Source organism: Vicia villosa, linkage group LG3 (genome assembly GCF_029867415.1).
Source record: "Vicia villosa cultivar HV-30 ecotype Madison, WI linkage group LG3, Vvil1.0, whole genome shotgun sequence".
In the NCBI taxonomy this organism is placed as follows: Eukaryota; Viridiplantae; Streptophyta; class Magnoliopsida; order Fabales; family Fabaceae; genus Vicia; species Vicia villosa.
Genome location: NC_081182.1, coordinates 15877551 through 15949475, shown reverse-complemented (window position 1 = coordinate 15949475; position 71925 = coordinate 15877551). Strand labels below are relative to the sequence as shown.

The 71925-nt window shown below is 32.6% G+C and overlaps 8 protein-coding genes, 1 long non-coding RNA gene, 1 other non-coding gene and 1 pseudogene across 10 annotated transcripts; 7 read left to right on the top strand and 4 right to left on the bottom strand.

Annotated features, from left to right (window-relative positions):
• Positions 1 to 809: 809 nt before the first annotated feature.
• Positions 810 to 1501, bottom strand: LOC131654997 (protein OXIDATIVE STRESS 3 LIKE 3-like). The gene is made up of 2 exons (XM_058924910.1): positions 1344 to 1501; positions 810 to 1249 (listed from the first exon to the last, which is right to left on the bottom strand). Exons 1-2 carry the CDS (start codon positions 1406 to 1408, stop codon positions 1036 to 1038), a joined length of 279 nt encoding a protein of 92 aa, XP_058780893.1. The 5' UTR covers positions 1409 to 1501; the 3' UTR covers positions 810 to 1035.
• A 6629-nt stretch (positions 1502 to 8130) lies between these two features.
• On the top strand, positions 8131 to 8710 carry LOC131657630 (early nodulin-like protein 20). The gene is made up of 2 exons (XM_058927004.1): positions 8131 to 8311; positions 8409 to 8710. Exons 1-2 carry the CDS (start codon positions 8131 to 8133, stop codon positions 8708 to 8710), a joined length of 483 nt encoding a protein of 160 aa, XP_058782987.1.
• Positions 8711 to 11211: 2501 nt separating this feature from the next.
• On the top strand, positions 11212 to 12535 carry LOC131657629 (uncharacterized). Its single transcript, XM_058927003.1, has 2 exons — positions 11212 to 11331; positions 11660 to 12535. Exons 1-2 carry the CDS (start codon positions 11212 to 11214, stop codon positions 12533 to 12535), a joined length of 996 nt encoding a protein of 331 aa, XP_058782986.1.
• Positions 12536 to 15973: 3438 nt separating this feature from the next.
• Positions 15974 to 17239, top strand: LOC131657628 (uncharacterized). Its single transcript, XM_058927002.1, has 2 exons — positions 15974 to 16883; positions 16986 to 17239. Exons 1-2 carry the CDS (start codon positions 15974 to 15976, stop codon positions 17237 to 17239), a joined length of 1164 nt encoding a protein of 387 aa, XP_058782985.1.
• A 16010-nt stretch (positions 17240 to 33249) lies between these two features.
• On the top strand, positions 33250 to 34192 carry LOC131657626 (glutathione S-transferase T3-like). The gene is made up of 2 exons (XM_058927001.1): positions 33250 to 33628; positions 33714 to 34192. Exons 1-2 carry the CDS (start codon positions 33250 to 33252, stop codon positions 34190 to 34192), a joined length of 858 nt encoding a protein of 285 aa, XP_058782984.1.
• Positions 34193 to 37012: 2820 nt separating this feature from the next.
• On the top strand, positions 37013 to 37085 carry TRNAE-CUC (transfer RNA glutamic acid (anticodon CUC)). The gene has a single exon. It is a non-coding gene; the product is annotated as a tRNA-Glu (tRNA).
• Positions 37086 to 40850: 3765 nt separating this feature from the next.
• LOC131660418 (26S proteasome regulatory subunit 10B homolog A-like) lies at positions 40851 to 44337 on the top strand. The gene is made up of 10 exons (XM_058929661.1): positions 40851 to 41036; positions 41186 to 41305; positions 42364 to 42500; positions 42601 to 42762; positions 42845 to 42931; positions 43006 to 43092; positions 43181 to 43318; positions 43460 to 43651; positions 43759 to 43857; positions 43969 to 44337. The coding sequence occupies exons 1-10, from the start codon at positions 40928 to 40930 to the stop codon at positions 44041 to 44043; spliced, it is 1206 nt and encodes a 401-aa protein (XP_058785644.1). The 5' UTR covers positions 40851 to 40927; the 3' UTR covers positions 44044 to 44337.
• Positions 44338 to 45597: 1260 nt separating this feature from the next.
• LOC131660419 (bifunctional phosphatase IMPL2, chloroplastic-like) lies at positions 45598 to 49302 on the bottom strand. Its single transcript, XM_058929662.1, has 9 exons — positions 48917 to 49302; positions 48758 to 48836; positions 47797 to 47891; positions 47658 to 47707; positions 47187 to 47311; positions 46933 to 46999; positions 46375 to 46464; positions 46116 to 46227; positions 45598 to 45963 (listed from the first exon to the last, which is right to left on the bottom strand). Exons 1-9 carry the CDS (start codon positions 49164 to 49166, stop codon positions 45896 to 45898), a joined length of 936 nt encoding a protein of 311 aa, XP_058785645.1. The 5' UTR covers positions 49167 to 49302; the 3' UTR covers positions 45598 to 45895.
• Positions 49303 to 58213: 8911 nt separating this feature from the next.
• LOC131660416 (late embryogenesis abundant protein-like) lies at positions 58214 to 59183 on the bottom strand. The gene is made up of 2 exons (XM_058929660.1): positions 58700 to 59183; positions 58214 to 58605 (listed from the first exon to the last, which is right to left on the bottom strand). Exons 1-2 carry the CDS (start codon positions 59150 to 59152, stop codon positions 58381 to 58383), a joined length of 678 nt encoding a protein of 225 aa, XP_058785643.1. The 5' UTR covers positions 59153 to 59183; the 3' UTR covers positions 58214 to 58380.
• A 16-nt stretch (positions 59184 to 59199) lies between these two features.
• On the top strand, positions 59200 to 61388 carry LOC131660417 (uncharacterized). Its single transcript, XR_009300839.1, has 3 exons — positions 59200 to 59904; positions 60686 to 61152; positions 61250 to 61388. It is a non-coding gene; the product is annotated as an uncharacterized LOC131660417 (long non-coding RNA).
• Positions 61389 to 61497: 109 nt separating this feature from the next.
• On the bottom strand, positions 61498 to 65176 carry LOC131660415 (uncharacterized; annotated as a pseudogene).
• Between the last annotated feature and the right edge of the window lie 6749 nt (positions 65177 to 71925).

Genomic DNA, 71925 nt, shown 5'->3' with positions numbered 1-71925 from the left:
AGGTTTAACTAAACAAAAAAACATATTATAAGCATAATATAAAAATCAAATACACTAACATTAGAAATTAGAAATTATGCACCTAAATATAATTACATCAAATCATCTTGTTATATAATTATGATTTTAATTGAGTAATTTTATCAAACACGTGGTAGATAATTTCTGTGAGAATAAAAAATAAATAATTGCAAATTTTTAGTTAATTTAATCAAACATATAGCAAATGTAAACATAATTTTTATTTGCATATTCGTTGTTAAAAATCAAACTTTCACAAAACATTGAAATTTATAAGGGGGTTCATAAAGCTCATTGTCGTAGTAAGCATCATTGTCGTAACTTTCATTCGGAAGTAACAAAATAATATAAATTTAAAAGAAAACATATCAAAATAGAACTTCTAAGAGTTTGATGATTCTACGGACAAAAGAATAATCGAAATAGAAATCCTAATTATTCGTTGCCTTGAATTAAATCTTGACTTCTATGATTCTCTTTGTCAAGACAATTATCCAAAATTCTAATTTGAAGAAAAGTAGAAAAGTTTGTAAACGTAACTTACTTTATTAAATTTGAATCAAGTGTCTCAAATCATCATTAAGAAATTACATAAATCACTAGACAAACTCAAAATATATGGAGATTGAATTGTAAAGGAAAATGAATTACTAGACAATGATTATGCAAAACAATATGACAAGAAAAACATGTTAATAAAGATAAGATTTACGAGATTTTAATTTCTATTTCTCTATTGAAATTGTACAATGTATACAAAGAGCATAAATGTTAAAATACTAAAAAAATAATAAATAATAATTTGCTTACATATATACAACATTGATAAGAAAGCATGGTGACGAGTTAATCACTTGAATGAATGATTCTTAATGCATATTTGAACTATCAATGTGGTTGTCAATATCACAATGAGTACCATGATTTTGACAAAAAAAAAATACACTTCTACTATGATTTTGCTATTAATTCAAACATATATAGATTTTTTAGAACAACCACATTGAGGAAATTCTAAGCATTGACATAAGGGGTAGTTAATTGAGTGCAACTAGGTGCTCTTCGACAAGGATGTGGATTAACATTGATAAATTCCTTCTTATAAGTTTGTTTCTTTCTCTTTTTCGCATCAGGATGTTTTGGTTTCTTCAAATCTTCCACGAAATGAACATCTTCCATACAAACAAATGATCTTGCCTTCCCTGAGTAATGCCTTGATAATCCTCTCCTGCTCACACAAATCATACCAATTTATATTTAAACTTTAAATAAACAAATAAAGAAATAAAGATTTATTTATCATATTAGTTAAATATTCTTACTTTTGCGAGAAATTGGTTCCAAGTGAACCCATGTTGAGTATCATATTTTCAATTTCTTGTTCCATTTGGTTAGAAGTGGGGGAAAAATAACAAAACACAATTGTTAAAAATGTTGATTATGATTGTGAGATTCTTTATTGTCGTTAATTGTATATGAGAAGTTGGAGAAACAATTAAATATAAAATGACATGAGAGGTACATTCACTAGTTAAGAAAATGATTGGATTAGATTCAAGTTCAATAATTAAATATGGATATGGTGTTTATAGACAAAAGGGTTGTATGTTATCACCACATTCTTGTCTACACTTTCTCTCAATCATTCAAGAAAATACTAATTACGGGTGAATAAAAAAATATGCATGTAAACACATACCTCCCTTTTTTTCCTTTCTTTTTTTAATTTATCACCACATCCTTTTTTTTTTAATTAATCATTTTAGTTGGTCATTGATTTTATCTAAGATTATCTATGATAGATGTATTGGATTCTTTATAAATGAATTGCACATGTATATACCAGAGCTTGTTAAAATAAAAAAAAGTAGCTTGTGTTGTTAAGTATATGAATAATAATAATAATAATAATAATAATAATAATAATAATAATAATAATAATAATAATAATAATAATAATAATAATAATAATAATAATAATAATAATAAGAATAAGAATGAAATTCATATTATGTTCCTTTGAATTTTGAAAGACAAACAGGATTCTAAAAGGAACGGAGTCATTGAAATTGACATCATAACAATAAATTTATACCTGATAAACCTGTTTACACAACTTTAATCAAACTAATGACTATACACATGACACTGGCCTATCAATGACATTAATCAAAACATTAGAAGATCAACTAGAATCAAACATAAACCTGATCACTTATCTGCCTATATATGCAATTTCTCATTGAATTTAGTCACATCTAACTCTTCAAGTACTCTTTACTATATCTCTCATTATCATTCATATGTAAAAAAAATTGCTGCACATAACAAATTTTCCGTTTTACGTATTTTTAATGATAAACCCTATCAACTATAATCAAGCTAACACTAAAAAGTTATAGGTTCAATCCATGAATTCTTAGTTGCAAACCTTGCAATAGAATAAAACTTAGATTTTTGAAGACATTCCCACACATATGAAGCATATAGGAAGCACGTGGATTTATAAAGTTAAACATAAGGCAGATGTCACAATTGAGAGGTATAAGACAAAGGTGGTTGCAAATGGTTACAATCAGGTAGAAGGAATTTTTGACCAAAAAAAGGTAGAGGGAATTAATTTCTTTGATACATTTTCACATGTGACCAATATCCCAGCTGTGATAGTCCTTCTTGCATTACCGACTATTAAATCTTGGCACTTGCATCAGTTAGACGTAAAAACTGTCTTCTTACATGGTGATTTGCAAGAGGAAACTTACATGAATGTTCCACAAGGTATTACAAATCTTAAACCTAATCATGATTGCAAGTTACTCAAGTCCCTATATATTCTCAAACAAGCAAATAGAAAATGGTATGAAAAATTGATAGGTGTCTTGCTTGACATAGGGTACAAATAGTTCACATCAGATCATTATCTTCACTCTTCACAAGGATTCTTATTTCATAATTCTCTTGGTATATGTAAATGATCTAATTATAATAGGAAACTCACTTGATGAATTTGATAAAATCAAGGGAATTTTGGATTGAAAGCTCAATATTAAGGACCTTGGCCCATTGAAAATTTTCTAAGAATCGAGGTAGCCCATTCCAAAATTGGCATAAGCATATTTTAGAGAAAATATTATCTTGATTTGTTTCATGATACAAGATTACTTGGAGCTAAACCTGAATGACACTTCTTGATCCCTCAACAAAATTACTCCAAGATTCATTATCCCCTTTTGAAGAAGTTATAAGCTATAGAAGACTTATAGAAAAATTTCTCTATATAACCACTACAATACATTGATTTTGTCACATAACAACTCAAACATTTCCTTACTTCACCTACCTGTCACGGCGAAAAAAATTGAGATTAACCTATTAATTAACTTAACTCGTAAATAAAGCAAGAGTCGCCACCAATATTTATTGTTTCCAAAGGAATGGGAAAAGAACAAATAAAATCCACAAAAGTTTTAAAACAAAACTAATAAAACAAAGAGAAAAATCGTGCAGGGTTGGTTATGCAATGGGGATGTATTAGATCCCCTACGTCCATGGTACTCCATGGGAACCTTTTGAAAATATGTGTTGTGAAATAAAAGAGTCGTGTGCAAAAAGATTTATGGGATGAGGAAAGAATTTTTTTTCGTTTTTTATTTATGCTCGGCAAGATGTCGCATCTTGTGCTTACATACCCCTTGTATGCAATAGGAAAGTCAGAGCATTTTTAATTCTGCTCAATAAGAAAACACGATAGTTTGTTTTGATTAATTTTAAATGAAGAGAGACTTTGTCATCTTAAAGGATAAAACCTAACTAATCAACCATAAACATGATAAAGATGGATCTTTGCATCACAATGAAAGAAGGGCTTCAACTTGGATATAGATCAAAAAGTATGCCACTAGTTCTTTCAAGTGGAAAGTAATCAAAACCATGTCAATCAATATCATAGGGATAGGAGAATTACATCTCAACTATAGAGATGACTTATGTCTAATCTTTGAGAAAATATTTTAAAAGGAAAAGCCAAATGGAAAAAGACTTGAATGAGGTTTTGTGTTTTCTTTAATGATTTTTTAAAGAGTTTTGATATGCTTAAGATGTTTTAGAATTTATTCAAGAAAATATTTGACGATCATGAGACAAAAGGGTATAATAGAATTTATGCATCTTCGAAGAAAGTTGTAGCACTAATTTAAAAGGAGGAAAAAGAGATAATTTTTTCTGCTGTCTCGATGCTTACCAAGACAAGAAGTGGAGTAATTGGAAGAACTCCTCAGAAGGCATCTTTATCTCCTGTCACAACAGTTGCTTCTGTGAAGAAGAAATTGATGAAGATGGTTTTACCTCTTGAGCTAGAAGAAGAAGAGGAAGATGTAAAAACTCTTGTAAGGAAGGTCAATTAAATTAATAAAGTCGCTCAGGAGATGCTTTCAGAATTTGTGCAAGAAAGGAGCAAGGATTATGGAATCTGATATAAAGAACAATGGTGTGGAAGAGCAATCAGAAGCTGAGTTTTTGAGGAATCAGGACAAGGAACTAGAAGTTGATGTTGAAGCTATCTTGAAGTATGATGCAAAATCTTTTGAAGCTGGAGATTAATAGGTGTCATTGACTACTGCAGAGACTCAAGCTCTAGAAACTGGTATGGAAACTGAGATAGATGTTGAAGCTACACCAGATGCTGCAGAAACTGTAGAAATATGTAACACTCTGGATCCTATCTCTGAGTCAGTCTTAGATTATTCTTATTCCTCGTCTAATAATGAAACACCTACCCCTCACCAATCTCCTTCACAATCATCTGAACACGCACCCTCACCAATTCATGACATGACTCTACCCTTAGAACCTATAATGAATTCTCCCCAACCTACCTTAACCTCTGAATCCCAAATCATGATTCATATTGTAGAAAATGTCTTTAAACCATATGTCATAGATGAACTATCAAGACACCTAGTTGGTGAGTTCACTTCTGAACAAAATCAACCAGCACTTATTCTTGTATAGGAACAACCCTGCTCCGTTAACATCATGATTGATAATGATTAGTTCATGGAAAATATACCAAAAGAACAACCTAAATCAAACTCCACCATCAATACTTAACTATATACTCTTCAAGCCCTCAATCTTCAACATCCTCTAGTTCTGACTTTGATGAGTAAGAATTTAAGCCTCCAAACATTACACCCTTCAAGCCATTCCTTTGGAAACCACAACTTTTGAAACTCCCAAACCAGTGTTGAAACCAACCATGTTGTTAAACCAGTTCTTTTTCAATCTAAACTCGAACTTATTCTTGTTCAAATTGAACCTAAACTTGAGCCGAAAGAATCCATACAAGTCCAACCCATCCTAGAACCACAAATTGATCCACAAACTCACTTGAACATCGAACCCCTCCATTTGTACACTCTTCCCCATCAAGAGAAAAATATGTTGAATCAGGATCTGGCATAACACCTCTAAATCTCTTGGAAGATAGAACCCCACCTAACCCATATCACTATCTGAACCCCCACCACTTATCATAACCCAAATGGAAGAAATTAAGAATGATATATTTGATAAGATTTGGTTTTCGTTATTTAAAGACTCCTAGCATCTTATTCCATTTCATATGATCCTAAGTGGGGTTCTCTTATAACCTACATGGATACAGTTCTATAAAATCTTAAGACTTTCTCTATAGAGTCTGTAGCTTCTTCCAGTCAGAAGCAAGAGTAGTTAGAGGCTAAACTGGCTTCTGTTGCTGATTATCAAGAGGCTATGGGTACTCAACTTCATTTTGTGGCTGTTAACCAAGAAGAAATGGATGCTCCATTGAAGTCGGTGGTTGCAAGGAAGAATGACATAGGACCTAATATCAAGGCCCTTTTGGAGCTTTAGAAGAAATCCTAGGCTTTAGAACTTAGAACCTTCTTTTATTTCTGCCTATTTTTAAAATTATTTTACACATGACAAACATTTTTCCTTGATTTATATATTATTTTTCTTTATTATCTTTTCTTATTTTCCTTTACTTTATGTTTTTGTTGATGATAAAATAAGGAGTAAGATAAATGAATATTTAAGTGCCTGAAATTGATAGTTAATAACTAATTTATTGCTTAAATTTTGAAAATTAATTTATTATTCTTTAAAGATAAATATAGTTAACCTGGATAGAACTTAGAAGGAGCTTACAAACCTTGCATTTTTTAACTATTAGACTTAGGGGGGCTTACAAACCTGAGACCCCGAAGTCAACTTGTTAATTAAATTAACAACCATTGTTACTAAATACTTGTGTTTGTCATGATAAAAAAATGGATATTGTTGGAACAACATTGGCCTGTACCATATCCTTAAGGTTTTGTTGATAAACAATATTTAAAGAACAATTCGGTATACTAATATATGTTCAAGTGTGTCGGACCATAGAATAAAAAATTGTGATATAAACTAAGTATTGGTATTGAAAAAGAACATGTGAATAAAAGCTAAAAGATCCAGAATCTGAAGAATCAGAACATGAGAGTCAGACTCTAAAGGAGGTCAACTACTTAAGACCAGAGTCTAAAGAAAGCCAACTTCTAAAGATCTAGACTCTGAAGAGTCAGACTCTGAAGCTGACCAAACACAAGGATCAAGAAGACTCTGAGATTTACACATTATATTATGTGATTGACTCGTAATAGTTGGGAACCAGACAATGTTTCAGGATGTGATGATGGCAGTGGTATCGTAGGCCTGAGCGGAGGCATTAAAGTAGATCTTGCAATCTAAGAAGGTTAGAGTAGATCTGGATGCAGTAGAGTATTTGCTACGACTTGATCTACAATACCTTGAGTAGGAAGTAGAGGCGGTTAAACTATCTCCGCTTAAGCAGCAGCGACAACTACTTTGCATTAGACGGAAAAAATGGTAGCTTTAGATCTAACCATTGTTGAAAGGTTTAGAATTCAAGAATAAGAAAAATATGGAAATCGGGGTTGATCCACTACTTCTTTAGGTTGAACGCATTGGATCTAATGTTTAAATTTGAGAACTCTGATATGATAAATTGAAGAAGTTTCAAATCGATGGATTGAAGAGAGAACGTGTGATTGTGGAAAACCCGGGAATCAATAGTCAATTTCCATAGGCGACGTCACTGTTCTATTATGAAACCATAATTGGTTGGAGAATCAATGGTTGTGGTAGACAATGACGGAGTTGAGCTTCAAATGCGAAGGAAGAGATGCGGATCTGCAAGATTAACACTTCAACCCTCAAGTCAGTAGATGAAGGAGAAAAATGAATGAAATTTAAAATTGAAATTCTGTACATGAATGTTTCACATGTTTCGCGTGTATCATTTATATAGTGGGGAGATTATAACAACTCCCTATTTCTAGGCGTGTGATGTGGAGAGTCGTTGGATGTATCTTAGATATGGATCGCTTGTACTCATTCTCAAGGTACTTTCCAACGTTGCGAGCAATCCAGACGAGTGGTGACTTCCTCTGAGTAGTTGGGTGATGATCATTCGGGTTGGACCTATATATATATATATATATATATATATATATATATATAAGAGTGTATCTAATGAGAAAGAGTAATTTTATATAAGAGTGAGGGGAAGAGATAGCAACCGTTTGATTAAAATAAATGGTTGAGATTTAATATCTCGTCACGTGATCCTCTTTTTTCTCAACTGTTCAGTTGGAAAAAAAATAGGATCACGTGAATAACCTTTATACGTGTGAGCAACAATATGATTTTAGTAGTTGAATCAGCATTAAATTGATGAGACACATAGTTGAGATGATTGTAAACAAAAATGAGCAAGCTCATGTGTGATTATGGCTATTTGTGTGTTTCACAAAATGTAAATGCATGATCAAAAGTTTGTTATTCTTGACTGAGTAAATCAAAGAAACCCTACAATATGTTAATTTCAAACTAAAAAAAGCATGAAGTGTACATTTTGATGATCAAAACACATACAAACACACAAATTTTGGCTTCAATTTTAATCACATTTTTTTTACATGAATTTTGCCATAAAATTAAGTTCTTCAATTCATTCGAAAATTCAAATTCTTTCAATATAGTAACTAGATAGGCTTTGTAGAGAGAATGGAATTTGGTCGAAAAATAACAATATGCTTGTTCATGATGATCATAATATGGTGTTACGAAATCGAAGGTAGAGAACCTGTGTTGCATAGGGTAGGAGGCGGAAGGTATACTTGGCGACCAAACGTTAACTTCACAAACTGGACAAGTTATGAGCATTTCTACCAGGATGATTGGCTATGTAAGATTTATCAATTTTGTTAACTCTATGAACATTTTATTTTATATGATTGCGATTGCGAATTTTCAATTAACATGTTTCTTTTTGTGTATCATAGATTTTGGTTTTGATAGGAATGTTCATAATGTTCTTGAGGTGAACAAAACAAACTATGAGAACTGTATTGAAACGGATTTCATAAAGAATGTTACAAGAGGAGGAAGAGATGTTGTCCAACTCTTGGAGATGAGGTCGTATTACTATATATGTGGTAGAGGTTTTTGCATCAATGGAATGAAGGTTGAAATAAATGTTGAACCAGATCTACCACTTTCTCCAACCATTTTCAACCAGGCTTCTTCTACAACAAAAATGAATGTATTGTTTTCTGTCATAGGTTTAGCATGGAACTTCATATAGAAAAGATCTTAGATATAGTAAGCTTTATTATTTGTCTTTGTTATATGTTTCATTTTATTTAAATGTTTTTGTGGAACTATATATAATTGTAGTCAGTTATTGATTGATTACAAAAACAGATTTATTTAGAATAATAACATCTTTTATTAGAAGCAAATTTTGAAAATTATAAATTTAAAAAATATTTGGTTTTTTAATTTTATCAACCAATTTTTTCCATATTATTCTTAGATAGTCGTTTTTCTATTTTTTTTATAGGAATTAGTGGTCAATTATAGTTTACTAATTAATTAGCTCTTTTGTTAGTTAATTACTAAATACCATAAATTTGTGTTAGAATCAACCATGATTCAAAAATAATTTTATAATAATATTTAAAATACTTAAATTATTATATGTTTCTAAAATTATTTATCTCTTGCGAAAAATGAATTCAAACATGTATTAAAACTATCTTTTTAATTATACTTCCACTTGAAATTCACATTCAAAATTGTAGAATCTTCATAAACTTTAACTAAAGAATGATAATAATAATAATAGTAATAATAATAATAATAATAATAATAATAATAATAATAATAATAATAATAATAATAATAATAATAATAATAATAATAATAAGGAGAATACTTAAAATACGATTCCTTAGGTGTGGTTTGTACTATTTTCTAATGAAAATATGATAGTGTATATTTTTTTCTTATAAGTAGGGATGAAAATAGGCTAGGCTAGGTTAGGCTTTATAAGGCCTGAGTCTGGCCTATGATAAACTTGAAAGGCCTGAGTCTGGCCTGTGGCCTATAACAGGCTCTCTTTTTTTGTCTGGCCTGGCCTTTTTAAGAGCTTAGTCTGGCCTGAAAGCCTATTTTCATTATGATTTTCAATTAATCCATATTATTTAAAAAATCTTATAAGTCGTCCTATATATGCATATATAGGCCGGCCTATTTAGCCTTTGTTCTAATATATATGCATATATAAGCTTGTCTATTTAGCCTTCTTTCTAATAAACATGCAAATATAGGCCGGTCTATTTAGCCTATTTTTAATATACATGAAAATATAGGCCGGCCTATAAGGCTTGATAGGTTTTTTTAATAGCCTAAGCCTGACCTATTTTATTAAATAGGCTTTTAAAAAAACCTAAGCCTGACCTTTTTGTTAAATTAGTCTGGCTTGGCCTGGCCTTATACAGGCTAGGCCATAGGCCCCTGTAGGCCGGCCTGACCTATTCCCACCCCTACTTATAAGTATATAAAGTTTTGATGTTTGCACCCTACACCCATTCCCATAACTTAGGTTTGATTCTGTTTCTGTCTTTAGTTTATGAATTGGTTAAATAAGCTTTCAATTTTGTCTTGCAAGGCCCTCCAATAAAGACTATTAAAACATATTTTTTTATTTAATATAACTTTTTCAGTTTTTTTCAAAAATAATTTTTACTTTTAAAAGACATATTTGCAAATCTGATATTGATTTTAAAAACTGAGTTTGATTTTATATTTTTAAAAATATTTTAGAGAGCTTATTAAAAAACAACAATATAAGTTATTTCAAACTTTTTTGATATAAATTAAAAGGATAGTTTTGGCATTTACTAATTTAAATATTTGTTAATTGTGCTTCATCATAACAATCCTAAATATAGGAATTCATTAATCGCAATTTATAAATATTTTATAATGCATAGATAAGAAGAATGTTTTACAAAATAAGAGTTTAATATCTTGCATACTCCCCACATATGGGAGTCTTCAATCGCAAGGATATTTCTTTCGTAAAAAAAAACTCCCAGATAAACTAATGACCTACTATTCCTTTCGCAACACAAACTATATTTACAATCTCATAATTTTACCAATTGAATGTACAATTAACCATTATGTTTCAATTATCATATAAATCAATTCTTCCAATTCTGTAGACAGAACAAAACACGAAACTCAAATAAAATTATATAATTAAAAAACAAATATTCATTATGGAGACTGTTTTATATATAGAGAAATTTATAATTCATTATATGTTATAGTCGATGTGAGACTTATATACAAATATAAATACATCTTTTATCACACCCTTGTAGTTAAAGCAGGAGATTAACAGACGCTTAGAGTGGTCCGAAAATCATCAAGGAGAACTCTAGGGAGGTCTTTGGTTAAGATAATAGCAATCTGGTGCCGGGAAGGAACATGAAGAACACAGAAGAAGAAGAAGAAGACATGGTGATATATATATATATATATATATATATATATATATATATATATATAGAGAGAGAGAGAGAGAGACACACACACACAACAGGATACTGAACGTGGCAGGGAGTGGCGCATTAGAAGCGGAAAGGGGCTGTGATGCTAGAGGAGGAGTCATGGTAGCGGGGTTCTAGAGGAGGAGCTACAACATTGACGACGATGCTAAAGGAAGAGCTACGACGGTGATATTGGAGGAGAAACTACGACGACGACGGTGGTGCTGGAAAAGGAGCTACGACGATGACGAGAGTGATGAAGGAAGAGCTACGACAGCGGCAGCGGCGTTGGAGGAAGAGCTACTATGACGGGCCGAATTTCATTAGTTTTGGATCTTTACCTCTACTGACACCATGTAAGATAGTGAGATCAACCGTGTGAGAATGGCACTACAAAGACTTTTTTATATATAGAGAGAGAGATTTACAATTCATTACATGTTATAGTTGATGTAGGACTTATACACAAATATAAATACATATTCTATCATTTTTATTTTATTATTTGTACTTTATTTTAATTTTAAAAAAATAAATATTTTTATTAAAAAATTGATTTCATAAAATGGATGATGGCGGGACGGGGATACCTGAACCTGTTTGAGATAAGTTTGAGTTTTAATTCTCTATTCCCGATGAGGATTTGAGCAGGAAAAAGTGATTGTTTATGGATTCAGTTTGAGTTTGGACAGGGGGAAAATGATGTTGGGGTTAGTGATGTAAGGGTTAAGGATGCAGTAGATACTGATGATAATGGACAAAGGATTGGAGAGGTTGATGATGGGCATAGTTCTAATAGTTCTAATGATGAAGACTTCAATTATGATAGTGCAATGGAGGTAGTATTTGACGATGACTCTGATGAGTATGAAACTAAGTTGGATGAGGAAGATGGTAACCTACTTGAAGATGTTAATGTAGAAGTAAAAAGCAAAAAAGGTAAAGAAAAGTGGGAAGAAAACAAAGAAGACTTGAAAGGTAGTGATAATGAAAGTGAGGATCTAGAAAGTGAGTGTGACAGTGATGATAGCAGTAGAGTTAGGAGAAAGAAGTTTCCAATATTCAAGGAACAAAAGGACATGTCCAATTACAAGTGGGAGGTGGGAACATATTTTACTACAAAAGATGATTTCAAAGAAGTAATTACATCTTATGCAGTCCAATATGGCAGAGACCTAAGGTACACTAAGAATGACAAGATAAGGGTGAGGGTTAGGTGTAAAGAAGGATGTCAATGGGAAGCTTACTGTGCTAAGTTGCCTAATGAGGATTCTTGGCAACTAAAAAAGATAATAGACACTCATAATTGCAGTAGAGAGTATAATATGAAGATGTTGAAGACTAAATGGTTGAGCAAAAGAATACAAAATTCCCTTAAGACCAACCCTAGAATGAAGTTGAAACACATAAAGGAAAAGGTTAAAAAGAAGTGGAATGTGAGGGTCAACAAGACAAAGGCCATAAGAGCTAGGTTTGCAGCTAGAGACATGGTTTATCGGTCTTTCCTTGGGGATTATACAAGGATTTATGACTATTGCCATGAGTTGTTAAGAGCAAACCCAGGTTGAACTGTGAAATTGAATTTCCAACCAGCTCAAGAAGGATCTGATGATCAGAGGATATACTTCAGAAGGTTGTACATTTGTTTTGCTGCTTGGAGGAACTTCTGCCTAAAGTAGAACAAAGATTTTATGTCATACATTTATACAATAACTTTAGGAAGAGGAATCTTGGAAAAAAAACTAAAGGAAATTATATGGAAAGCTGCCAAGTCTACTTACTACCAAGCTTGGGAAAGGGAGATGAAGGTAATGAAGGATGTGAATGTAGGAGCATGCAAGCACATGATGGATACCCCTCCAAGATTTTGGAGTAGATCATACTTCAAGACACATAACAAGTGTGACATTGTTCTGAATAATATGTCAGAGGCATTCAATAGTGTCGTCTAGGATTCTAGGTCCAAACCATTGATAACCATGGTGGAGGAAATTAGAACATACATGATTGAGAGATGGGCTACAAACAGGTTGAGGTTTGAAAAGCTAGCAGATGAAGAGGTGCTACCAAACATTAGAAGGAAGATTGAGAAAACAAACTCATACACAAACATGGGGCTACTCAGGTAGCACATTTCTGATTATTGTATTCAAACTCATTAGAACATTTCTGATTATTGCATTAAACCTTAATTTTAGCACATTTCTGATTATTGTATTCAAACTCATTAGAACATTTCTGATTATTGTATGTATTGTTAGGATGTCTGATGAGCATATCTTTTAAGTGAGGCATCTTGAAAATTCTGCAGAAAAGTTCATAGTCAACTTGAAGGATAGAGTTTGTTCATGCAGAAGATGGGAGCTGACAGGCTTACCTTGTGTGCATTCACTTTCAGCCATGAAGAGTAGGAACCATAAGGTTGATGACTACATACCTGATTATTATAGAAAATCGAGATATGTTGAAGTCTACAAACCTGTTATTTTTTTCCTGTTAATGGCTCTAATCTTTGGGTAAGAACAGAGTATCCTGATGTTCTGCCCCCAAAATATAGGAAAATGCCTGGAAGGCCCAAAAAGAGAAGGAATTTAGAGCAAGGTGAAATTGATGGGTCTGATAGAAAAATGAGATGGACTTGATTTATTGTTTCATGCAGCAGGTTCCATCCACTACTCAAGCATCCCAATCAGTGTCTGCTCAAGCATCCCAACCAGTGTCTGCTCAAGCATTTCAAGCATTGCGGCTCAAGCTTCCCAACCAGTGTCTGCTCAAGCATCTCAAGCATTGCCTACTTAAGCATCCATATTAGTGTCTTCTTAAGCATCTAAGCCAGTTACCTCAAAGTCCAATAAAGTCACTCAAAAATCAAAGAAGTTGCCAGACATAAGGCCAGCTACCCCTTTCATATCACCTGGTTCAACAACAAGATTGAATGCAGCCAAAACAGTTGTTGGCCCAACAACAAGAAGGATAACTCCTACCAAGAGAGCCACCCCAAGCTGGAAAATCTAGTTATATTGTAGCAATATTAAATTGTGGGGTGTTTTGTGTTTCTTTTATGTTATGAACCTTTTAGTACTCTTAAGAAACTATGTTAATTATGCACTTTGAATCTGATGTAAGATCTTTTTGGACAACTACTGTTGGTATTAAGCAATTGTGTTATGTAAGATCTTTTTTGACAACTTATGTTGGTGTTAAGCAACAATGTTAATTATGCATCTTAAACCTTATGATTACTGTTGTTATTAAGCTTGAGATGGAAACATAATGAAAATGTGAAACTCATTATTGAAACACTTATATCATCCTTTAATTGAAATGGAAAATGATACATCTGTTACAAACTTTTACTACACAAATTCAATGTGTAGCATCTGACCCAAACCATGTTAAACTAGTTTACCTTATTACAACATCCTAACAACAACAACTAAAAGAAAACAAAACAATCTCTTCCAATTTTTTTCCAGATTCATGCTCTTCTTCAGTTGATTTTGTAATTCTGTAATATTCTTATTTAAACACTCCACCTCCATTTTTGCAGCCTCAATATCCTGTTCAAGCTTCTCCAACCTACTATTTTGATTCCTCAGAAACTGATCTTTTTCATCCTCGGCATCATCATAGAACCATTGAAAGTAGCCACATCCGGGTTGTGCTGCACCCTGTGTCGTTCAGAATAAAATTCCAATCAGAACAAACACAACAATGGAATGCGATTAAATACGATTTACCTTATAATTACGACAACCCAAAATTGTCGCCCATAGTTCGCAACATCCCTTATGCACTCCCACCTTTCTTCAAATTGGAATCATATGTATATTCTCTAGAATTTGTTGAGGAAGAACACTTCATTTTCCACGACCAATTTCAACCTTGCTTGACAACTAACCCTTTGATTTAGTTCTGAAAATGTGAACCCTAGAAGTTGGGAAATTGGAGATGAAGCTAATTTGAAGAAAGCTGGAAGCAATGAAACATAGAATATAAAAACATATAAACAATTCCACATCACCTGCCACGTAGGAATATTTAACGTCTGTTACACCTTATTTGACAGAAAGGACAAACGTGCACCTTCTTGAACAATTAAAGGACCAGTTTGGAACTTTTTAAAATTGAGGGACCAAAATGGACTCAAGGGTGTACTTACGAGACCAAAAGAGTATTTAGACATATTTTAAAATCCGAAAAAATGCATATAATTCAAAATCTACCAAAAAATTCATAGGTATCGTATTTCCGTAAGTAAAAAATCTAACCATTAAATATTATAAAAAATGGTTTTTACTGTATTTTTTAAAAAAATTGGTACACCCAACATACATTATCTAATATTTTGAAAAATTCGGTAAAAATACATAAAATTGGGTACCTATCTTTTAAAAACTGGACAAAAATGCATAAAATGCATGTAATCTTAAATCAACATAAAAATCTGCAGATAGCAAATTTCTGCAGCAAATTCCGCAAGTAAAATTCACACCTAAAATATTATAAAAAAGGGTTTTTTACTAGTTTTTTTTAAATCCGACACCGCCTCATACATTAATCGATATTTTGAAAAATTTGATAAATAAAAAAATATTATGATCAAATTAAGGTCTCGTTTTCGAATCTTGTTAGGTGCAAATTACTGATAGAAAAAGGGTTATATGGAGTATCATGACCAATTAAAAGGGTGCCAAGTAAAATTCTCTTAAAATTCTTAATTAAAAAGGTCCATTTTTAAGGCCCATAAGTTTGATATGCAAATTTAGACCCATTATTTATTTTGGACCAACTTTAATTTATATATGGATAACCAGTTGAAAATCTAGATAATTTCTTAATGCACCTCATTATCTTCTACCGCAGCGCGCAAAAATACTATAATGTCCCCAGGTTCTGGAGATGTATTTTCGGACGCACCAAATGTGTACTGAAACATTAATTATTCAGGAGACGTATTTACGTAATACTTTTGGAATGTTATGAAGTAGAAATAGAAAAACATAATGGAAAAACAACAGCTTTACAAAATGAAAATACCATTGATTTTTAGGCAGGGAGATCCTATCTCTCCCCTCCTCTTTGTGCTTGTCATGGAGTATATGAGCAGGTTATTGAGGAAAATGCAAGAGGATCCTAAGTTCAAGCATCATGCCAAATGTAAGAAGCTCAACCTCACTCATCTTACATTTCCTGATGACATCCTGCTCTTTTCAAGAGCGGATGTGGGATCTGTTGAACTGCTGATGGCTACCTTGCAGGATTTCTCTAGTTCTACTGGCTTGGTTGTAAATCCAGCAAAATGCTTTGTCTACATGGGAGCTGTGGATGGAGACACCAGGGACCAGATCATGCAGACCACGGGATTCAATGTTGGCCAGTTGCCTTTTAGGTATTTAGGAGTCCCTTTGTCAAGTAAGAAACTTTCTCTTAATTACTATCTGCCTCTTATTGACAAAATCCTGAGTAAGATACACCATTGGAGCACCAAGCTTTTAAGCTTTGCAGGGAGAGTTCAACTTGTTAATGTTGTGAGTTTTGCAATTGCAAACTACTGGCTCCAATGTTTCCCAATCCTTAAGAGTGTGCTTAAGAAAATCAACAGTATTTGCAGAACTTTTGTTTGGACTGGAGGAAGTGCTATGAGTAGAAAGAGTCCAATTTCCTGGAAAGAGGTCTGTAAGCCTAGAGCTAAAGCAGGCATGAACATCATTGATCTTGAGTTCTGGAACAAAGTTACAATGATGAAGCTCTTATGGGATTTGAGGAAAAAGATAGACAACCTGTGGGTGCTCTGGCTGCATACCTACTACAACAAGGGGCAGAACTTGATGAGCATGGAGGTGAGGAAAGACTCGACCTGGATTGTTAAAGGGGTGATGAAGGCTAGGCTGAGTATAGATGACTGCTGCAACAGTTTGCAATAGATGATGTTGGCAGATAAGTTCAAGATGGGAAAGCTCTATAAAGAGCTGATGCAACACTACAATAATGTTGATTGGTATGTTGTCCTTGCAGGTAATAAAGCTAGACCGAGGGCTCTGTTTTTCCAGTGGCTTGCGTGCCATAAACGTTTGGCCACAAAGGAAAAACTAGCAAAATTTGGGATCATTAGAGATACTCAATGCTGTTTCTGCAGTAAAATTGAGACCTTAGATCATTTGTTCTATAGTTGCAGTGTGATGAAGCTTATTTGGTCTGACATTTTGAATTGGATCAATGTTGATCATGTGCCGTTGGAATGGAATCAGGAGTTAAGCTGGCTTATTTAGAGTGCTAAAGGCAAAGGAATGAAAGCGAATTTGTTGAAGATGGTTGCGGCTGAAACCTTGTATTGTTGCTGGAAATTCCGGAACGATACATGCTTTGGAAATCTGCAAATTGTTGATAAAGTTGTGCATAGTATACAGGAGGCTATTATACATAGAGGATGGAAGTGTAGGAAGTATAGAGATCTTATAGCTAAGCTTTTGATGTAATTGGTTTTCTAGTTTTGGTTGGATCTTTGAGATCACCTTTTGTACTTAAACTTGTTTTTGAATTATAATAAAATTTTATTGATTAAAAAAAAACAATTGATTTCATAAAATCAACAATACATAAGAGATTTTAACATAGATCAAACATTACACTTCAATATCCATGTGAACATTGTAGCATCTTGATAATATCATCGACCGATCTCGAAACAGTCGCATCCAGCTCGATTAAAACTTTTGATTCTAAACAGAAAAAGGTTCTCCACGTAACCCTTAAATTAGCTGTCGTCTTCAGCTCATAGTTGTTGAACAAAAATTTTCCTTCTTTCTTAAACGTATAAGAGTGATGTTGTTAATTCGGTGGCTCAAATAATACATTAGTTCATATTTAACACTCTTAAATGAAGTTAAAGAATTAAGGCTAACTTAAATTCTCCAAATATGTATGAGAATTTTTTTTAATAACCAAATTTAAAAAAAAACAAACAAATTCATATTTTTGAAAAAATTACCCCACTAACCATATTTGAGAGTGTTTTACACGTAGGCGACATTCCACACGACGCCTCCTATATTTTCTAAATTTTTCCAATTACCCGCAAATTTAATATTACCCGCAAAAAAAATTAATGTTTGGTATGCATGTAAATTCGCAGGTAAATTCGTAAGTATTTACTTTGTAGCCTCAATGGACCCAAGGGTATAATAGAAGGAGGAAAAGGAGATAATTTTAAAAAAATTGACCTAAGGTTATAATAGAATTTATGCATCTTCGAAGAAGGCTGTAGCACTAATTTAGAAGGAGGAAAAAGAGATAATTTCTTCTGCTGTCTCAATGCTTACCAAGACAAGAAGTGGAGTAATTGGAAGAACTCCTCATAAGGCATCTTTATCTCCTCTCACAATAGTTGCTTATGTGAAGAGGAAATTGACGAAGATGGTTCTACCTCTTGAGCTAGAAGAAGAAGAGGAAGATGTAAAAACTCTTGTAAGGAAGGTCAATGAAATTAATAAAGTCGCTCAGGAGATGCTTTCAGAATTTGTGCAAGAAAGGAGCAAGTATTATGGAATCTGATATAAAGAACAAGGGTGTGGAAGAGCAATCAGAAGCTGAGTTTTTGAGGCATCAGGACAAGGAACTAGAAGTTTTTGTTGAAGCTATCTTGAAGTATGCTGCAAAATCTTTTGAAGCTGGACGATCACTTCGAAAAAATCTCTCTATAGCCTCAAATAAGCTTGCAAAGCTTGGTATGATAGAATGAGTAATTTCTTGTTAGAAAATGGTTTTCAAAAGGGGCAAGTTGACACTACACTATTCGGAAAGACTCTGAAAAAATATCTTAACTGTCCAAGTATATGTTGATGATATTATTTTTTATTCTACTAATACTACTCTTTGCAATGATTTTTCTGAGTTAATGCAGGCTGAATTTGAAATTAGTATGATGAAAGCTGAAGTTCTTCCTTGGAATTCAAATCAACCATTGCAAGGATAAAGTCTATGTTCACCAAACAAAATTACACAAAAGAGCTTCTGAAGAAATTCAAGCTAGATGATTGCAAAATCATGACTACTCTTATGCATCCAACCTGCAATCTAAGCAAAGAGGAAAGTAACACCAAAGTTTGTCAAAAGCTATACAAAGGTATGATAGGTTCTTTAATTTACTTAACAACTTCTAGACCTGATATTTTGTTTAAAGTCTGCTTGTGTGCAAGATCCAGTTAGATTCTAGTGAGACTCACTTAGCTGTTGTTAAGAGGATCTTTAGGTATCTGAGAGTAACAACCAATCTAGGACTTCTTTATATAAAAAATTCGTAGATTATAAGCTAGTTGAATTCTATAATGCTGATTATGCCAGGGACAGAATTGAAAGAAAATTCACTAGTGGAAAGTGTCAATTCATAAGTAAAAAACCTTATATCCTGGGCTAATAAAAGACAAGCAACAATTTATTTTTCTAGAACAGAAGCATAATACTTCTTAGTGTCGCGGCCGGCCAAAAATCACACCACGAGTGCATCGCACGCTCGAGGTTCAACAGAGTCGCCACCAAATTTTATTTATTCCAAAAATAAAGGAAAAATATTGATAAAACCCACAGAAAAAGAAATGAATAAGATGGTCATCGCAACCAAATTAAGGTTCGGGAGTCGGTTTTGCGAGGGGAATGTATTAGTACCCTTCACATCCATCGTACTCGATGGGACCCATTTAGTTAGCTTTGTGAATGAGTGTTAACATGTTTATTTGTGTTTTTCTAATTATTACGAGAAAAGAGAAAGAATAGGCTTTTGTTTTTTATTATTGCGCTCGCCAAGACATTGTATCTTGTGCCTACGTATTCTCTTATGCAATAGGAAACTCCGAGCATTCGTAGTTTGGGGTAAAAACTATGAGTTTGTTGGTTAGTATTGTGGAGTATGAGTGTCAAATACTTGAGTCCTAACAACCCATATATTCAACACTTAGGGAGAGATTAGAACTAAACTTCTATCTTTCCTATTTAACTCTCTTTTTTTAAAGGCATGAGTGTCGAATACTTGAGTCCTAACAACCCATATATTCAACACTTAGGGAGAGATTAGAACTGAACTTCCATCTTTTCCATTTAACTCCTTTGTTGAAAAGAAACGAGACGAGTTTAGCTTTGACGCGTTATAGACAGATGAGCATCAGATATTCGTAAGAGAGGTAGGAACTGAACTTCCCGCTTTCTCATTTTGTCATTTATTGAGTTAAACTATCCCCAGTTTATTTAAAAGGTATTTTCATTTGATTGTAACTATTTGAATTGTTAAGTAAAAAAGACTCGTGTTCAATTTAGTTAAAGAGGAGATATGAACTGAACTTCCCACTCATTTATTCAATCATGTTTGATTAAGAAAAAGATTTTGAAAAGAGACTCGACGTTGGATCGATAAATTATTATAAAAAAGTTTTAGTTAACAAATGAAAGAGGTTGATGGCAGTGCACAAGCCGATCGACTTACAAGGGTGAAAATGTCTCGATATTGGACCGAGAATTATTTTGAATGAAGTTTTTGGGATGTATGCATGAGATGATAATTGGATAAAGCAAACAAATCGCAATTAAAATGAAAGTGATGGAATTATTGCATCACGTGGGAAATGGGATACAAATTGATCAAATGGAGATGATGTGAAGGAAATGGAATCAAGATAACATAAAATCGAGGCACTCATTAACACAAACACACAATAAGAAATGGCATCAATTCGAGCAAGATTAATTTCTAAAAAAATATTAGCAACCAAAGAAAAGAAAATCTTTTTGTAACTCTTGAATACATATTAAATAAAAAAAGTCGTAACAAACCTCTTTAAAAACTATTTTTTATCATTTTTTGAGATTTTTTATTATGATAACAAAAAATTATTTAAATTATTTTTTTGGTATTTGAAAAATAGACTAATAATAACATAATAAACAATAAAAATAGAAATGAAAAGGGGGTTTGCATAGAAATTCAACGGGCCTAACGCCCAAATCAAGCTAAAGAAACTAGTAAGAAAATTAAAATTTTAAAAAAATGTAAAACAAAAATTATATGAATCAATTTCTCTTAAATTAACTCAACAAAACATGATATACAAAAATAAATAAATAAATAAAACTTCACCATATCAAACTCAACAAACAAACAACATTCTAAATCAAACATCAACAATCATGAAATGAGTGAAAACAAAGGAAAGAAATGATACCGGTGGCGCATCGAGAGTTCTGTGTTTTCTTTTTTAGCGAGCTACAGTGATGATGATGGTGTGTTGTCGTACGTGTTGTTGTATGTTGTAGCAAAAAAATGTTGTTGAAAGAAGAATCAAGGCTCGTTGTTTTCGTGAAGAGAGGAAGATGATACCCGAGGAAAAGTGAAAACCAAAATGGTGAGCTATAGCTTTTCTTTCTTGAATTTTTTAGATCTGGTGGAAGGAGTATTTTGAGAGAGATGGTTACATGTGTGAGACGTGTTTAATGGTTATGAAGTTAGAATGGTAATATGCAGTGTGGAATTTTGCAAGAAGAGGTACTCACTTTTTCTAAACTCTATGCTTTTTTAGTTTTCACGTTTATGGTGTTTTCAAAGAGAGAGAGAGAGAGTTGATTGCTCTTGAGTTTGAGGTTAAACAGAAGATTGCTGAAAATGGAGCAAATAAAGGGAGATCTAGAATTGAGTTGGGATTGAAGGAGTTCAATGGAAGTTAAAATGACCATTACTTAGAGCCACATTTCTCAACTTATTAGGGGTGAATAATGAAGGAAGGTTTGTTCTCAAATTTAAAGATGGCAGTTCAAAAGCAAATAAGACCAATTCAATTCTATTCACTAACTCCGATGATTATGGAAAGGTGAAAAATATGTTTGTTGCATATAGGCTTCTATTCAAAATTCTCTTTGGCAGTTTGATTCCCATAGAAGAAAATAATGATTAGATCTCATGGGATCACAAGCACTTCATATGGTTTACGGTGAATATAGAGAAGTTGAATTTAGTCGCATATATCTTCAACCATATTTATGAACCTTTTTAGGAAATTCAAAAGCATCGCAAGAAGAATGTTCCATATGCAAGGCTTCTATCAGAGTTATTTCATTAGAGTAGTCTGATTGAAACTCTGAAGGAAGCCTATGCTACTCAAGATTTGGAAGAATCCTATGGGAGAATATTGTCTAGTGTCATTCTATGCAATATGAACATCATAAATAGGAAGGCAGTTAAGAAGCCAGAAGCTGGACTAAGAATCAGAAATGCCAAGACTTCTTGTATTGAGGATTATCCTATCATTTCTAAGATGGACAACCCAGAAGTGATTCAGAAGTATATCAAGTTAGCAAGAGAAGAAACTGACGTTGTTATGACTATGGAAGTTATTCCAAAGGCACCAGTGGATATGTACAAGCCTTCAAGAAAGAGTAAATCCGTATGCATGAAAAGAGGAAGGGTAATTTTGAAATTTAAGAAGATGAGCAAGAGATGAAGGGACTATCCTAAAGCACAAAGTAAAAGCTAAGGACAAGAAATATCTAACCAACAAAGAAACAAATACTTGACATGAAGTCAACATAAGCATTCCTTTCCTTTGGATTAAGCCCACAAGTGTCAAATAACCAAGCAATCACAGATAAACCAAGCCAAGTATCAGATAAGATCAAATAACAAGCTAAGCCACAATGCTTCAGATAAATCATAATGTATCAGATGACTTTGTTTCAGATGAATTTGTATTAGATAAACTTGCATCAGAGGATTTGCTTCAAGGTATCAGATAAAATAAACCTGCATTAAATGAAAACAAATAGACAAATAACCAAAGGCCACAGAGAAATCTCAAAGTCTCAAGTACAATGAACCAGATGAAATCAAGAAGTGTCAAATGGAAAATCCAAGCTAATGGGTTTATCCGAAGTCCAAAAGTTCAATTCCTTAATCAAATCATTGTAACCATAATCCAAGTCCATAATTAAGTCTTTTTAGGGTTTTTTCTTTATTAATGTTTTAAGACAAAGATAAAATGTCCAAAAGAACAAAAGGAAAATAAGCATAAACATAAACATAATCAATCATAAATGTACTTATATAGAAGTAGCATCTATGGGGCCGGTCAATAAAATTTATTTACCACAAAAAGTTAGTGAAATGACACAAAGTCACTCTCCTAAAACTTGTAGTACAAGAACAAACATGGGTGATCAAGATAGAGTCAAGGATATGAGATCATTATATCAATCAAGTCCTTCTCGGTACCTTAGGACAAACTTATCATCAACCCAAAGTACTTCACATGATCCTTTGATCAAGTGGAAAGTAGATTTCAATTGATGAAAGTTCATCAAGTACTAATCTAAACCTAATTGAACAAGATGAATACATCATCATCCAATTGATCAAAAAAGAAAAAGATGGAGATGGACATAAGATAAGATCAAAGCAAACACAAACCAAATTGGATCACGAATTAAGTCTAACTTCATCAAAATCAATCATCCATTTTGGTGGATTTGGTCTTTCAACCTATCAACATCCATGTTCCATTGATGTTGATGAAATTTATTACTTAATAAGCCAGAATCCAAGGCAACCAACAATATATAACACAAAATGCATAAAAATGCAAATAATATGCATAAAAGTATTTTTTTAATGATTTTTTAAAATGAAAATAAAGGATAAAATAGCAAAGAGACATCTAAACATTAAACAACAACCAAATAAAATCAAATATGTCAGAAATGACCTTAGGATCATGTAATAATTTTTCATAATTTTTAATACATAAAGGATTTTTTAACTATTTGAAATGCATGCAAAAAGGAGAAAAAGAAGCACTAAAAAATGTTGAATATTGAAGGAGTTATGATCTTGGAAAGTTGGAAAAAATTCACTTGAATCCACAAAGTGACATATAATGTTTCTCCATCTTTGATGATTTTCCATGCATAATTATCTCTTGACTTGTGAAGAGAAGTTGTTAAGGATGTCAAAGAGAGTCATTTGAAAAATTAAACACTCAAATAATGTTGAAATGTGAGCAGGTTGTGATACTTTGAACTTAGGCTTGAAAATGTTGACTTCTAGGTCAAACTTCCTTGATCAAACTTGAATCTTTTGAATTTTTCTTGCAATCCAAGATACATTGATGCACATATGAATTCTTTATGGTTTATTATTTATTGAAATTTGATTAAATGTGGCTAAAGCTTGAGGTTGATTGATGATGAAGGTATGGAAATAAACATGTGAACCTTTGGCTTTCTTGAGAAATAAGTAATCAAATCTTTGAGGAATTCGTGATTAATTGAGATTGAATGATGCTTGAAGATGATATAACCTAAAATTATAGGTCAATATTTTATGCATAAGCCTTGAGAACCAATTTTGAGTACACTTTTGGCTTTGATCAGATGAAAACCCTAGTCGAGGGAACTTTCTTGATCCACTTGATTCACACCTGTCCTTGCAAAATAAACAAAGGAAAGCAATGCATATTTTTATATTTTAATTAGTAATTATCAAAATATAAAGACAAAATGTTCAAGATACACAATAGGGTGCTTGGTGATCCTTGCATAGGTGAGCTCAAAGATGAGAGAGTGCTAGGAAGTACCCAATCATGTGATCTTGATGTAATGCATAGATACAAATAAGGTGGAATCTTAAGGGTAAGAATTAGGGTATGAAACTACCATTAATCACTATGAGACTTTATGTAGAGTCACAAAATAGCTCAAAGGTTCACCTGGTCGAGGCATGCTATTCAAGAGGGGCGCACATCTATAATTGATTGGTTTCATTAATTCATATTGGGCAGACTACATTGACAGTAGGAGATCTACTAGTGGCTATTGCTTCTTCATTAGTTCATATCTAATCTTATGGAGAGCTAAAACATAACATATTGTGTCAATAAGTTCTTCTTAGATAGAGCTTTCACATTTGCCTCTCTGTGATCTTTTATGGATTATCTCATTACTTTGGAGAATTAAAAGTCAAATGCATCAAACCTCCAGTTTTGTATTGTGACAATCAAAGTGCAATTCACATTGTGGCTGATCATGTTTTCTATGAGAGAACCAGATATCTTGAAAAAGATTGTCATTTTCTTATAGAAATAATCCCAAAAGAAATGCTCAAGCTATTTCTAATTCATACCAAGGCTCACACTGTTGACTTTTTTACTAAGTCCTTATTGACCCAGGACTTATCATCATTTCATATCCAAGCTTAATATGTTTGGCATCTATCATGTTTAACTTGAGGGAGGGTGTTGAAATTTTAACTTGCAGCACAAGTTATCTTCCAAACATATTACTTGTAGAACAAGTCACTGCTTTGTTGTGTGAGAGTTACTTAACTTGCTATTGTAGGTTGTTAGTTATGTGTTGTTAGAGTTAGTCAGTAACACTTACTATAAAAGGATGATTGTAACTAACTAATAATCAATCAAAATAATTTCAATCAATTTGAGTTAGTTAGTTAGCTTTTCTCTCATTTATATTTGAATTCTTGTTCTTCTTCATGAAGAACTTCATGACTCGTAATATTTCTTACTTATCATCGTTTCTAGTATGGGATACATTTATATTACTATATTATAAATAAGAGATAGTCAATTAATGTTGAATCAAACGCTTCAAAGGAAAAAAAATCTTTTATAAACCATTTAATTTGTTAAATATTAAATTCCAATAATCTTTCACGAGCAAATCAATATGCCTTTGAATCCTTATGGACTCCAAGTTTATTTTGACAAGTAACATGACGTTCATTTCATACATTAATTTATATGGTGCTCTTCTGTCAGCATTCCTGATTTCAACAAAGAGGATTCTTTGGCTTGGATTAACTCTAAGCATGGTGACCTCAGTTTCAAAATAGCCTACAACAGTATTCTTAAACCTTGTCCTTCTAAGAACTGGTCCATTTTTCCTTGGGATAAAGACTCTCATCCCTCTCACTCTATGGTTGTTTGGAGGTTTATGCATTACAAGCTCCCTACTGATGACAATTATGCTGTTAGAGGATTTAGCTTACCTTCTATGTGCTCTCTTTGTTCCTCTCACCCTAAATCTACGAGTCACTTGTTCTTTGACTGCTCCTTTGCCTCAAAAATCTGGCTCTGGCTTGCAGGCTCTTGTGGTATTAATATTAAAATCAACAACTTTAATGACTGTTTGTCCCTAATGGGTAAAGATTGGTCTGCTCAGGCCAGGACTGTCCTTAAGGTTAGCATAATCGACATCTTTTATCATGTTTGGAGAGCTCGAAACAAGGCTAGACAAGAGAATGCAAAATCTACTTGGAACTCGTGTGTTGCTTCCATTCCAGCACAGGTTAAGCTGGCTGGCAACACTACTAGCAGAAAATCCAACAACAACATCTCCAATTTTGCTATGCTAAAACGTTTCGATGTTACTTTGAATCCTTCTAAGTCCATTGGATCCTTTGATGTTCTCTGGACTCCTCCCCTGAGCTCTTGGATTAAATGCAATGTGGATGGAGAGGCTAGAGGTTCTCCTTGGTTTCCAGCCTGTGGGGGCATCTTTAGAGACTGCCACGCGAATCATATTCTTAGTTTTTTTTCTATTTCTTGGTTGTGAGTCCCTTGCTAATGCTGAATTGCTTACAGCAATGGTAGCCATGGAAAAAGCTGTTGAGATGAAGATAAATAAATTTTGGTTGGAGACTGACTGCATTCTTGTTGTTAATACTTTCTACAATCATGCTTTGGTCCCATGGAATCTCCGATCTCGTTGGCTTGTTTGTTGGGCGCATATGATGAATATTGATTTTAGAATCACCCACATTTTTAGGGAGGCCAATTTTTGTGCGGATATTCTTGCTAGCATCGGTTTAGATTGCACTTCTATTTCTTGGTTCCAACATGTTTATTACAAAATTAGGAAAGATTTCTTGTTAGATAAGAAAGGAATTCCTAGGACTAGAATTTCTTCTTAAGAGGTTTTTGGCTTAGTCCCCCTCTTCTTTTGTATTCTATCTTTTTTTATATAATATTTCCTTTTTGGTATTTTCAAGCATTCTACCATTTTGAAATGATATTTTCATTTTTGGCATTATGACAAGTATCTAATAATCTGATAGTTTTATTATTTAAATTTGAAATATTTAAGGAGCTTCCTATAAAAACAGGGTCGGCCTTGGGTCAAGGCAACCAGGCCCAGGGTCTCAAATAATCGGGGGCCTCAAAATAAAAAATTGGATTAAAAATTATAATAAATGATTTAATATATTAAGTGAATGCTAAAATATTAACATGTGGTAGCCATAGCCAACCGGTAAAAGTGATGTTCCAGAAGATCGTGTTGGTGTGATCGAATCCTACATTCGTCATTAGGAAAAAATGGTGCAATATATTTCAATTGGATGACAGTGTAAAACTTTTTTACTAAACTCTTATTATAATTTAAAAATATATTATTAAATTTAATTTTATAATAAAAAATTAAAATTTAAAAAATTAAATTTCATTTCAACATAAATAAATAGATTATAAATTAAATTATTAAAATTATTTTGAACAACTTTATTAGAGTTAATTTAATTTGATGTATTAGTTATAAGATTTTATAATTTTATTTAACTAGTTTAGTATCCCTTATATTTATATATAAATTCTAATAAAATCTTGAAGTTTATTTTATTATGTTTTAATGTCTTGAAAGCTTTGTTATTTTAAAAATATAAATTTTTAATGTTTATTTTAAAAATCATAGGATAAATAGGTATTCTCATATTTTATAATTTTAAATTTTAGTTGTTTATTAATTAAGACACTTCGATATTAACAATGAAGATATAAAAATCATAATTGTATTAATTAAATTCTATTGAGATACTTAAAATTATTTTTTAGTTTTTTATGTTACTTATAATTTAAATATAAAATTATCTCCTATTTCTTAATACATTTTCTTATATATTTTTACGTATTTATCTTTCCTTAACTTTTCACCGTCGAACCTTTGCTTTCCACGCGCTAGCCACCGCACCGCCTCCACCTCTGATGACAACCGCAATCACCGTCATTCCATTTGAGTTGTTGATACATTGTCTTTTTCCTTTCTCTCTGAAAGGAAAAACACAATCCAAAAAGGAAAATGAAAATTCACTGTTAATTGATCAATTTTTTATTAAGACTCAATTTTTATTATTTGCCCAGGGCCTCTTAAACGTCAATTTTTATTATTTGCCCAGGGCCTCTTAAACGTCAAGACCGACCCTGTATATAAAACTCAAGTATATAAAACTTAAGTCAGAGTGTGAGAGTGGCATATTTAGTTTCATCACCACTACCTAAAGAGAAAGTTGAATTTGTGGTTTTGTTTCTATACTCAACACTAACTCTATATTCTCTCAATAATCCATAAGAGCATCTTCAATGGGAGAACTCAGTGATTCCTTAAGTCTTAAGTTTTGTTTTTGTTTTTTTTACCATTGAAGTGTGATGATGTGGCAATATTGATCCCTTAAATTTAAGAGATAGAGTTTGGTGAAGCAATTTGAAAGCTTGAGAACTTAGCATTAAAATATTATTATCTTTTAGCCAATTTAATTGAAAAATTAATTTATGGTGGTTGGCAATTTACTGCAACACATTTTCTTATTTTGCTATAACATTTAAAAGTGATAGAATGCATTAATTTATTTTTCATTTTATAGTTATTATGACACGTTTTTCATTTATGTCAAAAGATGTATTGCACTTATTTTATTTTCTTACCTTACTTGCACAGGTGACAAAATGGGTCGGGCCCGCAGGGTCAGCCCGTTCGACCTGCCATTTTTGGCGGACTGGACTGAATTTTTTGACTCGGTACCTTAAGTTGGCCCACCCCGCCTAACCCGCTTAAAAAACGGGTTAAGGCGGGGCAGGGCGAGTTTTGCCCGCAGGTTTTTTGTTATTTTTTAATTTTTTATTATTTAGAATTAAAACAACTCTAACTATAAAACAACACTCTTCTCTTAGGTTTATATTAATTGAATTGTATTCTAAATTATTATACAGACAAATTGAATTATAATTGTAACATTCTTTCTATAACTTTCTAATACATGTGTTGATTGGAAAAGATTTAAACAAAAGAACAATTATATGGCATGCACAATTATTAAGTTCCCAATACATTAGCTCACATTTTCGTTAGAAATAAATGTTATTTTAAGAAAATGAATTATTTGATTAGTGTATACCTGAGACAAATTTAGGATTTAACTATTAAGAAATAAGTCAATATAAGAGTATATATGATGTAAACAGTGAGAAAGTCAGGTGTTGATATTTTATGCATTATTATTTTATGCACTGTGATGTTTTATGCAGTGTAATTGTTATCGTTGTTTGTCTTTTGTAAATTCTTAATTGGGTTCTTTTAGTAATTAGTTTTAAAATAGGATTAATATGATATGTATTATTTATTTTGATATTTTTTTTAGTGTGCTTGGGTTCTTGTACATTTTATGATAACCCTACATCTTTATAGTTTAAAATACTAGTATATAACCCGCGCGTTGCGCGGTTGCCTTATAATGTATTATTGTCATTGTTTATAAAATTTTAAACTTCATTAAAAATTTAGATTATTGTTTTGATTGTAGAGTGTTTTTTAAATAATTTTATTTAAATAAATATTATATATAGTATAAATATATATTTGAGAAAAAGTTAAATTTTAAGAATAATATGGAGGATCAATTATTATTATATATGAGTTTATAATATTTGAGATATGTTGAATTTCAAGGAGTAATAAAAAATTAACGTAATTGTAAATAATATAAGAATTATTTTAAATTTTATATCCAATTAATTTGTATCTTAAAAATTCAATGACTTTAATGAATAATTATTTTTATATAATAATATATTAATAACTTTCCACCACTGTAAATTTACAAATTAAATAAAATAAAAAAATGAAAACTTGAAGAGAGTGAAATGGAGAATTTCTTATATGTCATCCTAATAGTGCTTATTATTTTAAAATTAATTTAAAAGATTTGTTTTATCACGTTATTTGTATATATTTCAGTTCTCATTTTTTTATATATTAATCCATTGCAAGTCATTGTTCTATATAACAAATTGTATAGTCTATAATCATAAAATAGTTCAATAATTAAATATATTTTGAAGTATAGTGATATTGTCTTGTTTATTATTAATTAATTTAAAATTAATAAATAATTATCAATACAGGAATTTATATTAGTTTTGATGTTTAATTTTATAAATAAATAAAAATTAGAGTATTAAACATGGTTTTGGATATTTTTATGATGTTTAATAAGTTTTTAGAAATATTTTATATTTTATTATAATATTGTAGTTATATATTTTTTAATTAATTTCATTTATTAATATAAACGGTTATATTTATTATTTTTTTAATTATAATCTTTAACAAATTTTCTCGATATATTAAATGCAATATTATTGATGATACAATATTTTTTAAACTGGGTACTCACCACTCATGTTCCTATTTTATATGATATTAAATGAAAAATTAAAACTCATTAATTTTATATATTATTTTTGTTATGAAAAAAATTTGTGTTTAATATTTGGTCAATCGGTTGCAATACCTAAATAAAAGAACATTATTTAAATTATTGAAAACAGAACAAATTAAAAAAATTAGTGTAGGCATAATAGAATTTTTTTTTTCTTAAAACCACAAACACAATAAATGATTATATCATTACTGCAATTAATAATTTTAATGCAACTTATTCTTCTGAGCTAACAAATATATATATATATATATATAATTATATAGAGGAGGGATCAAATTACACCCGAAGAGTTACACTACGAGTTACACTCGTTCAATAGCTACATCTCGAATTAATATTTTTTAAATTCAACCGTTGGATTGAAACATAATATCATATAGATCATACCTATAAAGTTTGAGCTTAATCTATAATGATTTACTATATCATCAAGATATCCAAATATTAACGTTAAAATGAGCTTTCATATAACGTTAATTTTGATGTAATTCAATGACATAGTAAATCATTATAGATTAAGCTCAAACTTTATAGGTATGATCTATATGATATTATGTTTCAATCCAACGGTTGAATTTAAAAAATATTAATTCGAGATGTAGTTATTGAACGAGTGTAACTCTTCGGGTGTAATTTGATCCCTCCTCAATATATATATATATATATATATATATATATATATATATATATATATATATATATATATATATATATATATATATATATATATATAAATAAAAATTTATTCTTCTGAACTAACATAAAAATATAAATATATAAACAAAAATAAATATATTAAATAAATGTATGGAGTGTATAAAGAGAAAAGAGAATTTTAAAGTGTATATATATTCCCAAGGTAGGAGACGATGCGCTGGCACGCTATCATTGACCAGTTTGAAAAGTAAAAACGCACGCATTTGCTTGAGAGGGCTCTCGGATCTGGTGTTTCTCATTCCATGACAATACCATGCGCCATCATCATCCATCCATTGAATCGTTTTCGCCCCACATCTAAGTACCAGGGGAAATTACATACACCCTCCGGTCACATTTATAAGCAAAAAAAAATGGTTTTCACGATTATTAAGAAATTCAATTAAGTGTAGTTAACTTTTTAGATTTTGGAGAAAACATTGATTAAATTTACTATAATATCCTCTTTATTAAATTTAATGAAGTATTGGAAAATGAAATATAGGGGTATCTTAGGAATTACAGCATTAAATGATTTAGTAATAATTAATTTTTGCTTATAATAGTGACCAAGAATTAGATCATTTTTTTTTGCTTATAATAGTGACCGGAGGGTGTACCATTTATTCTTCTGATCTAGAATAGGAAAAAAACATATACAATTTATATAAATTAAATTAAATATTTTAAATCAATGTATAGATTTAAAAAAGGGGAAATTAAAATAAATTTTAAAAATTATATATAAATATATATAATATATAAAAATAAACAAAATTAAATATTCGTAGTCACTGAATAGAGTTAAAAAAAAAGGAGAATTAAAAGAAAATATCAAAATTTCCATACCAGATTATTCTTCTAATTCTAATTCTAGTATAGAAAAACTAAATTGAAACAACATGCTGTTAATTATCAATCCTCTTGCCCGCAAAAGGTATAATATATACCTTTGAAATTCATAACCATCATTTAATGTCAAAAATTAAATATAAAAACCTTTTAATGGTATGAATTATATGCGTGAGAATTCATAGAGTCTTATTTATTGCTAATTTTTATCAACCTTTCACTAAATCTTATTTATTGCTAATTAGTATTATTTAATTAGTAGGAGAGGTTACGAATATTATTTGAAGAGGTGGAGTTATAAAAATTTATTAGTATTTATTTAAAGTATTTAATTTATTAGAAGAATATATTTGGGAGGAGGTTATAACTATGTGAAAATACATAAAAAAGTATTTATATAGAATTAGTTAATTGATTAAATTATTTATTATTATTATTATTACTACTGGTAATTATTATTATTATTATTATTATTATTATTATTATTATATTTATTTATTTATTTAATTGAAGAAGTGTAGGTGAATTATGATTATGATAATATATAAAGAAATAGTAAAATTTCAAAATTTTATTTTTATAAGTGTATATTTTATAATTATTGAAGGATCAGTAATAAAGTAATGATTATTTATTAATATTTTACTATTTGATGTTATTGTTAGAAAGATGATTTAATAAAAAAATATTGTTAGAAAGATCAATATTGTTAAAAAAAATAGTGGTTAAAGCAATGGCTTTAATAATATTGTTAGAAAAAATTGGTTTATAAAAATTGAAAATTCTAAAATCATGCCACATAGGTTAGAGTTGTGTTAAGAGTTGTTAAAATCATGCCACATAAGTATTAGGGTTAGAGTTCTCTTCAAGGTTGCCATCATGACAACCTTGGATTTATATTAAGTAGATTAATTGTAATAAACTGAAGAACAACCACTTTGGTCTAACAATTACTTTTATTCAACTAACTACTCTTTTATCATATATAAACTTCATAATATAATCCGTAAAAAAATTCATACTACAATTTTATTTTTGTGTATTCAATGCATCCCTCTCAATATAGCTGCCGGTTTTATATGAGTCTTTTGCAAAATCAACAACAACAACCTTCGAATAACATTTCTGAAAAATATCCATCATGTTATGTATCCACCACCACCAACAAATTAAAATATGTGGTATATGCCTCCAATGGTCTCTAGTGGCAGTGTGGAGTCCTTCAACAATGTGTCACAATTCTCCACTCAAAATGGTTTGGAAAATATTAAGCTTGATGAAGGGCAAAATTTTATTAAGAAAAAATCTCGCACACCATTTTCAAAGGAAGAAGACACACTTCTAATTCAACCATGGCTCAACATGTCAAAGGATCCAATTGTAGGAGTTGACCAAAAAGCCAGTGGTTTTTGGTTAAGGGTTAGAGAAACCTACAACACCTACCATGACCAACTCTTAAAGAGGGAAAATGGTCAACTAAAAGCTCGATGGCACCGATTCAATGGTCGTGTTCAAAAGTTTTTAGGCTGCTACACATCTATTTTTAATAAAAGAAAAAGTGGAGCTTGTGAAGGTGATATTTTGGCTGAGGCACATAAGATTTATGTACAAGATGAACATTTTTTTTTTCAATGAGCATGCTTGGCGGTTATTGAAAGATGAACCAAAATGGAAGGGAGGTTCAATTGAAAACTCTTCAAAAAGAACAAAGGTTAATAATTGTGGGGAGTATTCATCATCCTCTAACCTATGGACGCCCATCGATTGTTCAGACTATGATCAAGCATCACCTATAACCCGTCCAATGGAACAACAGGAAGCAAAAAAGAATAGCAAAGGAAAATCAAATGCAACATCTTTTAATGTTGATTTAAGTGCCATGGAAAATGTTGTAACTGAAAGAAATGCTATCATGATAAGGATGGCTAAGGCAAGGGAAAGTGATGCTATTGCAAGGGTGAAAGAAGCTAGTGCTAGGGAGTTAAAGGCAAAAGCAATGAAAGCAAAAGCAAAATCAAGGGAGGATGAGAATGAGACCAGATGGTATGAAATCCTTTTCAAGGATACATCTACTATGAATGAGACACAACTTCAAGATCATGAATTTTATTGTAATCATATTAAGGTGAAGTTATGAATGAATAATCAAAAATTGTAATTTTATTTAATTGAATTAAACTAGTTGTTAAAAACTAGTCGTTATTAACTAGCTGTTATAAAAACTAGTCGTTATAAACTTTGTAGCTTATATATAAATAACTTAAAAGATCATTTTCTATCCTCTCATTCTCTCATTTTCTTTCATCTTTGATTCTCTCATTTTCTTTCATCTTTTATATCCGTCCCATAATGAGTGACCCATTTGGAATAAAATTATATCCTAAAATAAATAACCCATTTCAATTTCCAATACACTTTTTTCAATTCTACCCTCTAATTAATAAAAATTTCATCATTCCCAATAAATGATAAGGGTACTATAATAAGAACATTATTCTCTCTCTTACATTTATACATTTTTCTTAATATGTGTGAAATGGTGGGCTCGCTCACTCATTGTGGGACATAGGGAATATATCATCCACATAATGAATCCAAACACCGACTTAGATACAATATGGAACCAAATGATAGAGGAATTTTTTAAGGACAACCCTACTGAAGAAGTAATTCAATTGATACAAAAAATGCAACAATCTAAAAACAGCACAAGAAGCGGTGAAAAAAGAAAGCTAAGAATTGAATTCGTGAGGAAGGGAACAATTTATTATACAACGAGTATTTCTCTACAAATCCTATATACATAAAGGATCAATTTCGACGATGCTTTAGAATGCGAAGGCATGTGTTTCTGCGGATTGTAGAAGTTTTGGGAAATCGTGATGAGTACTTTCAGACAAGGGTTGACGCAACTCATAAAGTAGGTCTTTCACCATTGCAGAAGTGCACAACTGCTTTTCGTCTGTTGGCATATGAGGTACCTGCAGATAGCGTGGATGAGTATGTTTGAATTGGAGAAAGCATTGCAATGGAATGTCTAGAAAGGTTTGTAACAGGAGTCTATACAATTTTTGGGCCCTAATATACGAGAATGCCTAACAATAAAGACATTGAACCTCTCCAAAGAATAGGAGAAGCATGTCGCTTTCCAAGTCTATTGGGTTCTATTGATTGTATGCATTAGCAATGGAAAACTGTCTAGTTGCGTGGAAAGGTCAATTTTGTCGCGGAGATCATGGAAACCAACGATCATGCTTGAGGTAGTTGCGTCATATGACTTGTGGATTTGACATGCTTTTTTTTGGTACTCCATGTTCAAACAACAACATCAATGTTATAAAAACGTCCAATGTGTTTTTTAACATTTAGGAGGGGAAGCACCCATAGTACAATACACGGTGAATAAAACTCCATATAATATGTGGTACTGTCTTGTCTATTATTAAAAGGATGCCTTGATAAACAAAGGATAAACTGTTTCTTTGTGATCAAGAAACACACAAGGGTAGAAAAGATGATAAACACGAAGAACAACAAGGATTGGTTATAACTACTATTCTTTCCTTTCTCTTTAAACAAGATTACAAGCTACAAGAATAACAAATAACCCTTTCATCTTAAATTAGGATTTTACGTATGCAATGATGAGAGACTAGTATGCTATTTATAATATAACCTAACATACTAAACTAACAGGCTTTTTCACAAATACCCATTACAAGCCAACTTAGGGTACAAGTTAACTTAAACAATTAGACATAACAAACAGGCCCAATTCAAAATACTAACAACCCTAACATTCCAACACCCACATACTAGAACACACTTCGACTACAATATGTAGGTCTTTGACACAATCTTTGTCGAACCAGAACCTACCCTTCGACACACTAGAGTTTGATCCAATTCTCACATTTTCGATGGTATTTATCCTGGGTAGGCTACATTTGTTAAAATAATCCCAATGTCAAAAGGAGAAAAGAGAAAATTATTTGTCAACCGGCAAAAAATCAGTTAAAAATGATGTTTAACGAGCTTTTGGAGTGCTTCAATATCGATTTGTAATTGTACGTGGTCCGTCACGGTCTTGGCACATGAATACAATGAAACATATCATGTATGCATGCATCATTATGCATAACATGATTGTTGAAGACGAACGTGACACATATGATGGTATTTTGATTATGATCATGTCGATATTGGTATTTCATCCGCTGAAGTATCTAACGGTTCTCATCCACACTTTTTATGAGCATACATGCAACGAAGATCACATATTCATCAAAAACAAAATCATCGTCAACTTCAAGCGGACTTGGTGGAACATATTTGGAAATGGTTTGGGCATGAGAACAATGAAAATTAATTTATGTATTTTCCATTATTATGTATTTTATTTCTTGTCATTATGTATTTTATTTCTCATCATTATGTATTTTATTATTATCTATTTTATTTCTCGTCATTTATGTATTTTTAAATTTAATATATATATATATATATATATATATTGAATTAATTAATTTAATAGACTTAAAATATTGTGTAAATAAAATAATATAAATTGATGGGGTCAAATATATGTTGCTTATTTATAATTACCATTGAAGAAAAATAATTGAAATTGTTTAAAAATAATGTGACAATTTGAACTCTAAAAAGTATGTGAACCATATTTTCTGTGAGTGCCTCTCCAAAAACTAAGGGTGTGAGAATCCTTCCCTCAAGTTCCAAATATATTGCCTACACATAAACAATCAAACCAATGAGATTCAATTAACCAAAAAGACAAATAATGTTTTGGTTTTGGTCTTTGAATCCATTGCAGCTTAGTAGACTTGCTGTATCAATATATCAACATCTTTGCCAATCTGCATTCTGCATGTGTAAACTACCAAAACCATGCTGCAATGCTATTAATTATAACTTCAAAAATTAACATCTTCACCATCAATCCGTTGTAGTCTAGTTGGTCAGGATACTCGGCTCTCACCCGAGAGACCCGGGTTCAAGTCCCGGCAACGGAAATTTTTAAAATTCTCTATATGCAACTCTGCTTGTTTAATGTTTTATATAAATGGTACCGAAATTAATACATCCTCTTCTTTCCTTTCTTCCCAAAAAATTTGATTATTATTTTATTTTATTTTTATTTTTAAAAAAAATTGTAAGTGACCTTTTTCAAAAACAATATAATTGTTTATTTTCTTTCAGAGGGTTTTGGTGTTTGTGGAGAAGAATTGTTTTATTATCTATTGATATCTTTTTAGAAGTGATGTCTTTCATAAATTTAGCAATTATTCTTATAACATACAGTTACACTTTGTAAATCAATGGAGGTTTTTGGTGCTTGTGGAGAAGAAGATAGTGATAGATGAAGAGAAATGTGTATGAGAGAGAGGAGGAGGATAGAGAGCATCTAAATTGCATTAATAAACTAATATAACTATTAGCCAAAATATTACATTAAATGAGGATATTCATATAAAACAAATTACAACCCAAAATAAGTCATAAAATTGCTTAGAGGTGTTTGCGATGCGATTTGAGCGATTTTGACGTGAAAAATATCCGAACCGCAAGAGAAAAAGTGTACGGTTCGGTTGACTTTTAGAAATAAAATCGAATCAAATCAAATAAAGCTAATGCAGTTTGGGTTGGTTCGATTTAAAAAAAAATTATTGAGCCATACATACACATATAGATGACAACATAACTTTGTATTTAGTCATTTATACTTTATCGAATAATAACAAAAATCGTCATATTTAGACAACAACTTTTCATTTAATATACATAAATAAAATTAGATAAAAGTGAAATAAAAACATAAAATAGTAGCATAAAACAATATCAAAACATTATAATGAAATAGAAAAAAAAAAAGAAGTGAAAGATTAGAGAAGATGAAAAAGAAAGAACAAAAGATAGGAGAGATTAGAGAATAAAAGGAGCATTAAAAACGTAGTTGGAAGAGAGAGAACAATAGAATAAAAATTATAAAATGAAAAAGAAAGAACTTAAGAGATGAGAGACTAGAGAAGAAGAGGTGATATGTACATGGAAAAGAAGATGAGAAGAAGGCGTGATATCGCTAGGCGAGATTTGAGAAGACTTAAACTGAAACCTTGAGTGTGCGAAATGGAAAATCATTTGTAATCGTAAGGTTAAAGTATAACAGGTTTGAGTTTGGGTTGGATGTGGGTTAAGTGAATGTTGGTTGTAACGTAATGCGGTTTGGTTCAGTTTGTAAATTACAAACCGCAAACCAAACCGAACCGCGCGGTTTTGTTAAAAATGACCCAAACACATCTGAACCATAAGCGATTTTTTACGGTTTCAGTTTGGTTCGGTTCAATTTTATGGTTTTATATTGGACCGATTTAGTTTTGAACATCCCTAAAATTGCCTAAAAACCCAAAATTTTGGGTGGTAACCAGTTACCACTGAAGCATAACCAAAAATAAAAACAAAACACCTCAGGTGTAACAGGTTACCACTTTTACGGTAACCGGTTACATTAGCTCCAGAACAGCTTATCAAGTATCAAAAATGTTTTTTCGACCCTGTAACCGATTACCACCCCGCAGTAATAGGGTACAACACTTGAATTATTGAAAATTCATCCATTTATGAGCATTTGCTCTAGTACTTTAGGATATCAAATGTTTTGGAAGTTTTTGAACACCTCCACAAAATATTTCCAAACTCTTGTCATATTTTTGTTCAAGAAATCTATGATGATAAAGATGTCTTATCTCTGACCTCGACAACTTTTTGGTTGGTTCTTCTTCAACATTTTTCTCTTTTTCAACAAGCTCTCGAATTTCCATCTCCACACATGTGAAGTCGGGATATGTTTCACTCGCATTTATTGTTTCTTTGAGAGGTTGTTCTCTGATAGCTTCATGGCATCTTGTAGTAATAACATTTACAATGTTATGCTTTATTGGATTTATAATTGTGGTGCTTACTTGAGATGGTTGCGAGAGCTATTGAGCCAACTTATCAATTTGAATCTCCATATATTTAATTGATGCATAGGTGGGGAAAATTATTTGAGCAAACATCTTTTCATAGGAAGAGTTAAATTATGAATATGAACATAAAGGGCAATGACACAAAGAACCTTAAGGGAGATCTAATGACACAACTTGAATGACGAAGTTCTAGAACTAGCACTCCAAACAAAAATCTATTGAAAACATTCTTGGTATTGATTATGGAACTCCAAGTGGGAAAGTCTACAACGATAGCGTGAAAGAGAATTTAGGCACCAGAAGAATACCTTTTGCTTGGAACATACTAGTTTTTCTAAAAGATAAGTGTTGGCATCCCTGGCCGCTATGATTCCAATGCCATCCATGATTTTTTGGGGAGCAATTTTTTTCCAATTAACTAAAAAAATGAAACATGATACAAGTTTTAAGTTCAATAATAAAATCATTGGTCTTTAGGGATATATCAACAATGTTTTGGGTGACGACTCTATCAATGTCTTTAAGAAGCCACATGTATCTGCTTTTATCTATGTAATTACCATTAACATGATACGACCAAATAAAAATACCCTCAATGTTCTCGTTGAAGGTAAAATCCACATTGCTAACTTCAAAAGTAACATCTAGGGAAAACGGGGTAGTCCAATAGTTGAACACATGAAAGCAGGTCAAGGGAAAACTGGGTGGTCCATTGGTGATCCAAAAGAAATTTTAGCAAACATTTTTTATATTAAGAGTTATATTGTGTATTTGAACATCGAAACAATGTCAACAAGAGGATCAAGAGAGGTCCACTGGTTGAACCAGAAGGATGGATATTTGAAACTAGCCCACTAAACAAAACCATTTTGAGACCATTCTTGGAATTGATTATGGAACTCCAAAGTGTGAGAGAATTCAAGCAGTAGAAACATATATATTTTCTTGGAGTAGGTCCCATACTAGTTTTTCGAAAAGCGAAGTGTTGGTATCCCTGGTCATTCTAACTCCCAAGCCACCCATGATTTATTTTTTTAGGAGGGGAGGGGGCAAATCTTGTGCTAGCTAACTAAATTAATGATAAATTGGCAGTATTGTTGTGCTCTTTCCAAAAGAAATTATTATTCACTGAGTCAAGCATCACAAATACTTTGGATGAGCCACATGTTTTGCATTTAGTAATAAAGGATGTGTGTAAGAACATAAGAGGCACACACCAATCTTTGGGGGTTTTCAATTTTTTTTTCTAATAGACCAAGAGATTTGCATATTTTCAATGATGAAATTGAAGTAATTATTCTTGACTATACGTCTGAGTATATGAAATACAAGATATTTGTCCAGAGTTATATTGACGGGAATGCTTGATAGAGCATTGAGTTGCTAAAATTAGGCTCAAGAAATGATATAGTAGAAGAGTGCACAAGACTTGGCATGATTAATCTTAAGACATGAATAAAAAGAGAAAAGGTTAGGAAATAAACAAATTTGGTATTTCTTAGTATTAGCAACCAAAAGGACCTCATATGTGAATACAATATGGCATTTCTTTCATAAGGATCAATAAAAATATTAAGAGTTTGAGACGATTGAGAAGGACGCTAATAATGATTCTGTAAATAATATTGCGACTGATGAGCCTAACAAAATTTGATGACTAAAATCATACAAAATAATAAAAGTCTAATAACAAAAAAAAATCTCTATTCTTTTAAAGTTATATTTAATAAATATTTTTCAACTTTACTTGCTTAGGCGGCAACCAAAGATGTGTTTTATTCCATATATATATTTATTGGGCAAACAAGAAAGAGTAGCACCTTATATATCATATTTCATTCATATTAACAACACAACATCTGAGTTCAGTTTCAGTCTTTAACCTAACGATGTCGTCAACCGAGTCCGATGATGCCATACGACGTCGTAACAATGCCGTCAAAGATTATCGCAGAAAGCTTCTCAATCACAAGGAACTCGATTCCAGAATTCGATCAGGTGAACACCAAAACCCTAATTATTTCTCTTTAATTATTATTACTATTATTCACATTCTCTTATTTCATTGATTTTTCGAATATTTTTTTACTGTGCGAATTGCTATTTCTTTGTTGTTTTTCATTGAATTTATGTTGTCTTGTGTTCAGTTAGAGAGAAATTGCGGAATGCGAAGAAGGATTTCAATAAAACAGAGGATGATTTGAAGTCTTTTCAGAGTGTTGGTCAAATTGTTGGCGAGGTTCTTAGGCCTCTTGATGATCAACGCAGTAAGATTCATTTATCGTGCATTTTACCTATAATGAATCTACATTACATGTATGTTTTTTTGTATGATTGAGTAAGTTTAGCATGTTTTATGAATTGGGTGTTTGGTGATTCGGTTAAATTTAGGTTATGATTGTTTGAATTAGTGGAAATGGGATTGGGGTGGATAGTGTTCCGTGCTGGAACCAGAGTTGTTCGGTGAAAGGTGCAGGAAAATCTTGGTACGGCTGAACAAGTTTTTGGTGTGGCAGAGAGGGGGCTGACCTGCAAGGTTAGCACTCCAACGCTCATGTTAGTGAGAGAGAATGAAAAGTGATGTGAGAGTGATAATGAATTTGGATACCTAAGAGTGATGCCTCAGGGTGCGGAGTTGTCTGCCTTAGGCAAGCAAGAATGAGGGAACACCTGTTCGCATTCGCTTCCTTTGCTTTGCCTCTGGGTTTTTTCGTCTTGAGCCTTGTGAGCGGCGTAGAACAGGTAGGTTTTGATTTTTTACTACTTGTGGCTTATTAGAAGATGGGAAATCAGTTTCAACTCACCTTCATGCCATGTGTTGTAAATTACTACTTGAATTCCATTTTCAAACTTCACACATTTATGATTGTAGCACACGAACGAGTGCAAAGTGATTTGCATTCTAAGCTGTGTTGTCAACTATCGACTATAGCATAGTAGAATCTACCAATTTGCTATTGTTTCGCATTGGCTATAGCGGGTCTATAGGATTGTAGTGTAGCGGAATGTGAACAAACCACTATTCTTCGCAACTCACTATTGACAACACTTATTCTAAGGGCTAGCTTGGTTTGAGAATGTTTTGCCATTTTCATACAAATTTTGGAAAACATTATGATACTCTTGTATTTAGAATTGAGGATGGAAATGATATTTAGTTTTTTACCTTCACAATATTCACCTGCTCAAACATGTATAACTTTTATTTATGCATTGTTGTTTTCCTTTTGTAAACTCTATTTTGATTGTCCTTCTCTTACTCACAAATTAGTAGATTGGTTAAATATGATCATCTAAGCCGTGCATATTATTTGAATATTTTTAGTGATTGTTAAAGCGAGCAGTGGACCAAGGTATGTTGTGGGCTGTCGTAGTAAGGTGGACAAGGAGAAGCTGGCTTCAGGAACTCGAGTTGTGCTGGATATGACTACTCTAACCATTATGCGAATTCTTCCCCGTGAAGTATATACCCCGTCCATCATCTAATCTTGGACTTTTTTTGTGCTCATGATAGCTGCTTTTACAGTCATGTCATGTTTGTGTTTTAATCACAATTTGACAGGTTGACCCAGTTGTGTATAATATGCTACATGAAGACCCTGGAAATGTTAGCTACTCTGCAGTTGGAGGGCTTTCAGATCAGATTCGAGAACTAAGGGAATCAATTGAATTGCCTCTAATGAATCCCGAGCTTTTTCTTAGGGTTGGAATCAAACCACCGAAGGTAATGGATATATTGAAAACATTTGTATGACTTATGACTAGCTATTTATTGAAGGAAAAGTAACTAAATTTACTTCTCACAGGGTGTTCTTCTCTATGGACCTCCTGGAACTGGGAAGACATTATTGGCGAGAGCAATTGCCAGCAATATTGAAGCTAACTTCTTGAAGGTTTTTTGTTCTTCTTTGTGCTCTGCAGCAAGTGTTTGATATGTCATTTTAATCAAAGTTATACTTCATTTCAGGTTGTATCCAGTGCTATAATTGATAAGTATATTGGTGAAAGTTCAAGACTGATTAGGGAAATGTTTGGATATGCTCGTGATCATCAGGTAGGAAGAACTTTTATTCCGTCAAACTGGTTTTCATTCTAAATACCTACTCAGAATTGATTTTTACTGTTTCTATCGTTTTGTTTAGCCTTGCATCATATTCATGGATGAGATTGATGCCATTGGTGGACGGCGTTTCAGTGAGGGAACAAGTGCTGATCGGGAAATTCAAAGAACCCTCATGGAGCTTCTTAACCAGCTAGATGGATTTGATCAGCTTGGAAAGGTGATTTCCCATCCTGTTGATTATTCTTAACGTTTTGGAGATCTACACTAACTAGAAAGTTGATTACATTTATTGGCTTTTTCTTTGTTGCTTCCATAATCTCTACATAAAATAGCAGCTTAACTTTGATGTTGTATCTAGGTTAAAATTATTATGGCTACAAATAGGCCTGATGTTCTTGACCCTGCCCTTCTTCGCCCTGGTCGACTTGATCGGAAAATTGAGATTCCATTACCAAATGAGCAGTCCAGGATGGAAGTCCTAAAAATCCATGCTGCTGGAATTGCAAAGCATGGTGAAATTGACTATGAAGCAGTTGTTAAGCTTGCTGAGGTACAGTAAAAAAAAAGCTTGCTGCAGAAGATTAAGGATACTTATGCTTGTTGAAATGTATTTCACATTCTTTTCCTTATGGTTTTGTGTATTTCTATTGACTTCAGGGGTTCAATGGTGCCGATCTTCGTAATGTTTGCACTGAAGCTGGGATGGCTGCCATTCGTGCCGAACGTGATTATGTAATTCATGAAGATTTCATGAAGGTAAAGTGCTTCCATTTCATGACACTTAGTAGATCCTTTAGGTTATATAATTTTTGGAGTAGGATGCCTATCTGAAATTCTTGTCATCCTTACATCTTTCTGAACTTCCAGGCCGTCCGCAAATTGACTGAAGCAAAGAAACTGGAAGCAAGTGCCCATTACAATGCGGATTTTGGGAAAGAATAAATCACATTTTTTGTGGTACATCTATTTATCTATCACCATCCAAAGAACTTTTGGAGCAAGTAGTACTCCATTTTCATTGTTTGGTCTCTTCTAGCCACCAATTGACATATTTTTGCTTTGTAAGCTGGATAGTTTTTGTTGGATTTGCAGTTCAACTATAGGTTAAAGTTACATACTTACAGTATTCAAGGTTGGCCTACCACATTCGTAGGTCTTAAGCAATATATTAAGGGAAGTCATTTTTGGATGTGAAGTACCAAAATGAAATTTTTATTTAATTTTTTTTTCTTGGAAGTTTGAGTGCAATTTATTTGTCTTAGTTGTTTTGATGTGAAAGTTTATCCTTCAACATAAAGAACTTGTATTCAAATTTGTTGGAGTTTAGTTATTTGATGTTTTTTTTTTCTTCAGTATTTGGTATATGGTGCTCGACCACTACACCAACACATAAGTTGAAATATTTCTTTAGCAGTGCAATTAATAGTCAATGAACTTTTATTTGGAATCTTGTTTTAATTATAAAAAAAGATGTTTATTTTGAGTTCTAAAGCAAGGGTTTTAGAACGTGATGCGCCTCACAGAATTACATCTTTCAAAATATTCACATGACATCGTATCTTTCTTTGGATATTTGAAAGCAAGAGAAGTCTATTGTATATATGGATTAGCTATCAAGAGTGTTTAACAAACATGATTTTGAGTTGCTATTTTGAATTGTAAACAAGCAAACGTGAATTTGATTAAATTGAATTTTATAAAATTGATTTTGTTAAATTTGAGTTTGAAGAGAATGGTTTTATGATTACACCAAAAAGAAGAGAATGGAAGTTAGGTAATATAGATAATTCAGTTATTTTGCAAGAACTAATATATTACATAAGTTATCTTATTGATTTAAATCAAGATTGAGGTAAAAGAGCTTATGTGAAATTTTACTTATTCAAAATGACTTCAAAACAATTAATGTAAAGTATCTCATGGTGAACGTCTTGTCTCCCTACAACACTATCTTGGGAATGCCCCGCCCTCAACTTGCTAGGGGCGGTCTAGTGAACGCCTTGTCTCCCTATAACACTATCCTACAACACTATCCTGGGAATGCCCCGCCCTCAACTTGCTAGGGGCGGTCTAGTGAACGCCTTGTCTCCCTATAACACTATCCTGGGAATGCCCTCAACTTGCTAGGGGCGGGCGGTCCTCTCAATCCTTCATTGCCCTCAACTTGCTAGGGGCGGTCCTCTCCATCCTTCATTTTGAGCCTTAAATACTTGTTCCCCGATGTACAAGTTGGTTCAGTTTGGGGGACAAGTTGGTATAATTTTTTTTTTTGTTGGGACTATTTCCATTCTATTTATATTTTCTTTTATTATGAATCTATGAATTCTATTTTATAAATAGGAAAATGATATTTGTTCATATCTATTTCTTTAGTGTTTTGATTGAATTATTTACAACTTATTTATGGATTTAAATTTTTTTTGTTCTTTAAATTGGTTGATTCTTAAAAATCCTGTCTTCATGGGAAGAAAAAGAATACCTCTGGTATAAATTGCATCTAGGAACATATTTTTTATTATTTCATAACAAACAAAGATACATTTATTTTAGGAATTCCATTCTTAGGAATAAGTTTTGCCACTCTGAACCAAACCATGTCCTAAGACTGAATTAGCATCTCTTCTACATTTGTACTCTGACAATTATCCTTCACTGACTACTCACCTTTCCTTATATAGTACATCTCAGATTTTGATAAATAGATGCGTGACAATGGAATCATAATACGCGTCTTTAGGAACATCTAAACTAGGAATTGGCTTCTGAAGAAGATTAGAGACTTGAAGCATCCATACTACCATTTTAATGAATCTAGAGCTTGTTGATGAATCTGTTTGTCACCGGCGGCTACAACATTAAAACCTGTAACAGGCAATTCTTTAAGACAACAATGGAACCAAAGAGAGCAAAATCCATATGTTCTATTCTGTTTTATTATGTTTGTCAAATACTACTCAAGGAAGGATTAGAAATTAGGCAAGACTTTAAAGGAGAGATGTTGAGTGAGAATTTACTTGTAGCGATTGAAAGTGGCGAAGCTTCCCAACGGAGTTGATGTCCTTTCCAATCAGTTATGACACCTCCAGAGCCTTCAATAACAGGTATCAATGCAAGAAAATCGTATGGCTGAAAAACACAAGTTCACCCAAGGAAGATATTCAGATAATGAGAAAACAACAACCCATATGGTTTAATCATCTGAGTTTTTCTCTGAATGGATCACAAAATTCTTAAATGAAAACAAGCAACCAAAGATTGGACAATAGTGAATACCTTCAGACCGGACTCAACTACAAGATCCACAAAGCCAGAAGATAAAAGAGCATATGCATAGCAGTCACAACCGTATAATGGAATTTTAACCTGAGGAGTGCAAAAGATAGAATATCTGAATGACGATAATAAATCTAGATGTATCTTTTGGGAAAGAAAATTGTATATCATCATTACTGTCAGAAACAGTCATCATTCATAGAATAGTTCACAGCATAGACATAAATAAGAACAAGGCAAACGGTAGTGCAATCCTGTAAGCTGACAGGGCTAGATATTTACACAGTGCATAGGATTAAGAAATCACTTGACTAGGAAAGGTGGAGTCAGCAATACACAACAATGATAGATAGATTGAATTGATAACATCAGTGAATTTATATGCCAATTCTGTTTGTTTAGAAACAAGACCCATGTCATAAATAGAAATTGAACTAGTATTCTATTTATGAAAAACATACCGCATTAAAGCAAGTACTTGATACATATTTATCTATTAATGATATTATTATATGCACTATCTTTATGTTTACAATTTGGTAAAGAAATGCAACAGACCTTGTCTCTAACTCGGATAAATGCCTCTTCTGCATCTCCACTAAAAAGATGTGGGCTTGTAGTGTACCTGGGTTGTGAATAAATTAATTTAAATTAGCTACCATAAAGAATTGTGAAAAATCCATGGCAACCATGTCGAAAGCAGTAGGTGAAAAAAATATTAACTGCGGTTTTCTAGAAAATCCTTGTTATCCCTCTAGAACTTAAGAACTGTTCATAATAAAGTTTGCAAAGGAAAAAGAAAAAAAGCCTACAGGTATGCTTGAGAAAGGTCCGCACAAGTGCGTGTGGACACTTCTTGTCCATTCAGAGTAGTTTTCTTTCCAGTTATCCCAATCCATCTTTCTTTTAAAACAGGTTGATCAATTATGCCAAGGATCTGATGAAAAGGAAACAAAAGTCAAAACATAAAGTATAATACTCACTCAACAAACTGAAAACGATAACACGGCTGATTGCATCTTGTAGTTCATCTTAATAACATCCTCAGTTTGTCTACAATTCAAACACGTAGGTAAAATATTAACGAAATCAAGGTGATTTTTAACATCCTCAATTTGTCTACTCAATTAACTGATTAAATTGAAAAGACTATAAGATGATTGACAATCCTGTTTTTTTTCACTCTTCAATAAGACAGATTCAATAATTTCATAGGAAAATAAAATGACACCGTCAAATTCTACATAGGCATTGAAGTAGTAAGAGATGAGATAATGACTTACTGGTGTGCCATTTTGCAAAAGAGCAATGAGAGTGCCAAATAAGGGTTTTCCTGAAATGGAATAAAAATGAGGAAAGTTAAAAAAATGTAAGTTCGAGTACTCTTAGTGACCCAATATTAATGAGGTTAAGGAAATATACCAGTGATAAAGCTCTTAGTTCCATCAATGGGATCTAATACCCAAACATAATCAGCACTGTTTTGTTTACACCTCCACCCTTTTTCCTCTCCATAACTGCAATTTAATTGGTGTGAAATCCAGGTTCAGTGTTTCAATAATTTATAGTACAGAATCTACAATCCGGTTGTAGGTTATGTTTTCCTAGTTATTACTTCCAAATTCCAAGTCCACATCAACAAAATGCAGAAACAATTTCAGTCTAAAATTCTGTTTAGATTAACAACTTAATTTGCAAAAATGTTTATCATACATAAGCTCTTATTATAAGCACTTTTTATAGTAAATGATAAAATAAATTCACACTGTTTTCTTCTAAACCATAAGTTGTTTTCGAAAGTTATTATGGAGAACTTATGGAAATAAACTGAAAAACAATTTATGAAATTGTGATAAATTGTTTTCATAAGTTCTTCCGTAAGTTCAAATAAACCAATCTAAACAACCCTAAAGATCTGCTTTGAGTCTATTTGAGAGAACTCACGAAAACAACTTATGAGTCTATTTGAGCTTATCTACTAACATAAGTTTTGTGAGTCTATTTAAGAGAACTCATGAAAACAACTTATGACATTGTTGTTGGTTGTTTTTTCACTTTCTTTCCATAAGTTCTCAGAGATAACTTAAAAAAACAGCTCATAGCTTGTTTAAAAAAAAACTAACTTTATTGTATCCAATACTATAGAAATAGCTTACACACTCTCCATGATAAGCTGCAAGTAAGCTATTTATCCAAACAAGGACAAATCCCATTGTCATTTAACTTTCTATATTATAGAGAAACCAACAACATCCAAATTCCAATGTAAATGCAAAGCTCAACATAAATTGATCCCAATCTCAGAACTGAAAGAAAACTATAACAACTTTTGCAAATATTCTAGAACTAAAGTGCAATAAAAAAAGTAGGGAAAAAGAGTTACACAGCATGAGAAGGGAAATTGTCAAGAATGACAGAAACCATAGCTTCCTCAGCGGATTGATCAGCAATGGTGACAGGACCTGCGTGAGAGAGTCAAAACATTATTATCACAATAATCATGAAAGTGAAGTATTGAAGAAATCGTGAGTGAATTACTTACTGAGATCCTGTTTGTGAATAATGTCGAATTTTTTTCTGAAATATTTGCGGATGACGTCTCCGGCGGCGTCGGCGGCTTTGTTAGCGACATCGGCGAAGTGAATAAGTTGGTGAGGATGCGAGGAGGAGGCCATGGCTCTGAGTCTGAGTCTGGAAGATGACGGAGAGGTCAATTTGTTTGATTGGAGATGGAGAAGGGAGGTGTTATTAGGAATTTGAGAGTGAAGAAGATGGCACTGTGATAGCAACATTTCAGTTCAGTTGCGGAGGTGGTTACGGTGGCTACTTAATCAATTTCCCTATTTTTTATGGATTCTAACACCACCGGAGCACCACCACCGAGTAGAGTACACAACACCGGTAAATAAGCGCTTATTTTTTGGGATTAAATAATAGTAACTTTAATTAAAGTATAATTTTTTTGACGGAATAGTTGAGCTACAATTTTGAAAATATTTCTACAAACAAGCATCTTTTTTATTTTAGTTTTTTATAATCACTCTCATTTTTACCTATAGTAATCTATTTTAAATAAAAAAATTAGACTAAAGAAGTGTTGTCGTATGAACTAGTAACAAACCCGTGCATACGCACGAGTTCTGGTCTGATACGCGCATTTATTTACATAATATATTTATTTTAAATAGAATATTTAAAATGCAAAAATATTTAGATCAATAATAAATTTTTCGTATATCAAAATATTTAGATCAATACTAGTTTTTTTTCTCTTATATCATTCTTGGATCATAAATATTTGAATCATAAATATCATCTTTCTTATATATAAATATATATAGACAAGAATATATTTTTTCCCGTATTCAAATATTATTTCTGTTTAGATATCATTTACAAAAATATCTGGATAAATTGTAAATTTTTGTATATAAAAATATTTAGATCAATAATAGATTTTTTTCTCATATACCATTTTTGAATAAATTTTTTATGGATCTAAATACCATTTTTCGTATATAAAAATATTTAGATCAATAATAATTTTTTTCCGTATACAGATATTTTTTTGTTTAGGTATCATTTATAAAAATATTTGAATGAATAGTAAATTTACGTATAAAAAAATATTTAGATCAATAATAGATTTTTTCCCGTATATCATTTTTGAATAAATTTTTTATGGATCATAAATTACATTTTTCGTATATAAAAATATTTAGATCAATAATAGATTTTTCCCGTATTTAAATATTATTTATGTTTAGTATCATTTACAAAAATATCTAGATCAATAGTAAATTTTTTTATATAAAAATATTTAAATCAATAATAGACTTTTTCCCGTATACCATTTTTTAATTAAATTTTTTTTATCATAAGTACCATTTTTCATATAGAAAAATATTTAGATCAATAAAAAAAAATTCCCGTAGACAAATATTATTTATGTTTAGGTATCGTTTACTAAAATATCTAAATCAATAGTAAATTTTTGTATATAAAAATATTTAGATCATTAATAGATTTTTTCCCGTATACCATTTTTGAATTAAATTTTTTTGGATCATAAATACAATTTTTCATATAGAAAAATATTTAGGTCAATTATAGATTTTTTTCCGTATACAATATTATTTATGTTTAGGTATCGTTTATAAATATATCTGGATCAATAGTAAATGTTCGTATATAAAAATATTTAGATCAATAATAAATTCTTTCCCGTATATCATTTTTGAATTAAACTTTTTGGGATCATAAACACCATTTTTCATATAGAAAAATATTTATATCAATTATAGATTTTTCCCGTATACAAATATTATTTATGTTTAGGTAATGTTTACAAAAATATCTATATCAATAGTAAATTTTTGTATATAAAAATATTTAGATCAGTAATATATTTTTTCCCGTATACCATTTTTGAATAAATTTTTTTAGATCATAAATATCATTTTCCGTATATAAAAATATTTAGATCAATAATAAAAATTTTCTGTATACAAATATTATTTTTGTTTATATATCATTTATAAAAATATTTGAGTGAATAGTAAATTTTCGTATAAAAAATATTTAGATCAATAATAGATTTTTTCTTGCATACCATTTTTGAATAAATTTTTTTTGGATCATAAATAATATTTTTCTTATATAAAAATATTTAGATCAATAATAGATTTTTGTGATACAAATATTATTTATGTTTAGGTATCATTTACAAAAATATCTGAATGAATAGTAAATGTTTGTATACAAAAATATTTAGATCAATAATAATTTTTTTCCCGTATATTATTTTTTATTAAAATTTTGTGGATCATAAATACCATTTTTTTTAAAGAGTAAATGAAGTATAGAGAGATTATGGTAGAAAACTAAAAAGGTGAAGAGAGAGAAAGAATGGTGAAAATAAGTTATAATATAGTTGAATAAAATATTAAGATTATAATGGACAATTGTGTGGATAGACCAAAAAACCAATTATTTTAATAGGTGTACAAAAAGTAAGGATGGGTAATTTTGTAAAAGCCAGAACCACTTATTTTCTTATATTATAGATTAACACCTCTATTTAAAAGAATAAAAGGTATGGTCAATTGATTTACCACTGCCATGTGGTATAACCAATTCAAATGGTAATGGCATACAATTCATGAGAGATGTCACAATTGAATTGACGACAATCTATATGATCGACTAACCTATTCAAATGATAATGACATACAATTCATAAGAGATGTCACAATTGAATTGACGACAATATACAAGATCGAAGTGCTGATACCTCTTATGAAATGTATGCAGTCACCATTTATATTAACTACATCACATACAGTCGCCAATTCAATTAAAAAACCTCTTAATTTTATTTTATTTTGGTTTAAAAGTGAATTACTTTGAGAAATAAGTGAAAATGATAATTATTATGAGAACAAAATTAAAAAAATGGTTATTTACATAATTTTTTTGTTATAATTTTGATAAAAGAATATTAGTATTTGTCAGGAGAATGTAATACCCCATATTATTCTAGGCATGATTATTCATATAATTATGAAGTGTTAAGAGGGAAATAATGGATTAATGATAATTAAGAGAAGGTTAGTTGGAATAGAAAGATGTTGGTTAGAAGCAAACCAAATGGCAAGGTGGTAATTTTGGTTTAGTTGAGGGGCACATTGGACCTTAACCTTATATTGCATGACATTTGATTGGTTGGTAGAGGCACATCATTCCAAATTCAGAATTTTGTGAAAGAGAAGTGGAGAGAGAAGTGGAAGAAGTCTTGCAACTCATTTCAAGTTTCCATTTTCGTATTCCATGGACAGCTCTCACTAAACTGATCATGACTCTCTGCTCACAACTCCGATTCAGGTAATTCTCGAAGATTTGGATTCTACACGGAAGTCTCTTCGATTTGGTATATTATTTCGTTCTAATAGCTTGTTTATTTGTGGAGAAAAACGATTTTGAAGTTGGGAGGTCCATGCTGAATGTGTGTCAAAGAGTGGTTACGGGTTTGATCATGTTAGAGGTGAAGTGTTGATTAAGGAGGGAGTCCAATGGTAGCAACAACACAATCTTAACCTCTCTAAACCTATGGTGAGTCCTTTAGATAGAAAATGGGGTTTTATCTAATAGGGAGCTTTTTGGGGTTTAAGGGTTTGAGAGATTATGCCTAAATCCTTGCTAATAACATGTTTTGATGTTGTTTATGACCTTACACTTGTTGTGTGTGCGTATGCTTGAATTGAAGTGGCCGGGGGCTAGGTTGGGATATACCTCTTACTATGAAGTCAAGGTATTTTCCCGGACCATGGGGTCCGTAGAATAGTCCGATGATGTGATCAAAGGTCGTGCACCTGAGCTACCATTGCAGTGTGCTCGTGAGTGCCGTACGGGGCTTTTTACTCACTTGGCGTTAACACACTTGCGTGCTCGGTATGGTGGGATTATGTGGCCACGTAGGCCAATACATTTTCGGTAACTCACCTCTAGTGAAGTCATGTAGAATACTACTAGGCTTTCGCCCTGTGGGCTCATGCGTCAAGGTGGCGGTTTGTACTTGGCGTAACTCACTTGCGTGAAGAAGGTTAATGGGACAATGACGCCAATTAGGTTAAGGTCATCTCGCGACCATTTAGGCTTGCGCGAACCCGTTTAACCATCTTGCAGTGTGCTTGTACAAGTCCCTTGACAATAGGCATGGGCGAACCCATCGAGAGTGCATTCATTCTATAATCTAGCAGAGGTTTATTACACTTCTTGATTCCCCGTATATGGATACGGGTTTTGCATACTTGTTTGTGATATACTTGTGATATGATGAGTCCTATGATGGATGATTCCTTGTTTTCTCCGTACTTGTACCGGATGTAAGGATAAACCCCGAATCAATCGTGGATTCGTTTTTGATGCATGTACCTTGTAGATCCGAGTGGACCCATAGGATAGGAGGAATCACTGAGATTTAGTAATCTCACCCCAATCAACTTATTTTTTTCAGGTGCAGTTTAGTAGTGTTTGGTCAGTAGCAGGTTTGGACTAAAGACTTAGAAGTGGTGATGGCTCGGAGACCTCGTCAGATCTCATTTTCCGCTGTACAGATCCACTGAAGAAACATGTTTTGTAATTCTTATGAGAATTTCATGTTGTATTTTAAAATGGATCATCTTATATCTTGCCTTTTGTATGTACTCAATATCAATTTTTAATGTTTCATGCATAATATACTAGCCATTTATGTATGGAGTGTTACAGTCAATTTTTAAAAAATAAAAATCACATTTTTCCTATAAATAGTGAATACATTTATAAAAGATAAATTATAATTACTTCAAAAATAAATTTTGTATTTTTGTGATATATTCACTTCTCACAAAATAATGATCTATTTGTAAAATAAAGGGTTTAATATACTTCACCCCCTGTCAATATAGCGAGTTTCGGTTTGGCCCCCTTGAATGTTTTTTTTTTAGCAAACGCCCCTTATAAAATCCAAAACCTGGATTTACCAAACCCTTTTACCACATTTGCTAACTGGGCTTTGACTTGGAGATAATGTGGCAAAAGAGTTGTATAATTAACCAATTGAATTATATTTAACCACTAATACCTCCACTTTCCACCACCACCACCTTCACCTCCACCTCCACTTCCTCCATATCCACTATCCCAACATTAGACACAACATCTTCAACCAAACGATGCACTACAACATCAACAACGATCCGCAATGGCTACAAAAAATGCCCTCGGCTGCTGAAATGAGATGCTTATCAGCTTGCACTGCAACTTCTTCATGTAAACATCTCTAAACATTCATAGCAGCTTCTCCATGTGATCTGTCAGCACTGCAGAACAAAAGAAAAACATTATTATGCAGCTTTGAAACGTTTGGATGATCCATATTATTATTATATACTTATCCACTAACTTGTTAATTGTTGGTCTGTTGGGAGGTTTTAATCCAAAGATAGAAAAATCAAGTGACATTATTTGCTACCTGCATCATGTATATGAATACTTGCATCAAAACATTACATTGAAAGACTTTTTTTATATTTATAAGTTTTATATCAATAAGAGGACAACATCCTCAAGGCTTCAACACCCATCGCACGACATCAGCGACAACACGCAGGAGAAATCAGAACCAACACCGACGACGGGAAACCGACACCGAGTCGCAGCACTATCATCATCATTCACAACAACCAACACTATAAATTCATCATTACCGATCTCTCAACAATCTGCACAAATTGTTCTCACTGCCAACTCACAACTAAAGCACAACTTCAACAATTGCAATGCAACACATCATAGCCATAAACTCAACACCAAAACTGTTGTTTTTCGGTTTTGAAAATATTGCCACACAGAAAATTATCGGTTCTGTGAATATTTTTTATTTCATATTTTAATTATTTGTAACATTACTTAATTAGGACAAGTTCACCTCAGTCTGCATAATTTTATCAATCTTTCAAATTCAAAATAACAGGATCTTTCCTATATTGGTGTGGAAGATGAGATTAAATTAAGGAAAACGAAAAAAGAAATAAATAAATTTTTTCGTTAACAGAATCTTTAAAAGGTAATACCTGTATTCTAGTGTTCTAATGCCTGCTGCACTGAAATTCATTCCTTTGTGTCATATCTAAACATCTTAGACAACAAGTCTAAAGCATCATCACTTGCCATTGGAAATAAAGAACGCAGAGGAGGGGCAGGCACGTATTGATATTCAACATAAAACCAAACTCATGAAATTACTAACCAAAAGAAAGATGCTGAAGCACACAGAATACATTGCATGGTGGGGGTGGATGAGGATATGGTGGTGTTGGTTATGGTGGAAGCAGGGATAATGGATATGGAGGAAGTGGCAATGGAGGTGGAGGTGGAGGTGGTGGTGGTGGAAAGTGGAGGTATTAGTGGTTAAATATAATTCAATTAATTAATTATACAACTCTTTTGCCACATCATCTCCAAGTCAAAGCCCAGTCAGCAAATGTGGTAAAAGGGTTTGGTAAATCCAGGTTTTGAGTTTTATAAGGGGCGTTCGCTAAAAAAAACAATCAAGGGGGCCAAACCGAAACTCGCTATTGGCAGGGAGTGAAGTATATTAAACCCTAAAATAAATATTTTAAATTGGGTGACCCATTTTTTAAAATAAAATATTAATTATTTATTTTCATTTCAATCATAATCTTTAATTTATACTATTGACATCACTTATAATATAATACTTTTCACTTTATATTTTATTTAGTAAGAATATTATTTCTACTTTTTTATTTATAAAAAATATTTTGTTCGTTTTAAATGACTATCATCTAAAAGTTGTACACATATCGAGAAGGAGATAAGCTAAAGTCCAAGAATTCAATTGAACTTAATCTTGATCGTAATTTAGTTTAAATAAGGGAATGGTTCATTACACACTAGTAAAAATTCAAAAATATCTCTTTCACACCGATCATAGTTTGAAATCAAGGCTTACCACAACACTATTACAAAAATATTACAACAGCCTCAATATTAACCGTGATAATAAATTATTTTTAGATATTTTTTTTGTATTTACTAAAAGACATAGGTTATAGTTGAAACCCGTAGTGAAATGTACAAGTTACATGGTTCAATTCTCAGCTGCTTCAATTTTCCATTTTATGGTCACAAATGAGATTGTTCTTATATATCAAAACTATTCTTTTAGTCAACCATGGTGTAAAATTCAATAATTTCATCACTGTTCATCTTCTCAATTGTGGTTAAAGGTAATATTTATTTACATAAAAGCACAATTATCTCTTGCTCAATACATAATAGTCGTTTCTCCAAAAAAAACCCTAACATTTGTCACTTATCTCACCTATGTCAACATTCAGATTCGTCTTCACTATGACACTTATCTCACCTTCGTCAACATTCAGATACGTCTTCACCAAACTACAGCCAGGGGCGACGCCAGCGCCCGACGACCTAGGACAGCTGCCCGGGCTCTTCTGTATCTCGCATGAACTTCAAAATCTCATCGCATTGGTCTCTCTCTCACTCAAGAATCAAAATATCAAAGTCAACGGTCTCTCTCTCTCACTTAGGAAGGAACAATGATCGTGTTTAGATGATGAATCGTCGCGAATTCTTTTCTTCTTCTTTTTCTTTCACTTTTAAACTCGATTTTTCGATGCGGAATTGTTGTTGTGATGTTATTCATTGTTGTTGCAGGTTGTGGTTTATGAATCAGTGAGTAACTGTTGCTGAAATTATCATTTCATGCTATGCACACCAAGTGTTCGGCAAAATTCCTGAGCCATGTTCTTTTGTTTTTCTGTCTTGAAATCTCTTGGTTGCAGGTCCGAGTTGCTGTTATCGTGTTTACGAAACATTGTCTAGTGATTTATATATTCAAGAAGCATCAAAGAATTATATGTTCATGAAGTTTTTTAGTGTAATTGCAATTGTTGACAGTTTTTAGTTCCTTACTGTAAAGATATATATTTTTTATGTCTACAAAACAAGTTACTGATTTTCCATTTATTATGATAAGTAGATATCTTACTTCTATATGAATCCTTCTAGTCATATATTTCTAGGAGTTTGTTTTCCACTGGGAAAAGGCATGTATGGCGTGCTTCATATGCCAGAAGATGAAGCTATTCTCTTGAATTATAGGGAGAAGCACCTTACATGATCTCCGTTGAAGTTTTGAAATGTGAAATGCCAAGGTATTATTTGGATAGTACTTCCTTGAATTGTGAAGAAGACTAGTTTGTAAAATTAGAACACTTGTTTTGTTTGATATATTTCTCTCTACATATTTTTTGTTATAGTAATTTCAAGGAGACATCCAGTTCTCAAAAGCTTTCTCAAGGTGGAATTCCTTTGCTAATGGAGATGCTTTCTTGCAAAAACCACCCCTTTGGAATTATCTATTATGGATAGCACAAGAGGCATACCGTAATAGCAATGAAAGGATGTCTAGATCAACTGCTCAAGCAATTGACCAGACAATGACTCATGTATACTCATGTATCTGAGCCAAAATTTGTTAGCCTGATTCTGAATGCTTCCTTCTAATGTATCGTCAGTGTGAATTTTGTTCAAGCTTTATAATTTTTCTGACTTTGCCACTGAATACAACTATATGGTATTCTTCTAACCAATGAAGACCTTCTTCTAACCAATGAAGAAGTTCGTTTATGTTTCCTTTTATCTATTATTGTTCATTTACGTTTCAAAACCGTTTTGATTTATTATTTATGTTTCAAATTTATTATTTATGTTTCAAAATCGTGTTTTTCGTTTTGATTTATTATTTATGTTTCAAAACCCTCTGTTTAAATTATAACTATTATTTTACCCACAGTTAATTGATCCAGTGGTGATTGACGCTGAACTTGGTAGAGAGAATCTCAGTTCGATCTCCAGGTGGTAAAAGCCAAAAAAAAATTTATAAAAAATTATAACTATTATTTTTGTTTCAAAAAACCTCGCAACAAGTGATTCATATTCAATTTAATCTTCTCAACCTTATTCAACATGTATTTAGCTGTGGACGCAATATTGCAATATAATCACGAGAATTAGCTTTTATACTAAACATTTTTATTAAAATTATTAAAGTTAATGGAAAGTCATGGTGCTATATATGTATCATGAAACGAAGAACTCTTGTATATTCATACATTTAACAGCTTTGGGATGTAGCAATAGACAACCTCCGGCTCATATTATTTCGTCTGTTTTTTGGACCGCCCTCGTTTATAATTAAAGAATTTGTTTTTCCTTGGTAATAGCTAAAAACCCAAACCAACAAGACTATCAATAATGAGTCAATTTATTAATAACCTCTGAAAAGGTTAAATTAAAATACTCAATATTAGTCATTTAGTACAATACACACAAACTAGATTAACTAAAGAGATCATCCAGATTAATTTACATATATAGAACGCTCACACAGAAAATATATAGAAATAGATAACTTCAATGGTTGTGGTGGCCAGGCAATTTATCTTTGATCTTCTCAAGTATACCCTTCTTCTCATGATGACTTGCCTCAGCCCCTGCCGTTGGGTGGGGGACAGTAGTAGTTGTCTCTGAATTATGCTCGTCCTTGTTTCTTCCTCCTCCTCCTCCTGGAAGCTTCTCCTTTACCTTATCTTTCACTTCTTTCTTCTTCCTCCTCCCACCTTCTCCATCATCCTCCGACTTTATTTAAAAAAACAAAATTTCAACCAAAAACAAATCAATCAGAATCAGTAAGATACATTATATAGAGAGATAGAGATAGTATTATACATACTGAGCTAGAGCTAGAGCTTGAACTTGAACTGGTGGAACGATGGAGTCCTCTTCCTGCAGGCTGATCGGTGTGATGGACCTGCTGTCTGGCTGGTTCGGTGGAAATTAGATCTGCCACTGTTGTTTTAGTGTGTGTAGTTGCACCACCACCGTAAGCACCAGTACCGTAAGTTCCAAAACCAGAACCTGCTGTGGAATTATCAAGAGTAGTGGTGGCCGTACCAGAAGTTCCAAAACCAGAACCTGCAGTCGGATTATTAAGAGCAGTGGTGGCCGTACCGGAACCTCTAGTGGGGTTATCAAGAGTAGCGGTGGGGGCGGTGGTTACTACACCAGTAAGGTGGATAGGATTGCCATGTTCGTCAGTTAACTTAACAGGGTTACCGAGTTCATCAGTTAGTGGAATTGGGTTTCCAAATTCGTCTCTTATCTGTACTCCAGCCATTTTCTGCATGCATTTGTTGTTATATTGTTGTTGGGTTGTTATTATATAAAAGCAAAAGAAGAAACAATGGGCGGTGGAGAATTCAGTGTGCATGTAGCTTTGTGGTAACACGTAGGTGGTGAACACAGTATCGATCATACCCGTTGCCACGTAACATGCATGAGGACACATGTCCCATTGTAAGCTTCTGCTCTACATTTTGTTTGCTTGCTTGCATTTTGAATGATGAATCATCTTATCCAGTATATAGATATATTCAGTACTTACATGTGTCAAATGGCCTCTTTTGATGTATTGAGCATGCATATTTGTTATCTCAGCTGCTATATATATATTGACAAAAGCTAAACAGACATCAGAGCTGATACAAACACGACACTCCAAACATAACCAAGAATAGAATCACCACACTCCAGAGTTTAAATCAATCAAATGAAGAAATGGGAATATTTTACATATACTCCCTCTTCCTTTATAAAATTTTTGAGATGTATGATTTCTTTTAATATGTATATTTTCACCAACTCCAAAAAAAGTTTTTGGTTCGACTTAGATATTAAAGTTTTTAATATGTTAAGTGGTTGTAACTTTGTCTGATCTTTCACATCAAAAAAGAAGAATGGTGGTGTGAAAGAGTTATTGAGTTAGAATTACAAGTTTCGCTAAGCAATTTAGCCTAGAAGAAATTGATGGGAGAATTTGTTTTGTACCTCTAGAAAGTTCAACAAAAAATAATGTTGATACAATCAATATTATACAAGGTATATTATGATGTCGGTGGTTGAAGAGCTTTCCATCAATATAGAAGTTGCACCATAATTTTCAGTCTGATATCCGTTCGGCATGTGAAATTTTCTGAGTAATTTAGCTTCAAGTGAAATATATTTGTCTTGATATAGTATATGATTGTCGATGATATAATATGAAAATTTTCGAGTGGTTTAATTTCAAATGAAATATAGTCTTCATGGTGGAGTATGATAGTTTTTGAACTATGATTGTCGATGAAACCAAAGGACTATACTCTTTATGATGGAGTATGATTGTCAATGAAAATAATGAAAACTAATGTGCATTTTCAATCAAAGTGAAGATTGTTGAGTTTGATTAAAAATATACATATTGAAGAAGTCACACATCACTTAATTTTGTAAAGGAAGAGAGTTCAATATTATATAAAGAATTCAAGTTCTTCATTATCAAAAATATTTTAAATTTGTATTTGACTTTTTTTTATTCTCTTATACTCTTATGTTAAGAGTGTTGTAAAATCTAGTTAAACGAGTAAATTATGTGTTATAACAATTTTCAAATAGATTTAAATATTACTTTTTTTTTCCCTTTCTCTAGACTCCAGTATTACTTTCTTGTTATATTCTTTCTCTCAACACAAACTTTAATATCAATTTATTATTGAGTTTTGACAATAAAGTTTGATTTGAAGAAAGAATATTTGATGTTCTGAAATCTCCATTTCGTCAAATATTATATGGATCATAATAGATAATAATTCATTCATCTTTTATTTGTGTCATCTAACAGAGTCCTCTTGCCAAGTTAAACTCTCCAACACCAAAGTTATAGATGATGAAGTCAACGGATTCGCGTAATAATGAATCAGTGGAGTTGGTGATAAAGCAAGAAGAGAAGAAAATACCATTTAATGAAATAGGGTGCGGGTCTAAGATTCAATTGGCTTTTAAAATAAGTTCAAGTGATGAAAATTACAATTTTGCTTCACATAACACTAATTAATTTAGGCACAAATTTGGTGATAGCAGATCAGAAACTTTCTTTTTATTAAAAGCAACCAACCAAAGTCAATCAAAATAATTTGTATCGCGATTGTCTATTAATCTGTAGAGACTATCGTCCGACACCAGAAACACCATTGGGCTATTGCCATGCCTTACATACAAGAAGAATCATGGACATCATAACATCATTTGGATATATGAATCATACCCATAAAATAAACAAATCAACCTGTACAGCACAAAAAGATACTTGTAAGTGTTCTTTACATAGTAACTTCAACCTCTAATTTTCTTGAAATCACAGATTAGTAGTGTGTATAGATGCTCCATAATCCTTTGAATGGTGCAGAGATTATCAACAGTGGAGTAGAGCCTGCTATAAAGGTGGTGAAAAGAATCGTGTTAAGCTAAAGAATCACTTGGGCTTTCCAGAATGCTAAGCTAAACAGCTAAAGTCTATGTAACTAAGTCTAACAAGGTGTTTGAACAATGAAAGTTCGATTTCTGCTGCATGAAGCCAGACCAGAAAAAATCCGGAAGCAAAATAACTTTCTATCTATTAATTGGAAAAGGAGCAAAAACGTATTTCTTTCTTTATTGCTATACATTGCATTAGCAATTTTTGAGGATGCTTCTGATAAGAACTACAACTGTCATATTCTCCAAATATTCACCATGATAGACGTGTCCACAAATAAGAACGACAACTATAGAAAGGTCATTATTTGTATATATCTTTTGGGTATTCCAAGGAGACTTCTCCTTTAAAACCTTTGAGCAAAAGCCACATGTTCTCAAATCAACAGGCGAGGCTGAAAACCAACTACCGGATCTAGCTATCCTTTCACAATTAGAACAAAAGGACTCACTATCCAATGACCATCTTTGTCTGTGGTGAGCTCCCATCAGCTCAGAGAAGCCAGGTATAGACCAACCATCTGAATATCCCCCACGGGAGCGCATTCCTGATCCGTTGCTCCATGAAGGAAACGCAGGTCTTTCCTCAGACAGAGAGAAGCTGCCGGGTGACTTACATGCTTGCATTCAAATATCAGAAGTTGTCCATAACAGCTGGTGTCCTGGGGAATGACCGGGCCACTTTGATGGGGTAAAGCTAGATGGAAGCATGTGGTATTGGGATGATAAAGGAGATGCCGATAATGGAGTTGAATGCAATGATGGTTTTGCAGGTGATAGCCAAGACGCTAACGATGATTCTCCCAACCTATTTTCCTAGAAAGTGATTTATTATAGTTAGGAGAGTGTAAAAGAAACCATACCATTACCAACAACAACTAAGCAAAAATGAAACAATTTTTTAATAAATAAAAATCACTGTATAATCTCACATGTTCCATGCTCGCATCGATAGACACAGATCTTGAAATAAATACATCTGCAATACACATGAATAACCATGTCAGATACTACATAAGAACCAGTTGACCAGTTGACAGAACAATCGTCAACGACTGGATCGGTTACATTATAATAGTGTCATACCATACTTACATTTAATACGAAAAAAACTAGCAGAATTGACTACCTATAGTATGGTATTACGTGTTAACATAAAGCAGAGCTTTTGACTACCTATTTCAAAACTTAGAAGAAAGGTTCAGGTAGTCAGATTTAACTGAGGCTAACAAAAATAATGGACTATCATCAGCACCATCATGATTACAAATTTACAGTCAATGTCACTATTTTGTCATGTTTATTTGATGCAAATCTCTTATTAAGCTTTAATTGGATAAAAAAAGACTCTGAAACCATCTTAGAACTTGAGTTTGTACTTAACCCTCAAAAGTATTGCTTTAGGTTTTCATTTTTTAACACAGCTTAAGAAAAATTGCAAATAAATGAAAGGGCTTACTCCCTCCCTCCATCTCATATTATATGTCTCATTTAAGATATCCATGTGTCTCATACTATTTGTTTTTTCAAATTATTCGTGAAACAATTATTATTATTTTTACTACTATATTCTTATTCATTGTAGCTCAAATCACTCAACCACTCCACTAACTAACTACTAATAATAAAGGAACTTTGGTAAATGGAATTCATTTTAGCATAGAACTATGATTTTCTTAAAGAGTGCATAACCTTAAAAGACACTTAAATATGAGATGGAGGAAGTACTAACAACCTACAAAAACATTATTATTAACTAGTGAGTGTTAAACATTGTCATAAATTTGTAGTGTAGTATAATTAACCTGGGAGTGAATCATATGGTATTAATTTGAGGGTATGATGGGAAAAAATTTATTAGTGTTGATAGAAGTATATTTGAGAAGGCATAACCATGTCTCAAAATTTAATGTGATGTACATCACCAAGTAGCCTAACTCAACATCAAAAGATAGTAATTAAAGTCAAGCATAGCCCAAGCATTATTAGTGGCGGCAAAACAAACCTGCAATTTTTTGCAGGCGGAACCAAGGTTTTAGGTCCGTACCCTCTACTCTGTCAATCCTGCCCCATCCCGATTTTTAGCGGAGGCGGGCATGCTTTTTTGTCACTTTTAGGCTTTAGGGATGCAATGTCTTCCCTGCCCCGTTAATTTGAGTGGGTTTTTGGTGGGTGCGTGCATGCCCGTTTGCCAACTCTAATTAAGATCATCTTGGTTGTATCTCTAATCGATGTGGGACCTACACACACCCTCTCACCTTCATGACTAGACATCTAAAGCATGGGCAGGTGTGGGTGGCCCAGTAACAACACCCCATCGCATTTACAACTAGACATCTAGAATACGGACAGATATCTCAAACTTTGGTCTATATATAACTTAACCCGACAAGTTAGTTCTTAAGGTGAAGTTTTTTTCCAGTCGTATATGGAATATCTTGGCCATATTTCTAGTTGATGTGGGATCTAAACAACATGAATTGTAAAATAACTAACACAAAATACAATTCTAAATAGTCCAACCCATGTAGGTCCAAAGTTAAATGCAGAAAGCTAACTGTTTGTTTGAAGGTTACCATAATTTGAATCTCTAACATTTGCACCAGTCCCTCAGAAATTGGAGATTTTCGGCTAGCATTCGGTTGAGAGTTCTGAACGGACTTCCATCATCTAATACACGGCCCGATTCATTTTTATTCTCCGATCCATCATTCCTGCTATTCCCATCCGAAAACCATTTTATAGAAGTATCTTCACCAGCTACGTGTCCTCCTCGATGATCCCAACAAAAGCTCCACGTCAGCGAACACCGAATATTCCGATGTGAATTCTCATTCGTCGATCCACTCTGTACAGTTTTATCTTTAGCAGCAACAAAACAAGCAGCACCCATTATGAAGTATCAACACCTTTACCTTCTCACACTAAAAAGTAGCCACCAAATCACCAATTGCATCCGAAAACACAAATCTAAACCACAACTCTCATCCTGCAACAGTGACGAAAAAAGCATATAATCAATTGCAAAGATCAATACTATAACAATCAAAAGCTGAAAGGCATAACCCAAAAGAAACTATCATTGTCACTTAACCAGTCTATTGTTGAAGTTAAACACAATTTCAATTTAAAACACTCCCAAAACAAAACAAAAAAAACTTATGAAGTACCGACACATTGGACACCGGACACGATACTGACACTGACAGATCACGCGCAATAATTTGAAAAAATTAATAAATTAAATATAATCACAAGTGTCGGGCACATCTTTCTTTAGAGATGTCGTTGCTACAGAGAAAAACACATCAAAAGCAATACATAACAATGAAGCAACACAATTAGTATATTAGAAAACAAAATAGTAACATAAAATCAGCAGCAATTTGGGAAGAAAAACAGAAATAAAATTCTCCTGCAAAAAAAAATAAAATGAAATGATTGAGCTAGAGAGTGATGAAAGAGTGATGAATGAATAAATAAATAAAGGAAATGGAAAATCCTAGAGAAGAAGTAGAGTGGTAAAGTCAGAAGGATTCGAAATAAATGCTGAAAAAACGGTATTCAAAGTCAAGACCCAAAAACTAAGAGTAATAAAAATAATAATAATGATTAATATTGTTATTATCGTAATTAAAGCTATGAATTTGAAATTAGGCGCATAATTATGGATTATAGGAAAATTAAATCGACGAATATAATGGTGCAATCGATGATAACCTATTGTTGAAATCGGCAAATTCAGAGAGAGATGAAGAAGAAGAAGAAGATGATTATAAGAGTGTTTGGAACGGTTTGCTTGTTGTGCGCCGTTTGGGACTCTGTTGCTGCCTGCCTGCCACTTTACTAGTGGAAATTCTTTTGTCCAAATTAGATGTAGCTTTGGAAAATATTAATGCCTTATTAGTAATAAATTATAATTTATAATTTATTACTAAGTAAATGTAATTTAAGGTATTTTTTGGTTACATAAGGATGTAATAATTCCATAAAGAAAGAGGAATGTAATAATTAAAAGAAAAAGAATATCATTTTAATATATTATAGTTTGTTTCTTATTGGAATCGGAATTTGGTGTTGATTGATGAGGTTGAATTTTCACAACGGATGTGTTGATATTCGATACGGTGGCATATGGGGTGGACTTGCAAGGTTAAAACTTCAACGTCCAAGTCAGCTATAGAGTCCGAGATGAGTGAAGTATAAAGTGAATATTAGAAAAGTGTATATTGAATTTCACGTGTGTTGACTATATTCAATGGATAATTTCATATGGGCTATGTGTGGTTGAGCTTCAACCTTAGGCCTTTGGCTAGTGCAAAACAGTTGTTCCTGAGATTTTTCGGGTGTTTTCTAGCCGGGAAATCTTTCAAAGTCATGGTTGTCATCTTACCATCATGTTTGATCATGAGGAGGAGTGAGAAAGTTATGGAGCAATTATCAAAATAGTAGAGAACAAGTGCTTTAAATGTCTTTTCCATCATTGTGATGTTTAGCCTTTCTTCCAAGAACATGGATCAAAACCTGCAGGTTAGGGGTGGATTTTCTCTTTAGGGTATTCGAGTTCCTCTAAATCACTTGTATTCCCAAGGAATAACTAAATTTTCATGTTTGTATCGCCTTTTTTACTTTCTAATATGAGCTATTGATTTGTTATTTTCCTCATTATAAATAACTAAATATTTTTTTAAATATCTCTTTTGCTTTGTCTACCATTCAAAATCAGCGTCTCTCCCTTAAGTTCTTATATTGTTCGTGAGTTTCAGCAACTTTAACCATTCGTCATCTTTTCATCGTGGTTGATCATTTTTCTCGTATTTTCTCTTCCTAATGTACTTATAAATGTGGCCTTTTGACCTAACATTGGCGAGTCTTCATCCTATACCAGAGTTGAGAATCCATAATTTATAGACATTTTCTATGGGATGGATTCTCCCATTCCTGCTCAGAATGCATCCAGCTGTAGCTATAGGTCAAGACTGAACTCTTCAGGTAATGATGATCTAATAATCGAGGAAATCGGTGCTCGTGCCAAATTTAATTTGGGTATTGCTTTATCTAGGATGACAGAACATAAGAGTGACTGCTTTATCTCGAACCTTCATGAATCAGGTACATGATGGATAAAATCGCCCTTAACAAATTGATGGTCGGTCATCAAAGGATGGTATTATAGGGTGATAAGGAGTCTACCACGAGATAATTGAGTTTGATCTCCTTAGAATCTGCTCTTGCGTCATAGGTTCTTTAATTGGTTATGTGACCCTTTAATTGTACATGTTCACCCAACAGACCCACTGGTAAGCCTTGGCATGCTTTAATACTGCTAGGATCAAGTTGTAGCTTCTGAAAGGTACTCCAAAATATAATGTATGTCGAGCTTCTAGGATCAACCAAGACTCATTTAACATCTCAATTATCTTATTGCATTGTGATAACTATGGGATCATTGTTGTGAGGGTATACACCAATGACGTCTTGGCTAAAGAAAAGGATTTTGGACCCTTGCCATATCTACGTGGCTTTGGAGAGACTAGAGGATACTATGCTTGCAGCCATCACCTCCCTGGCATATTTTCTTTGAGAGGAGTTGGAATTTCCTCGGCCGACGAAGCTTCTAGCGATGGTATATGCATTTCTATTAGACATTTTTAAGAGAAAATGGTAAACGTGGTGAAGGTAATGGAAGGAATGGCCCTTATTAGTTTTACTGGATCCTCATGGTGGGCCCAACTGTACTTGCTAAATAATTACAAATGCGTAGCAACCCTTAGCTATTAAAGTTTGACATATGTCTTAGGGTTTATGTGGTGTTTAGAGAAAGCTCACGAGGGTGAAGAGCTCTATTTTGGGGTGTTTTTTGTTTGTTAGATTTTGATCCCTCCTTAACCCTAGTGGGAGGTATTTATAGAGGCTTTTGGACTTGAATTTAGGGTTCCTCAAAAGTATCAACCGCCCACACTAGTAATGAGAGTGGATTGTTAAATCCCTATTTCTTATGGGGATATGGGCTATTCCCCAACTCCTTCTCTGCACCTCTTATGGACCAAGACATGTCACCTCCCATGTTTTCTTACTTATGGACCAACAGTGGTAGCAATAACCCGTCTGTCACAAATGAACGGGAAATACTCGTATATCTATCACTACACATAATAACAAAGACTCATATATCCAAAAATAATATCCTATATAGAACTAACACAATAAGAAATAATAATTGAGTTATACATGAAACAGACTCATATAACCACCAAGGTGTTTGGTCTAAAAAACACTCGCCTCTCCAAGGGCAGCATATATAAGCGTCAATGCAGCACACCTCAATACCTAACTACAATGCTCTCGGATGTTAAACAGGCACATGTACTTCACATCGATTTATACATGAGACTTACCCACTAAGAAAGTACATCCTATAAGATGTAATGTTGATGTTTTTATTGGATGATTGGCATCTATGTTTGGCTAAAACATAATAGCAGCAAAATATAATACAATGTATAAATCTTGCAAATATAAAAGAACAAAACAGGTACAAAAGCAAGATGTTGTATGGAATATCATTGTCATACCCCAATTTTTGACCTAAGATACCACCTCATATCATTGCATATGCATCATTTGCATCTCTAACAAATTGCATAGCTTGTGTTTGCTACTGGTGACTCAGCATGGTTTAATCAAGAAATCATCAGTACAAGTAACAATCAATTAGGGTATTGTTCTCCCTTCATCTCAAATGAATCATCTTCATCAATAATCAACATTTGGTCCTCAGAGATTCATTTCAACAAGCTCAACAGCTTTGAGTCGACTGAATTAGGGTTTTGACTGAAGACAGCACACTCCTGACTTTTGCTCAGAATTTGACCTAATGGCTTGGGACATGATATCAAGACCTCAAGTGCATCATTTTGACCTAATCCATTGGCTCATAACATCTCCTACACAAAGATTGATCAGACAAATCCTCAGATCAGGGTTTTGAACTATCAGGGACTGAAATCAGGGATCACATTTGGGAAACCCTAAAAATCCCCAGGAAGTCAATCAAAGGTTTCAATCATCTTCAAATAATTCCTATGACAACATCCAATGGAAATTACATCTCAATTCAAGATCCACAGTCATCAATTTCATCAGGTCGACAATTAGGGTTTTTGACCTAATTCACTGAACCACTGACTTTTTAATCAGGACATGGTGCCACAACTCAAACCATGGCTCAATATCCTCTAATGCTTCAATGTGATCCATTCATACCATTCATATGGTGAGGATAACCTGTTTCATTTGAAATCTCCAGAAACGCGATTCGTCTGAAAAAGTCAACTGTACAAGATCACCATTGACTTTTGGGGAATTTTGGTCAACCATGACTTTTGAAGTTTTGAATCATCAATATATGATATATGAAGTCATTTGATCAAGAAAAATCAAGAAAATCAATCAAGAATCAAAAAGTCAAAGTTTGACTTTTCATACTTAGAAAAATTTCTAAGTGTTTTTCAATGGTTTTTTCCAAACTTTGGAAGGGAATTTCTCAAAATTTCACCTACAAACTGAAAAAAACTTCCAACATGAAAGTTGTAGATTTTGATCCAATAAACAACTTTGACACATATAATTTTTTTCCATAAGATCAACCATTTAAGAGATATGGAGCTTCAAAGTTGGCATCTTATGAAAATTTCACTTAAAACTTCATTTTTCTTCAAAGTTCATGGATCTTTTTCACCCATTTCCTTAAAGGTCTTGAAGAAACTTTCAACTAGGCTTTTGAAGTGTGTAACATGAGCTTTCCAAAATGTCCAAGAGCATGAAAAAATATGGAGTGTAGCTATAGTTTTGAATTTTGACATTAGTGAACTTTTCACTTGAAATTTCAAGCCATTTTCACTAAGTTATGAACCATTTTGCCAAATGATCCAAGTAATGATGCATAGATGCAATAATTGGTAGATATTTTCTGATTTGAGATCAGAATGGAAGAGGATAAGAAGCTTGAGAAATAACCATGGTTAAGTCACTTTTAACCATTTGCATTTAATGTGAAAGATTCCATTTTATCTCTTAAGCCAAATCATCATTCTTGATCAACTTGCAAGAGCTTTGTATTCAGAAACTTTGGCCTATAAATAGAGGTTCAAATCACTCTTCAATTCACACCAAAACCTCACAATTATAGGTTTTCTCTCTTCTTTCTTGAATTGCAAGTTTCATAGTTTTCAAAGAGGTAGAAAACTCAACCTCCAAACCCTTGAAGTTATGGCCAAAGTGATGGTTCTAGCAACTCATAAACATCATATGGGATGTGTTTGAACCACTCACACACCCCAAATTACCCCAAAACTCAGATTCACTCTTCAACCTCCATATGAACACATAAAGAGCCTTATCATGCCAATTTTCATTCCAGATCATTTCTATACAAATTAACACTTCCCACACCTCACATATATCACATATGAGCTATCCAAACACTCTTCATCAACCTGAAACATCAGAATCATAGAGCTCGATTCACACTTAGGATTAACTGCAGATCGGGTACCTCCAACTACTCCAGGTGTTTTCAATTCACTCCAAGCATCCAGACACCTTCCCTAAGGTTCATTGAAGCTGTCCAGATCAAGCAACAACATCTGTAACACCTCCTCTGCAAAATTCAATCTCCAGCTTGGCCGTTTTTGAGGTAAGTGCTCATGAACTTCAAACTCTATCATACATGCATCATAAATGAAAAACTAAGTTACCATCTTGTTTCTGCACCATCACTGAATAATAACCCTCAATCAATTGCATCATATCATGATCATACACGATTTCACAAAGATTTGTCATATTAGGGTTCTTCGTGTTCATCAGAGAATTAATCATCTTAGAGCAAAAATAAATGAAATTAAAGGGCACCATCATGTTCCTTGTGAAAAACCGAGTGAGATAGACCCTTTGATCGATCAAAACAACACAGATTTGAAGGAATTCAAAATTCAGTTAGGGTTGTGTTCTTGGCGCCAGATTTGGTTTGGGAAATTCAAACATTGGTTTTAAAATATAATAAACTGAAGGCGTATCATTAACAAGCTGCGCGCGCAGCTCAGTTGGTTGTTGTTTTGGCTGGTGAGAGAGAGGTCACGGGTTCAACACCCTTAGGGACCAAAACCATTTTTTTTAACACTATTTTTCTTTCATTTTTTAACAAACTTCATTAATTAATTTAACTAATCAAATCAACTTATTTTTTCTTCATTTTTTGAACACTTCTTATTTAATATACATATTTTATGAATACAAAAAAAAAATCACCAAAAAATATTTATTTGATACATTTTTAAATAGGTTTAAAATGACATGTTTTTAAATGTTTTTAAATACTTTTAAATACTACTTTTTCATTTGATTTTCAAACTTAATCACTTGTAAATATTTTTTGAAGCAAACCCTAATCATCTAAGTGTTAATTGAGAATAATCTTTTGTTTATCTTGATTAAATTAACTTCTTTCAAAATTCAAAACGTTTTAAAACGAGCGATCGCGATTCATTTCAAAGACAATAAACCATTTCTTTTTGAAACTATTGATTAAATCTTTTTAATTGATCAATTGATTTTCAAAAATGATGTGGGGCCTCTCGAATATTAGAGAGTATAAGACCCACTCCTTTTATACAGTTTTTCTTTGTACAGAAAACTCTTTCAAAACAATACTTTTCAAACTGTTTTCAAAACAACAAACGACGCGTCTGTAAATAAAACGATCAACCATGTTTTGTAAATATACCACGGGCCTCCACGTAGGTATAAGTCCCAAGCCCTTTTGTACATACCCACTCTAGTACATGAAATTAGGTATTTCATTGTACGCCTTTTGTACATATCTCAATCTGTTTTTTTAACTTTGAATAACAAACCAAAAATGAAGGTTTTCTTTAAATCTTCCCAAAAATACCATGGGCCTCCATGTAGGTATAAGTCCCAAGCCCTTTTGTAAATACCTGTTTACATAGCTTTGAATAAACTCAAGTGGACTTCTCCCCGAGTGTGAGTCCCGAGCCCCGTGTATACAAATGGATCATGCTTACAGGTATATTTCCTTCATAAACTCCATTATATACACACACTTTGTCATACATAACTGTTCATATAACTGTTCATATTTGTTCATGTACTTGTGCATATTTGTTTGTACTTGTTCATATGTGTGATTGTGTTATATACTTGTTCAACTTAGTACAACACTAGGTTCCCCATAGCCTCCTATTGGGCTTCGTGCAAAGAATCTCCCCTAGTTTAGGTTAGGACATAGAGTATGGTTTCCCGGTGAAATCGCTCTAAGAGCTCAAACCAACTATACCACGCCTCCCCTTGGGCTTTGTACAAACGAGTGACCCTCCCATAGCCTCCTCTTGGGCTTACAATGCAAGGACCCTGGATTGTCCCTCCCATAGCCTCCTCTTGGGCTTACAATGCAAGGACCCTCGGATAGCCTCCTCTTGGGCTTCGTACAAGGACCCACGGGCTTCTTATAAGCATCCCCCAATATCCAAAACAAATACCCTAGGAGATTAGACATTTTTCATCTCTATGCTAGGAGTATCTCTT

Coding starts and splice junctions, on each gene's coding strand:
- LOC131660419 (XM_058929662.1), bottom strand. CDS start 49,166: ATGTTGCTATCACAGTGCCATCTTCTTCACTCTCAAATTCCTAATAAC. Junction 47,312..47,657: donor TTTTGCAAAATGGCACACCA/GTAAGTCATTAT, acceptor CCTTTTCATCAG/ATCCTTGGCATAATTGATCA. Junction 47,000..47,186: donor GACCTTTCTCAAGCATACCT/GTAGGCTTTTTT, acceptor TTCACAACCCAG/GTACACTACAAGCCCACATC.
- LOC131654997 (XM_058924910.1), bottom strand. CDS start 1,408: ATGGAACAAGAAATTGAAAATATGATACTCAACATGGGTTCACTTGGA. Junction 1,250..1,343: donor GGAACCAATTTCTCGCAAAA/GTAAGAATATTT, acceptor TTGTGTGAGCAG/GAGAGGATTATCAAGGCATT.
- LOC131660416 (XM_058929660.1), bottom strand. CDS start 59,152: ATGCAGAAAATGGCTGGAGTACAGATAAGAGACGAATTTGGAAACCCA. Junction 58,606..58,699: donor CAAGCTCTAGCTCTAGCTCA/GTATGTATAATA, acceptor TTTTAAATAAAG/TCGGAGGATGATGGAGAAGG.
- LOC131657628 (XM_058927002.1), top strand. CDS start 15,974: ATGGAAAAACAACAGCTTTACAAAATGAAAATACCATTGATTTTTAGG. Junction 16,884..16,985: donor TATAGATGACTGCTGCAACA/GTTTGCAATAGA, acceptor TTGTCCTTGCAG/GTAATAAAGCTAGACCGAGG.
- LOC131657629 (XM_058927003.1), top strand. CDS start 11,212: ATGACGAGAGTGATGAAGGAAGAGCTACGACAGCGGCAGCGGCGTTGG. Junction 11,332..11,659: donor TACTGACACCATGTAAGATA/GTGAGATCAACC, acceptor GAGTTTGGACAG/GGGGAAAATGATGTTGGGGT.
- LOC131657630 (XM_058927004.1), top strand. CDS start 8,131: ATGGAATTTGGTCGAAAAATAACAATATGCTTGTTCATGATGATCATA. Junction 8,312..8,408: donor CTACCAGGATGATTGGCTAT/GTAAGATTTATC, acceptor TGTGTATCATAG/ATTTTGGTTTTGATAGGAAT.
- LOC131657626 (XM_058927001.1), top strand. CDS start 33,250: ATGGTCTCTAGTGGCAGTGTGGAGTCCTTCAACAATGTGTCACAATTC. Junction 33,629..33,713: donor AAAAAGTGGAGCTTGTGAAG/GTGATATTTTGG, acceptor GGTTATTGAAAG/ATGAACCAAAATGGAAGGGA.
- LOC131660418 (XM_058929661.1), top strand. CDS start 40,928: ATGTCGTCAACCGAGTCCGATGATGCCATACGACGTCGTAACAATGCC. Junction 41,037..41,185: donor CGATTCCAGAATTCGATCAG/GTGAACACCAAA, acceptor TCTTGTGTTCAG/TTAGAGAGAAATTGCGGAAT. Junction 43,858..43,968: donor TTCATGAAGATTTCATGAAG/GTAAAGTGCTTC, acceptor CTGAACTTCCAG/GCCGTCCGCAAATTGACTGA.